This window comes from Chenopodium quinoa, unplaced genomic scaffold (genome assembly GCF_001683475.1).
Source record: "Chenopodium quinoa cultivar QQ74 unplaced genomic scaffold, ASM168347v1, whole genome shotgun sequence".
Taxonomy (NCBI): Eukaryota; Viridiplantae; Streptophyta; class Magnoliopsida; order Caryophyllales; family Amaranthaceae; genus Chenopodium; species Chenopodium quinoa.
In genome coordinates, this window is record NW_018744697.1 from 76837 (window position 1) to 148925 (window position 72089).

Here is a 72089-nt window from a genome sequence, read left to right on the forward strand (position 1 = left end):
AGAAAGAACCGATTTAATTAATCTACTTGAAGAATTTATCGATGTATTTTCTTGGTCATATGAAGAAATGCAAGGAATTAATAGAGAATAGCTCAACACACCATACCAATAATTCCAGGAATGAAACTTGTAAAACAGAAGCTGCATCGAATGAAACCCGATATAGCTCTTAAAATAAAAGAAGAAGTTCAAAAACAAATAACTGCAGGTTTTATTAGGGTATCGAAATACCCCAAATGGGTAGCAAATGTGGTCGCAGTTTCGAAGAAGGATGGAAGGGTAAGAATATGTGTCAACTATCGAGATTTAAATAAGGCAAGTCCAAAGGACGAATTCCCTTTAACACACATCGATATCTTAGTAGATAATACAGCAAATCATGCGTTTTGCTCATTTATGGATGGATATGTGGGTACAATCAAATTCTAATGGAAGAAGAAGACATGGAGTAAACAACATTCATAACACCATGGGGTACATACTATTACACGGTAATGCCATTCGGGTTGAAAAATGCGGGTGCTACTTACCAACGAGAAGCAACTGCCCTACCCCATGACATGATGCACAAAGAGGTTGAATTATATGTAGACGATATGATTGTGAAATCAAAATATCGCCCAAGACATCAAGTATCCTTAAGAAAATTCTTCGAAAGGCTCAGAAAATACAACATGAGGTTGAATCCATCTAACTGTGCTTTTGGAGTCACCTCAGGCAATCTCTTGGGGTATGTCATAAGCTCTAGAGGAATAGAGATAGACCCAACAAAGATCAAGGCGATCATGTCAATGCCATTGCCCAAAATCAAGAAACAAATTCCAGGGTTTATTGGCCAGCATTCTTAGGGATTCCTCTTATGTTGTACTTAATAGTTACCAAGGAGACAATGGGGGCTATGCTTGCACAAGAAGTAGAAAGTAAAGAAAATGCAATCTACTATATAAGCAAAAAGATGTTCGGTTATGAAGTACGCTATACACCGCTTGAGAAATTGTGCCTCGCATTGGTGTGGGCCACAACCAAGCTGAGACATTACATGCTCGTGCATACACTCTTTGTAGTTTCTCAAATGGATCCACTTAAGTATCTATTCGAAAATTCTACACTCAATGGGCGCATATCAAGGTGGATGGTCAATTTAGCCTAGTTCGATGTAAGATTCATGCCACAAAAGGCTATCAAAGGATTTGTGATCTCGGATTTCCTAGCGGATTTCCCAATAGAAGATTCGACGCCGGTACATGACAATTAATTTCCAGACGAAGACTTGATGGTCACAGAAGATGATACTTGGACTTTATACTTTGATGGAGCATCAAACCAAAAGGGATGTGGCGTTAGAGTACTATTAGTATCACCTAAAAAAGAGCACGTTCCAATCTCTATAAAACTAGATTTTGACGTTACCAACAACGCTGCCAAATACGAAGCATGCGTGGTAGGCCTTAAAACAGCTTTGGCATTGGGAGTAAAGAAATTACGAATATTTGGAGACTCTTCGTTGATAATCAACCAGATTTCTAAAAGATGGAAAGTAAGGAGTGAAAGTCTAGCCCCTTACTAAACTTATCTAGAAACTCTCACTAATCAGTTAGAAGTGGTAGAATACACCTATCTACCCAAAGAGGAAAACCAATTTGCTGATGCCTTGGCAAGACTAGCCTCAATGGTTAGGATTCCTACGGAAATCGAGAAAATGCCTTTAACTATATGGAAAAGGCATAAACCAGCTTATATTCAAGCCATAGAAGATGATGAAATGATCCAAGATTAAGAAGAAGAAGAAGAACGGTGGTATACGGATATACTTAATTACGTCACCAACGGAGAATATCCTCCTCTTGCTGACAAAAGAGCAAAACGAGCATTAAGACTCTTTGCTTCCCAATACGTACACATATACAACGAGTTACATAAAAGGGTACCTAAGGGTCGAGATCACCTATGAGTAGGGAAAAAGGATGCCCAAAGAGCTATAAGAATAGTCCACGAAAGCATTTGTGGAACCCATGTAAATGAAAAAATGTTGGTCCAAAAGATAATGCGAGAAGGGTACTATTGGACTGCCATGAATAGGGATTGTCATCAATATGTAAAAAGATGCCCTAAATGCCAAATTTATGCCAATTTACAACATGTTCCTCCATCTCTACTTTACACCTACACTTCACCATGGCCATTCTCTACATGGGAAATTGATATTATCGGTAAAATTACCCCTCCTAGGACATGAGGTCACGAATACATCTTAGTATCAATTGATTACTTCATGAAGTGGGTTGAAGCACAATTATATGCTAAACTCACTGCAAAACATGTAGCACTCTTTATTGAAAGAAATATCATTTGTCAATACGGAGTCCCACATGAGATGATAAGTGACAATGGAACTCACTTTAAAGCTGAATGTGAAGAGTTGTTACAAAAATATGGCATTCAACACCATCACTCTTCCCCTTATAGACCTCAAGCAAATATAGCAGTTGAGGCAGCTAATAAATACTTAAAGACTATTATCGAGAAAAGGACAGAAAATTACAAGGATTGGCCTGACAAACTCCATTTTGAACTTTAGGGTTATCGCACTTTAATTCGCACATCAACAGGAAATACGCCATTCTCCTTAGTTTATAGAATGGATGTCATACAACCTGTACAGCTAGAGATACCATCTCTACGCATTGCACTAGAAAGTAAACTGGATGAAGTCAAATGGACTAGAGCAAGGTATGAAGAGCTAATTCTACTTGATGAAAAGCGACTAGAAGCTCTACATCATACCCAATGCTATCAAACCAATATGGCTGGCACTTTAATAAGAAGGTCAAGAGAAGAAACATCAAAGTAGGAGACTTGGTGTTAAAAGCATTAAGGAAAAAAAAAAAAGTTTTGGATCCAAGAGGCAAATTTAGGCCTAATTAGTCTGGACCTTATATTGTCAAAACCATCCTATCAGGAGGTGCAGCAAAACTAACTGACATGGATGGCAATGAGTTCTCAAACATGACAAATCTTGACCAACTTAAAAATTACCACTCATAATTACTTGAGTAGGACACTCAAGAGAGCTACGTTTGGCCTGATTCCTTAGGAAAGGATACGTAGGTAACCCTATAAAAGGTGCGGCCACTTCAAGTTTTTGCAAACCTCGCATCCCAGAAGCAATGTAAATTCGACATAATAGCAGCGCCACAGAAAGAGGTCTGTCGCCGGCCGACAGACTTTAGCGCAAAGCGACAGCGCCTGTCGCTCGGCGATAGACAGAAATGCCTGGCGACAGCTGCAAAACGGCGGCGCCTTCATTCTGGGAATATCTTGACAAATTTTGGTTTTTTTTCGCAAAATTTTTTAACTTCCGTACTCGAAATTTTTTTTGAAAAAATAAAATAATTTAATTTGTTTTCATTGCTTTAATAAATTAAATTTAAAGAAGTTGATTTAATTAAAAAGCTGAAATTTCATTAATAAAATAAAGCAAAAATTACATTATTGAATTTAAATGAAAAGCTTAATAAAAAAAATTAACTTTAAAATTAAAATAGTCTAATAAATTGGAAGTTAAGCAATGCTTCAATCTTTCTTCTCTTTCTTCGCCCTTTTCCAATTTTTATCTGCATCATCCATGACTTTAGCTAGTAGGCATCCTTTAGAGGGCCTACATTCAGTTTTAGGGTAAATGGTTTCTCCCTTAGCTTGGACTCCATGTTTCTTTTCTACCCAAACCTTCTTTTCTGAAGTGTCAGCTTTTCTTTTCCCTTTATCCTTTGTAGAATCTTTCTTAGTAGGCATCACAGGTGTTTTGAATTCAACTTTTTCACCCAAGCGTTCCTTAAAAGGAATCACTTTATCACCTAGACGATCCTTTACATTGGTTCTCTGATTTTTCTTCATGTCCTTTGTAGGCTTATTAAGAAGTCATCTCTTCACATCATTAGGCAAGGAAGGAGGAACCTTTTGGGTAATCACTTCCCATGAAGGTCTAGCACTCCAATATGTGTCAATTTACTCTACTTCTTGTGAAACAAGGAATTCATAGGGACGACGGATATCCCCAGAAGGAATTATTTGAAGTAAACCGTACTGCCTTTTTACCCTGCAGGGATAATAAAAAGTTATCTTGGTTAAGCTTGGAAGACGGCAGAAAGGTTGCTTGTTGTTGCCAGCCATCTTCTCTATTTTCCACCATGGGACGACCCACTTGATAACAAAATTGCCAGAGGCAAAGAATTTATTCCACTCATGACACCCCATCTTAGAGAAGCGTTTCTTTCGCCTCACAAAGAAATTTGGAGTATATTTTTCAATATTGTCAGGAGGACTAATTAATTCTAGTCTCTTCATTATCCATATTTGCAAAAAATTAAATGCAAATAAATTAGTATTACTATACAAAAAAATATTTTTGATTTATGTAATTAAAAATATTATTTTTCTACCTGTAATAAAATTGGAGAGCCCCGAAAAGAAGCTTTTGGATTTTTCTTCAATTCATCAAGACTAAGCATAATCTCTCCAACAATTAATGGCATGGGATTTCTTCCAGATTCAATTTTCTCAAAAACAGTTAATATAAGTGCTTGACCCTCATTAGTTCTACTATTTGTGAGAAGATATTGGTTAAGAATGCAAAAGAGAAAAGCCTTTCTTCTATAAACATGAAAAAATTCAGAATAAGGTCTATCAAAGTAGTGGCGTGTAAATTAAAGAAGCGCTAAAAATCATTATGATACTTTTCATTTATTCTACTGATTACCGCAGGATCTAATGAAGGGAAGCCTAAGATGGCACCAAATTCTTTTGGTAAAGGGCTAATTTCATCACACCATAGTCTAAAGCAATGTGTATCTGTGTCCCAATATTCTAAGGCGGTACGAATAACATCTATATCAAGATCTACTCCCTTAACAACATAAATACCTCCCATGTGAAAAAAGTTGAGTTCTTTTCTCCCTTTAGCAGTTAAAGATCGACACCATTCACGAGTGAAATTTCTAAAACTCTTAGTAACTAAAGTCATGATTATTTGTTGGAAAACTAATATTATAATTAATTTGTTCTTATTATGCTAAAATCGACATATTAGGGGGCTATTTATTTACAAAATCAATGTAGTTTGACTCTGGAAAGGACTTCGAATCATCGCACTGCAGCGCCGAATGACAAGCCTGTCGCCTGGCGACAACGCTAAACGCATGGCAACACGTGGCGCTGCAGCGTTTCCTCAACGTGCTATGCAAACCGCGTTTTTTGGCTGTGATTCGAATTTGTACAATGCCTTTACGATTTCGTCCTTTGTTCAAATATCCCACATATATTATTTTAATATATTTTTCTTCTATTTCTGGATTTATTCAAACTTAATTAAATTTAGGTTTGTTTTAAGTCCAATTTATTTTTCAATTTTTTTGTTTTGGGGGAGAATGTCGGATATCCTCCATTAGTAATAAAAATGACGGAATTTTTTGCGCAAAATTAATCACAATTTTTGGCACACTCACATATGCACAAAAAAATTAAAAATAAATGCAAAGATAATACAGTTTTAGTAGATAAAAGTATGTATATAAAAAATATGTCTAACAAATGTAGCTAATAAACGAGTCAGTCAGGTGAAGTCCTATAAAAGTCAAAATAAATAACAACATAGGTACAACTACGGCGCTGGAGGACGCAGATGATGAGGAATGTTAATTATGTCAAAGAACTGCGCAGGTCAAGGAGTATGGTCCCCACCAGCTCTGGTCTCACCAGGAGGAGGGAAACTCAACTCAGGACCCATAACCCAAGGTCGCCCTGGTGGTGAATCAGCAGAGGCTGAGGCTGCGGAGGCTGCTGCAACGACGAGCCGACCTCGTACGTCCCACCACTTCTCGGAGCTGAATTCGCCTCTCCCTAGCCCATCGGCCCAACCTCTGAACTCTGTGATGAAGAACCTAAGCTCTTCACCGCCTCGGTTCGAGCAGCATCAGATCGGCCACCCTAACCACCAGAAGTAGTGCACCGACGCCTCGAACTAGACCTAGCCGGCTCTCTTCGAACCTGAGGTCTCATCCGAGTACAGGAAGGAATATGGTGTCCCTGAAAAATGAAATCAAGTCAGAGGCAAAGAAGATGAAATAGAAAACAATGCAGAAATAAAGAGAAAAAAAGCTACCTCCCGAACAGTGTCGTCACGACGACAAGCAGCCATGTTCCTCATCCGCACGAGCTGGCTCCGAAAGACGTCTATACACCTCGCCATCGCCATAACAACCTCGCGCGAGAACTGTCTAAGAAATAAAGTTAGTAACAATAAAAGACAGATATAAACAAATAGCAAGTAAGTAACTCACCCGAGTCTGGTGGCGAGGGATAGATCGCTCCACGAAACGCTGATCCTCGGGAGATGGAGGGATCATCTCCTTAATAGGCCCGTATGTCCCATGATAGTGGATGGACATAAGAAGGGGAACGAAATCAGTAGGCTAGGTCTGGCAAAAAACAAACCAAAGTGAATAAAATATCACTTGGGGGCTACTTAGCAAAAAATAAAAGACAAAAATCATACCGCCGCCTCCTTAGACAAAATAGGGGCCGAAGCTAACAACAAAAGCAGGTCCTCCTCGTAGCACCGCTCTGAGCTAGCATGAGATCGCCAAGGGGTACCAGCAGGCGACTTCTCCGATAAGTTGAGGAGCATCACATCATGGAACATATGACGTGGCGGAGGAGAAGGGACGAAAAAAATCTCTGAGGAATGCTGAATATCAACTCTCTCTCCTAGGTACAGTACCGCCTCATACGTCCCCTAGAAGTAGTGATGCTCAGTAGTGTTCTGCGCAGCCAGGACAGGAATAACCAAACCTCCCAATGGTCGGTATAGCACGTCAAAATACTGCAAAGAATGCCTATAAGATAAAGTTTCTACCAAAAGCGATGCAAATATGTCAACCTTGCAAAAGAACATACCGAGAGGATCAGCTCTCGAACACGGGCAGTAGTGGCCTGGTTGCTGAAGCGACCTCCCCAACAGGAACCAACGAGGACTCGCGTGGAGATGGTCTCACTAGGGCAAGCGAAGGAAAGTACTCATAGAACCAAATCTACAAAGATAAAAGATATCAGCAAGTGCTAATAAGAGCTCAGAGCTAACTTTGTAAGAGATGAACTATACCTCTACGACTCTCCAGAAGCTAGACAGAGCGATGTCTCCTGTGTAAGACCGGTGTCGATAGGAGTCTCGCAATCCTTGCAGAAAGTTAGCATAGGCTAAGCTGGCCCAATCATAAGTCCCGATCAGCTGAAGATCGCGGACAGCAGGAAGGTAGTAAAGCAACACCCTACTACCCTTGTCAGGGGAAATTGTCCCTGCCAACAAAATAAGTGCAAAGATGCGCAACCACTGTTCCCGAGTGGTTGCATTGTCCTTGAAATCCATTTCCAGTGTCGACCGACGAATGCACCTGGAGATGAATCACGATGGCTCCACCTGATAAGTGACATTTATGTCACTCATAGGGAGTAGTTTTAGATTTATTTCCGTGTATATTGTCCCTTTTATTCTCTTGTTTTCTTTTTAATAAAGTTTCTAGTTTATTTCTTAGTTTTAATATGTTTTAATTTAATTTCTTTATTTAATTGTTTCTAGTTTATTTTCGTATTTTATTTACTTTGATTTACTTTATTTCGTTCCTTTTCTTTGTTACTTTCATATTTTTGATTAGCTTTATCTTTATTTTGTTATTTTATTTTACTTTCTTTGCTTGTATAGTTTTTGTTAAATTTTTGTTAGTTTTAGTTTTATTACTCTTTTTTCTATTTTACTTTATTTATTTCTAATTTATTTATTTCATTTTATTTGTCTTGATTTCTCCTCGGTTTTATGAGTAGGGTCCCAGGTTTCATGTCAAGTGAGTTCGGAGTTTGGGGACGAGACAAGTGTGTGCGCATTTCCCTACTTCTAGCTGCCAGCTTATTCATCACCCCACCTCCTTATCCTTTACCACACCAAAACACCAATTTCCCTGCTCCATCATCACTCCCATCACCACCAACACCCCAAGCCAACCCACAATCAGCCACAAACCGTACCACACACAGCAGCCCACCAAAACCAATCAACAAACCCTGCTCCATCTCCACCCAATCCACGCACCTGACCAACAACACTCACGCAACCACCAATTACCAACCCAACCAACTCCCTTGCTGCCACCACTACCAAATCAGGCCACCAATTCACCTTTAGCCATCCAAACCAAACCATAGCAACCGCAAGCAGCTATAACCCGCACCTAGCAGCAACCCACCATCAATCTCCATCAAAACTCACCCACCTTACCTCTCTTCTGCTCACCCTTCACCAATCCGCAACAACCAGCCTCTTACAGCAACACTGCCCATATGCGCACAACCCCATTAGCGCTGCTGTCTCCACCAACCCAGCAGCTCTAATAGCTGCGCAATAACCAGCCACACAATGTCTTCACCAAGAGCTGCAGAACCACCTGCCCTTCACCGCACCTCTTCCCTGCAATTCTCGGCTACTGCAAATCCAAATCAACCCCATCAATTAGCACAAGCATCAGCCAAATTAAGAGCAATTCAAGTTCATTTGGGTTCGAGCAAACCGTTGAGGGTTCGTTCGAAGTGCCAAAACAGTTAGAAACTTTTGACGTTTTCTAAATTGAAGAGGTGTGGTCGAACACACCCGTGGTTCGACCGAACCAACCCCGTCATTCGGTCGAACCTACCCTCGGTTCAACCGAACCATTTCACGAGCTTCGGGCATGATAATTAATGAGACCAAACATTGAAGCTTGGTGATTGCCGTTGATCTTCGACTTGTGATGATGATGTCCATTCATGATTTTGATGATTGATGAAGGTCGGGGTCTGCCGGTTTGGGGAGAACTTTTGGTTTATTTTATCTCATTTTCTTTTAGTATTCTTTTTTATTTACTTTCCCTTTTCTTATTTCTTTCTTTAGTTTTATTTTATTTATTTTATTTTATTTTCCTTTTCTTTCTTTATTTAATTTCCTTCCTTTATTTTTCTATTTTCTTAGCTTTGTATATATACCCATTTTTGGGGTAATTAGTGGATGAAAAAAAAGCAATTAACAATTATTCTATTCTCTAATTAGTTCTTAGGAGAGATTCTCTCTCTAGGTTTAGGTTAGGATTAGAATTGTTTAGAGAGAGAAAGTAAGGGTTTCACCATTGTTGAGTTTGGATTTTGAAGAATAAATTGATCATCTTTTCTATAGACTTTCATCTTTAATCAATGAGAATCTCTAACTCTCTCTCCTCTATTTTTATTGCTTTCTTTTCATTATTATTTTACTTGTTTTTATTGCTTGATAATCATGTTGATTCTTTATCATTTGTTAATTAATCTTGTTGTTAGCGTGATTAGTGAGTAATTCCCCCACTAAAGGGATGGTTGTGGTGTAGTTGGATCTTGAGCATGTTCTAGGGTTTGGAATTTGATTTATTTGTGATTAAAGTCTTTATATGCTTGATATTCTTTGATCTTCTTGCAAGTGCACATTGTTGGTTGATTAAAGGTGAATCTTTGCTAACAAGGAACGGAAGTTGACTTAGCTAGGGTTTATTATTATCGATTGTTATTTAATAGTACATCCTAGTATATGGTTCTAATGTGGAAACATAGAGGCTATGTTAGGAGAAGTCAATTGACCCCGGAAGGCGACTAGATTGGATCTTATACTTTCATATTCGAGCAAGTTTAGTTAATAATTAATTCAATTTCTATGCCTTTGTTTATTTTCAAGTGAATGCTATACCTAAACCATTTCTCTTAGTGTTTTATTTCTTGTTTTAGTATCTTTAGACTTTAGTTTATTTATCTCCTATTATGGACAAGCTTAATTGTCGAAAAAATTTGGTGGTGTTTATTCGTTCCCTATGGTTCGACCCCTATGCTTGCCTTATTCTCGTATTAGGTTTGTTTAGGTTGTATAAATTGTATTTGATCTAGGGATAGACAATTGACGACGCGTTTATTCCCTTGTAAAATTGGCATCGTTGCCAAGGAACGACTTCCATTACCGTTGTGTTATATTATTGAGACTAGTCCATTGTATATACTTTTCTTTTGATTTGTTTTTGTTCTCTTTGTTTTGTTTTTGTTGTTGAAAAATGGCACGTTTTTCTTTTCCTCAATATGATGATGAGTCTTTTTATGTCTACTTCTATAGACTTGTAGGGTTTTTGAACTATAATGGTTGTAATCTTTGTGAAGCTTTTGAGATTTGTTATTATGGCATGAATGAACAAATGAGATATGAAGTTGAAAGTAGGTTAAATGGTGAATTTCAAGCATTAACAGTTCATAGTGCTTGGAGCTTTTTTGTATGGTTCGCTAAGGAAGTACGCAATAGGGCATGTAATGTTGCTAATTTTGATTCTCAATGTGATAATAGTTTTATTGGTGGCATGCATCCCCATGATTTGTCTTGTGATCCTATTTGTGAAACTAGTACAAGTGATTTTAACTCTTTTTCTCCTATTGTTGATGGTGAATCTCATTTGCAAGATTATGCCCCCTTTCCCCAATATTATGATGCTCATGCATATAATGTGAATGATCCTCCCTCATCATCTTCTTGTTCATTCATGGCTCCAAATATTTTCCCTTATGCTTCTAATGAATCCTTTTATGAGGGTAATTCTATGGAAAAGTTAAGGAAAGAGAAGATTATGGAGAAGTTAATGAAGATGATGAAGATTGATAAAAAGATGAGGGAGAAGGATAACGAGATGAGGGAAGTTGAGAATAGGGAGACGGAAGCTAGAATCAAGATGCTTGAGAGCCAAATTCTCCAACTAGCCGACTCTCAAGAAAATGTCCTTCCTTCTTCTTCTCTTCCCCGTATGAGTGAGGATCCCATTAGAGAGCATTTGAGTGATGGTGAAGGAGTTGAGAATGAAGAGAGTGTTGATTTTAAAAATCCTAATCCTCTTTCCCATCTTGATGAGTCTCAAGTTTATGTTTGTGACCCTTCAATCTATGAGTATATAGACTCTTTTGAGGTAATATCCCACATATTTTTCGAGAGTCATATGAGGACTTATAGATTATTAGATGGTTTCATCGACAACGCTTCTTGGGACTTAGACGAGTTTGAGATGAATCTACCTCCATTCATGCACGATTTTGGGAGCTTAGATTTTGAGATAATTGAAGGAAAGGTTGTCTATTGTGGTGAAAAGGAGGATAAGGTTGATTCCCTTGGAGTTTTTGAGCTTGAGGAAGGCGTAGATCGTGAGTGCCCTTCATTTGAGGATTCAATGATTGATTTTCATGCCCTCATTGGAGATGTGAGACCTTGTGGTGAGGGAGTAGCTACCCCTTTTCCCGTTTCTCATACCCCTTTTTCTCTAAGGTTTGACCACATCCTTCCTTACCCTATTTCTCTCCCTTCCTATCTCGAAGAGCCTATTGGGGAGCCGCCCTCTATGGATGATTTTTATGTCCCTCATTCCATCATTGTTGAGGATAAGAGGAATTTTGTCAACCAAAGATTTTGTGATGAGGATTTTCCTTTTCCCTTTTCTTTCCATTCTTCTTTTCTTCTTCTACTTCTTACTTTCTTGAGTTTCCTTTTGATCCATCTTCTTCTGTCTTTTAGTATCTCCCTCTTCACTTGCGTGCAATGATTTTGTTGCACGTTCTTATTCCGTCATTTGCCTATATACACCCCCATGAAATGTGTAGTAGTGCATTTGACAAGCTCTTGCGTGCGTTGAATTACTATTTCCTAGAGCGGTCTCGCTTGTATGTTAAACAAGCCTTTGCAGGTAGTAACTCGTGTTTTATTGCTTTCATTTTCTTTTCTTTTTAGATTAGATTTTCTCTCATGGACGTGTTTTTGTTCCTTCCTAGGTACACAACTCGATATACTCTTGTGCATTGGTGATGATCAAGAATCAAGGAAATGTGCCTCAACTTACCTATCATGTGGAGTTCAAGCCTTATTTGTAGATATTGTGGATCCTATGATGTTATTTCGGGTTTTTGTGTGATTTTTCATTTTTCCCATATCCGCTAATATCCTTATTTTCCCACTCTCCTACTCATTGTGACTTGAAGATCATGTGTTGGTAATGTTGGATTAGTTCTTCCTTGTTTTCCCCTCTTTGGTTTCATTATCATGATTTGAGAGCTTGGTCTCATTCAAGCTTGGAAGAGGGTATTCTATTTTGTTTGGTGGGATGTTGATTCATATATGCCATGCACTTGAGTATATGCATTTCCATGTTTTTCATGCTTTTGAAAAATCCAAAAAGATTTTTTTTTTACTTCAAGGCAAGTTTAGCAAAATTGTATTTTGTTTGTTCTTAATTTGACATTATATCTTTTGGATTTGTTTACTCTTGAATGCCTTTCTTCCTAAGTGGTTAATGTGTGCACGATTTGAGAGTGTCATTGGTTGACTCTAGGATATTACATGCTAAGGTAGTTGGGTTAAGAACTTTTAGGAATCCATGAAGCCTTAGTTCACGGGTATGTGGTAAGATGGTGTTACTCTCTATAGTGGATTTGACACCCTTGGTTGGTATTTGACTAGTTATAATCCCTTGCAAGATAACATTGTTCTAGCTTTCATCATTTTGTTGTGTGGCATATTTGGATCCTTAGCTATGCATGTCTTGATCCTATTTTTGAATTATAGCCTCCCAAGATCGTGACCGAAGCACTCTTTTGTTTTGTTACAAATTTGATTTTCTATTTTGCATCCACCTACTTGCTAACCAATTTGAGCCTTATGTTTCCCGCTCTTGATTAAACCGCGTTACAAACCTAATGGTCGATGTTTACCAACCTTTTAGTTAGTAAAGAATTGGCATGTGAGGTTTAAGTTTTGAGTTGTTGATCATAAACAAGAAGCACTTTGGGATTTTGTTAGAGTTGAGTTTCAAAAGAAAGATGCAATTCAAGAAAATCAAATGATTTCGCAAGTAAAAGCCGTCCATAGTAAAAAAAAATACAAGGAGATCGAATAAAATTTAAAAAAAAAAGATAAAAATTGGAAAAGAAACAAAAATAATAAAAACATTTTAGTTGGTTTCGTTTTCTTCCCTAGTTTAAGCATCGAGGACAATGCTTTGTTTAAGCTTGAAGAGGATCGTTCCTTTGTTTTGTATATATTATGTGTTGGTGTTGAATAAGCTTGGGGAGTGGCATTATTGGTATTTTTATTTGATATTTAGTGACTTCTATAGGTATTTTTAGTGTCGCCCGCACTTTTTGCTTCACTTAGAAAATTTCACCAAGTTTTAAATTTTTACCTTGCCTTAACCCTTAGCCATACATTGCTACTAATAAAAAGACCCTTAGACTCTAGTGGGTTAGGTCAAAAGAACGGTGGAGGGAGATAGACTTCAAACCTATGGAAAGAGTGCATAGTTAAGACGTCAGGATTATCTTCTCTAAGTTTTTCATTTCTTTATCTTTTACCGGTTCCTTCGTGGAATCTTGAGAAGCTAGCTTAAGGGTTGATTTGAATCTAGTGGAGAGAACGTGGCCCGATTGGTTGGGGCTAGGGTGGATTGAGTCCTAAGTAGTTCTCAATGCTTAGCATGTGCTATGTTTCAATCAACCATTGACATCTTGGAACGTGCATATATTTGTCCAATTAGAAAGGTTTGCATTCATTAGTACTTGTACCTATGTTTTGTCCATGCATGAGTTTGTGTTTTACCTCCTTTATTGTTTCTTTTTGTTTTCCTTTTTGTTGCCTTGCCTTGGTTATTTTTATTGAGAGTTGTGGGTTAAGCTCTTAGGAAACCCTCGCGAGAGCTTACTCGTCCTCTTTGGCGATATGGGGGTTTAAAGGGCTTGATGCATACGCTAAATGCATCCGTGATTCCTACGACAGTGAGTTAGTGTACATTCTTTCTCTTTGTTTCTATTTTGTTTCTTTTGCTTTAAATAATTCCATCTTGTTTTCTTTTGCCTTAGCTTTTGCTCGAGGACGAGCAAAGGTTTAGCTTGGGGGAATTTGATAAGTAAAATTTATGTCACTCTTAGGGAGTAGTTTTAGAGTTATTTTCGTGTTTATTTTCCCTTATTTTCCCTTTTATTCTCTTATTTCATTTTTAATAAAGTTTCTAGTTTATTTCTTAGTTTTAGTTAGATTTAATTTAATTTCATTATTTAATTGTTTCTAGTTTATTTTCGTATTTTATTTGCTTTCGATTTATTTGCTTTCGTTCCTTTTCTTTGTTACTTTCATAGTTTTAATTAGCTTTATGTTTATTTTTGTTATTTTATTTTACTTTCTTTGCTTGTATAGTTTTTGTTTAATTTTTGTTAGTTTTAGTTTTATTTCTCTTTTTTCTATTTTACTTTATTTATTTCTAATTTGTTTATTTCATTTTATTTGTCTTGATTTCTCTTCAGTTTTGTGTGTAGGGTTCGGGGTTTCATGTCAAGTGAGTTCAGAGTTCGGGGACGAGACAAGTGTGTGCACATTTCCCTGCTTCTAGCTGCCAGCTTATCCATCACTCCACCTCCTTATCCTTCACCACAACAAAACATCAATTCCCCTGCTCCATTGTCACTCCCATCACCACCAGCACTCCAAGCCAACCCACAATCAGCCACAAACCGTACAACATACAGCAGCCCACCAAAACCAATTAACATCCCCTACTCCATCTCCATCCAATCCACACACCTGACCACCAACACTCACGCAACCACCAATTACCAACAAACTAACTCCCCTGCTGCCACTACAACCAAATAAGCCCACCAATTAACCTTCACCCATCTAAACCTAACCATAGCAACCGCAAGCAGCTACAACCCGCATCTAGCAGCAACCCACCATCAATCTCCATCAAACCTCACCCACCTTCCCTCTCTCCTGCTCACCCTTCACCAATCCACAACCACCAGCCTCTTACAGCAGCACTACCCATACGCGCACAACCCTATTAGCGCTGCTGTCTCCACAAACCCAGCAGCTCCAATATCCGCGCAACAACCAGCCACATAATATCTTCACCACGAGTTGTAGAACCACCAGCCCTTCACCGCACCTCTTCCCTGCAATTCCCGGCCACCGCAAACCCAAATCAACCCCATCAGTTCGCACAAGCATCAAGCCAAATTCAGAGCAATTCAAGTTCATTTGGGCTCGAGCAAACCATTGAGGGTTCGGTAGAAGTGCCAAATAAGTCAAAAAATTTTGAAGTTTTCTAAATTGAAGAGGTGTGGTCGAACACACCCATGGTTCGACCGAACCAACCACGTACTTCGGTTGAACCTACCCTTAGTTTGACCAAACCATTTCACGAGCTTCGTGTGTGATAATGAATGAGACCAAACATTGAAGCTTGGTGATTGCTGTTGATTTTTTACTTGTGATGATGATGTCCATTGATGATGTTGATAATTGATGAACGTCGGGGTCTAAAAGTTAGGGGAGAATTGTGGATTTATTTGATCTTATTTTCTTTTAGTTTTATTTTATTTATTTTCCCTTTTCTTATTTCTTTCTTTAGTTTTATTTTATTTATTTTATTTTCCTTTTCTTTCTATATTTAATTTCCTTCCTTTATTTTTCTATTTTCTTAGCATTGTATATATACCCATTTTCGGGGTAATTAGTGGATAAAAAAAAGCAATTAACAATTATTCAATTCTCTAATTATTTTTTAGGAGAGCTTCTCTCTCTAGGTTAGGTTAGGATTAGAATAGTTTAGAGAGAAAACGTAAGGATTTCACCATTGTTGAGTTTGGATTTTGAAGTAGAAATTGATCATCTTTTCTATAGACTTTCATCTTCAATCAATGAGATTCTCTAACTCTCTCTCCTCTATTTTTCTAATCTCTAACTCTCTCTCCTCTATTGATCATCTTTTGATTATTATTTTTGTTGTTGGTATTGCTTGTTAATCATGTTGATTCTTGATTATTTGTTAATTAATCTTGTTGTTAGCATGATTAGTGAGTAATTGCCCCATTAAGGGGATGGTTGTGGTGTCGTTGGATCATGAGCATGTTCTAGGGTTTGGAATTTGATTTATTTGTGATTAAAGTCTTTATATGCTTGATATTCTTTGATCTTCTTGCAAGTGCACATTGTTGGTTGATTAAAGGTGAATCTTTGCTAACAAGGAATGAAAGTTGACTTAGCTAGGGTTTATTATTATCGATTGTTATTTAATAGTACCTCCTAGTATATGGTTCTAATGTGGAAACATAGAGGCTATGTTAGGAGAAGCCAATTGACCCCGGAAGGCGGCTAGATTAGATCTTTTGCTTCGATATTCGAGCATGTTTAGTTCATAATTAATTCAATTTCTATGCCTTTGTTTATGTTCAAGTGAATGCTATACCTAAACCATTTCTCTTAGTGTTTTATTTCTTGTTTTATCATCTTTATACTTTAGTTTATTTATCTCCTATTCTAGACTAGCTTAATTGTTGATAACATTTGATGGTGTTTATTTGTTCCCTGTGGTTCGACCCCTATGCTTGCCTTATACTCGTATTAGGTTTTTTAGGTTGTATTAATTGTATTTGATCTAGGGATAGACAATTGACGACGCATTTTTTCCCTTGTCACCACCTCATCACGGGCCCAAACAGCAATCGGATCCAACAGCTCATTGACCTCAGGAGAGAAAACAGTGATAGAGCTGTCGAACGGCAGCGCGATCGAGCTAAACTCCAGTCCCGAGGTAAGACTGAAATCTGCTGGGTTGATAGTAATCTCACCTCAAGGAAAGTGAAAAGTGTTGGTGGTGTCCCAGAATAACTCCACCAAAGCGCGAACCACGGGGTTGCTCGCCTCAAAATAGTACATGGCCTGCATGGCCCAGAATAGGGCAGTCAGCCCACAAGACTCCCAAAGAAGGCACATCCCCTCATTGCTGCTGAAATACTTGCAGTACAGCTCGCCAAGAGGTTCATTGCCCAAGCCATGACTGCGCATCCTACCGCTAGTGATCTTGCGACGCACCCTCTCTGAAATGTGGTGCTCAAGGGCAATGAACAGCGTCTGCTCGTCCCACTCAGGGAGGGGACCGAGAGAGGTGGACGGATCGGCGTCCTCTTGAACGAGCTTGTGCTCCTGTCATGTGTCTCAGGACCGGGAACTGGAACCTTGCTGTCTAGCCATAATACATTGTGCAGAATTGACAAAAATTAAGGTTCTATAGTATCTAAGGTTCGCCTAGCCACATGATACTATGTTCGCAAAAAACAGAGTATGTAGTGCTAAAACAAAGCACAATTTCAATTCAAGCATAAATGACATTTTTTTTAAGCAACCAAATAATTTCTTACAATATTATGATACTTATTGTGACAAATTGAACAAGAATTGCTAGCAAAAATATCAAGAACGAGCCACATTGTTTTCCCGACTTTAAGAGGTTCAACCATGGTGAATCGTTCGTTTCTTCACAAAATTGAGACAAACAAGTCTCAAAATACTCCTAAGGTAATATATAAATATAATCAAGAAATTTCATGGCATAAAATTTGACAAACAAAGAAAATTGAGCAATCTAAGTTTCAAATTTTCAAGAAATTCGTGAATAAACATGAACGATATTCATCAAAATTCTAGTAAGTTGGGAAAAAACTTACATAGATCAGCAAACTAGATGAACAAAGCAACAGGGAAAAATCGCGGCGCCAGAGACGTTGCAGCGGCGACAGAACGCGAAGCCTCTCACAATGATTATTTCGTTTTCATACAACAATTTTGGGTTCCTTGGTACGCCAGTTAGCCCTCTAAGCAATTTGACATGATTTAGTAATCGACTTGGTTACAATCGCATTAAGTGATTGATGTGTCTAATTTATATCGTATTTTACCCCCGTCCCTTTGTCATAATTAGTAGTTTTTTTGGCTCTTTAGAGCCTCTTTTATTACTGATTGGTGTTTTCTAGTGTTTTTGTAGTTTTGGTTAAGTTTTATAGGAAACTGCACTTTTGGAGCATTTTCCAGGGTTTTCATGTAGCAACTACGGACATTAGAGGAGCAAGACTGTTTTTGAAGCCCAAAGCTAGTTAGAGTCATCAAGCCGGTTATTAAGGGCTCGACTTGTGGAATACGAACGTTGGACCGAGTATTCAAGACCCTAGGTAGATATCCGGATTGGGCGAAGAAGAAAGCCCAATCAAAGTTCCAAGCCTCAAGGAGAAGCCGGGCCCGACCGGTTGAGCATTAGCCCGATCGGGCGTGGCTGTTCAGAAGGGTGTGCAAAGAAAAAGGCGGGCCCGATCGGGCGGCCCTTCGCTCGATCGGGAGCGTGTTTCTGGAGCAGCTAATTTGACAAGCACTTAGTTTCTAATTAGGAGTGTTTTTAGAGTTTGTTTAAGTATGATTTAGTACTATTTTTTTTGTAAACCTTTTTTCTTAGACTGTCTCTCTCTACTTACTTTATTTTCTCTTTCTAGATTTCTCTTAACTTTACTCTTGTTCTTGACTCAAATTCGTAGTTCCGTCGATTTTGTAACGATTTCTTCTTTATTAATTTCAGCAATTTTATTCTTTCATTCCTTTATGACTTTCTTAATTGCTTTGTTTAGTTTATGTTCAATTATGTCTGAGTAGCTTTCTTTCTAGGGTTTGTGGGGATCCAATAAATAATATGACGGGGTAATTTATGATTATTGATTGTCAATGCTTAATTAATTTCGTATTGATTGATTTAATGTTATGCAATTAGATTAAGATTGGTTTAATTGTATGAGTTTAGCAATATTGATTTTAGATTCGAGAGATGATAATTGATGTTTAGGCTTAGTTTCAATAGGCGGACTAATTTATAAATGGTTAACTCAAGATTTGAGAGATGAGATTTAATACGTTAAATTAACTTTATGATTGTAATACGTAGTGAAAGCCCTTTATGATCTGATTAATTGTCACATTGATGACTGATTGTTATGTTTTACCCTGGAATATTGTTGATTAGTGAACCTATGCCCTAGGCCTTTATTTCATTGATTTCCCTCCTACTTTTATTCCTTCCCACTTTTACTCTTAGTAGTTTAGTTCCCTTTTATAATAACAAATTGGTTACTTTATAATTTAGATTTTTTTAATTAATTAGGAATAAATTAACTCGTTTCCCTATGGTTCGACCTTTCTTCCCTATCTACATAGTTAGTGGATTTAGGTATTATTTTTTTGATTGGATGATTACGACTTTAGCCTGTCAAAATTTGGCACCGTTGCCGGGGACACGGTTTTATTTTTATTTTCTGATCATTTTTGTAGTCTAGATTATCCCCTCTTGTCTCAGAAAACGTTAGTTCTTTGTGACAATTCTCATATTTGTCTTTTAGTTCTTTGTTTATGCCCAGGTGTTCTAGATCAGGTTACATTCCATTCGATCCTGAAATCGAGAGCTCGTTCCACAGACAAAAGAATCTCTACAGACAAATCCTGGCGGGCTCTGAAGAAGACAATAATCGAAGAGACCCTCGAACTAATTCCAGTGATTCAAAAATTCCTTCAGATCAAGAATCAAAGATGGCGGTACCCAAGAAGCTCAATCATTACTCGCTGCCAAAGCTTACAGATTTTCCACACTTTACTCCCAATCCGGCCCTTGATGGAGTGCAATTTGAAATCAAACCCCAATTTATCACGATGATATAGAGGAAGCAATTCAGTGGAGCTAAGGGTGAAGATCCTAATCTTCACATTGCGGATTTCTGCCAGTATTGCAACACCATTAGACAAGCTGGGGTCACGTAGGACCAAATAAGGGAGATTCTTTTTCCCTTTTCATTATGTGGAAAAGCTAAATTATGGTTTAATGGTTTGAATAGAAATGCACATGGTATTACTAACTAGAAACTCTTGCCTTGAATTTTTATAACAAATATTACCCTACAGAGAGAATAGTTGTACTAAGGAGTGCTATTCAGAACATTGCCCAAGAGGCCGATGAAGCTCTATATGAGAATGCCCCCACCATAATCTGGCACAATAGTAATTGATCGAAGCCTTTTACAATGGACTTAGAAATTCATCTATATTAGTTCTAGATTCTGCAGCTAGTGGGAGATTCATGAATCTTAATGTGGAAGATGTAGGATAAGTTATCGAAGATATGGCAATACACAATTCCCAATATGGGAATCCGAGAGGGTTTGCTAACAAAGGAAAACATAAAGTCGATTCTGTATCCTTTTTGCAAGATCAGTTAACATCTATTTGTCAGAAACTAGATAATCTTACTGTTACTCCTAACTCTGTAGCTAATGTTCTGCTGTTGCTAACAATGAAGCTTTCTGTGAAAATTGTGGAATTGTAGGGCATCGGGAGCAAGATTGTAGGAGTTCCATGGAGCAAGTTAATGCCTTTCAAACCTATAGGCAAAATAACCCATAATCTAGCTCTTATAATGTTGGCCTCCGAACCATCCATATCTTTCTTACCGGATTACCAATGTACAAAACCCACCACCTTCACAACAAACACAACAGCAACCCCCACCACAGCAGAAATATTACCATCCTAATTCTTGCCAGAAAAACCAAGCACGATCCTCCTCATCTTCTGACCCTGCTATGATACAAATTAGAGCATTGCTTTCAAGCATGCAAAAGTACATGGAGAGTAGGGATGCACAAATTGATTCAATTATAGCTTACAATAAAATCATGGATAATCAAATTGCGCAAATTTCATCTACCCTAAAAACCCGTCAGCAGGGAGCTCTACCATCGCAACCAATCCATCCCACAGACTATGCCAATGCAATAACTCTAAGGAGTGGTTCACATTATGATGGACCTCCTATGCCAAAGGAAGATGGACCTGTTCTTGATCCAGATTCCTTTATACCAAATGCTAATCCTGTTAACCCTGCAGGGCTAAAAAGATATACTAACCCTTCTAATGTTTCTTTGCAGGGTAAATCTCAGGATAAGGGAGGAGATGTGCAGAGCCCAGTTATCAAAATACTATTCCCTAATAGACAATTGAAGAGTAAGTTTGATAAACAATTCGGCAAGTTTTTGGAGCTAGAAACTGTAGCTTTTACAGAGGAATGTAGTGCTTTATTGCAAAATAAATCTCCTCATAAGTTAAAGGATCCTTGTAGTTTTTCTATCCCTTGTCATATAGGTAATGTCTTCATTAATAAATCATTGTGTGATTTGGATGCTAGTGTCAGTGTTATGCCATCTTCTGTATGAGCTAAGCTTAATATGGGTGAATTAAAAGTTACTAATATAACTTTGCAAATGGTAGATCGTTCTATTAAGTACCCTTTTGGTATTTTAGAGGATGTCCTTGTCAGAGTTGGTAAATTTTTTATCCCTGTTGATTTTGTTGTTTTAGACATGGCTAAGGATACACAAATTCCCATTATATTAGGTAGGCCTTTTCTCCATACTGCAAGAGCCATTATTGATGTCAAAAATGGTAAACTAACCCTTTCTTTTGGTGATGATAATGTTACTTTTAATTTAGGGAAAGTTTTGAAAGGACCTATGCTAGAGGAAAATTGTTGTTTAATTGATGTGATTGATATAATGGATGATATTTGTGATGAAAGCTTACCACAGGTTCTTGCAAGGGATCCCTTTGAGGAAATTCTTTGTGGAGATTTATCTGCAGATAATGCAAGCGTCTGGGGTAATGATGTGGATGCCATTGAAAAAGCTCTTTCCCTAGAAGAGCTAGAACCCAAAGAGACCATGAAAGTAGTGAATTTAGTTCAGGAATCAAAACATGCAGAGGTTAATAAACCTGAACTAAAACCTCTTCCTTCTCATTTAAAATATATTTTTCTTGATGAGCAAGAACTATACCCTGTGATCATCAATACTGCACTTGATGACCTACAAACTTCCCAACTTCTAGAGGTTCTTTGAACCCATAAAAGAGCAATTGGGTACAGTATTGATGATCTTAAGGGTATTAGCCCTGATTTTTGTATGCACATGATACATTTATAGGACAACTATAAGCCCTGTATTCAACCCCAGAGAAGGTTGAATCCTAATATTATGGAAGTAGTCAAGAAAGAGGTTATGGAATTACTTGATGCAGGTATTATCTATCCTATTTCTGACTCTAAGTGGTTAAGTCCTGTAAAGGTGGTTCCTAAAAAAAGGTGGGATAACTTTGATTAAAAACGAGAAAAATAAATTGATTCCCACTAGAACTGTTACATGGTGGCGTATGTGCATTGATTATCATATATTAAATATCGCCACTAAAAAGGACCACTTCCCCCTTCCCTTTATTGATCAAATGCTTGAAAGGTTAGCTAATCATAAGTTTTTTTGTTATTTTGATGGGTATTCGGGATTTTTCCATATTCCAATTCACCTTGAAGATCAGGTAAAGACTACATTTACATGTCCTTATGGTACTTTTGCATATCGTAGGATGCCCTTTGGTTTATGTAATGCCCCTGCTACCTTTCAACGTTGCATGATGAGCATTTTTTTCTGATTCCATAGAGTCTGTTATGGAAGTCTTTATGGATGATTTTAGTGTGTATGGTTCTTCATCTGATGCATGCTTAGCAAATCTCGCAAAAATCTTGAAAAGATGTAAAGAATGTAATTTGGTTCTAAATTGGGAGAATGTCACTTTATGGTGAGAGAGGGAGTAGTTCTAGGTCATATTGTATATTAAAAGGGTATACAGGTAGATAAAGCTAAGATTTCTTTGATTGAGCAATCACCTCCCCCAGTTAATGTTAAGGGAGTTAGAAGTTTCTTAGGTCATGCCGGGTTTTATCGTCGCTTTATCAAAGATTTTTCTAAAATTGCTAAACCACTAACTCAGCTTTTACTTAAGGATGCCCCTTTAATTTTGACGGACGAGTGTCTTGAGGCTTTTAACAAGATAAAGCAGGCTCACCCATCATATGTGCACCCGATTGGAATTTTCCTTTCGAGATTATGTGTGATGCAAGTGACTTTGCACTAGGAGCCATGCTTGGGCAGAGAAAGAACAAAGTTTTGCATGCTATTTATTATGCAAGTAAAACTTTGGATGAGGCCCAAGTCAACTACGTCACCACGGAAAAGGAGTTTCTTGCTATGATTTATGCTTTAGAAAAATTTAGATCATATCTTGTTGGCTCCAAAGTTATTTTTTTACTGATCATGCAGCTTTAAAGTACTTGATAGCCAAGGCAGAATCAAAGCCTCGGCTACTCCGTTGGGTTCTCTTACTCCAGAATTTTAATATTGAGATAAAGGACAAAAAGGGTGCAGAAAACATGGTGGCAAACCACCTGTCACGTATAAGGTATGATGAGGGTAAGGACTCTCTTCCTATAAATGATTCTTTCGCTATTGATCGCGGGTAAGAGTAGGTCGTTGTTCTACTAACCCTAACAAAATTAGAAATTTATAATACCTAAACTTACACTAAACTAGTTAGTGGCAAGTAAAGGGTCGAACCACGAAGACTAAGTGTATCAATTTGTGCAAATTAGATTAGTAGGAAGGGTTGTGAGATAGAGAGAGATTAAACCAAATACTACTAAGAGAAAATAACTAATACTAGGGAAAGTGGAATCCAATTACATCAATGCATTCAACAACATCATACAATAAGATGAAAATGACCTCGATTAGGAAAATGAACACATTTAACTCACTCTCGCACAATTAATCTTGTTAATTATCCTACTAAACTAATTCACTCTCGTGCAATTAGCCTAGCAAAGGTATTGAAGAATTTAGGGCTCTCAACCAACTCACTCTTGCACAATTGATTGAAAGCACAATTAAGAGCATAGAATCGATTAGCTAGAAGGATTCTAATCCATAAAAGCATCATCCATACGCAATAATCAAGAAACAATTTCATACTAATCACAATCAATCATTCAATTCATTAATATAACCTTCATCCTATTCCCTAGAACAAGACCTAAGCTAACATAATGAAGATAGACATGGAAAACAAGGTAAAATAAGAATAAAACAAGATCAAACAAACAAACTAATTAATCTACTCAAATCAACAAACAAAAAGCAAAAACTAAGAACTAAGCAAAGCAATAAAGATAAGATAAAGTTAGAAAATGCTCATTGAATAGATGAGAAGAAGTTCCACAAAGTTGCTTCTTCAACCTCTCAAAAACCCCATGGAAATCCAACCTTTCTCTCTCTAAAACTACTCCTAAAGTAGAGAGAGAAAATCCTTATCTAACCTTAAGAGAGAAAAGCTCTCCTAAAACTAGGGAAAAATACTTAAAGGAAAAAAAATGAAGTTTTCCCGTAAAAAAACAAGGCTCGAAAATATAAAGGAAGTCGCGAAAAAACGCTGAACAAGGCTCGTTGTGCGCCCGCGCATGGTAGTTGTGTGCCTGCGCACGGTATTTGTGCACCCGCGCAAGGTACCTGTGCGCCCGCGCACACTACTACAAAAGGAGTGTATTTTCAACAGTATAGCCTCGACGCAGAGCAAGAGCATCAACAGGTAATTGTGATATCCGTGTTTTCTCGACGCTTTTTATAGTCAAAAGAAATTTTAGACTACAAAAAGCGTTGAGAGCACTAAATTGGCCCTCACGTACATTTAATAAGTTGTACCGCATTCTCAAAAACCACGCACCCAATATCACGAAACCCACCTACTCCTCATTTTCGAACATCACGGAAACTACTCCATTCTATTTTCCTTCATTCGATCTGAATTCTTCACAGAGATTCATGGAGTCTTGGCCTAGAATTTGAATTCAGATCTCATTCTTTCTTCTTTCGTTTCATAATTCTATCACAATAATTTATTTATCATGCCAAAATTATTGTCTTTGTATCAAATTTGAGGGTTTGTTGAAAGTTGTTTTGCGGCAACCATTTTTCCTGCTCTCCTCACAGGTTACATTTTTACATCAATCTTTGTTCATTTTCAACTCTTAGGGGGTGTTTGGTATCAAATTAGTAAATGTAAGGGAATGGAAACAAATTAGAAGGGGAAAGGGTAATATATAGTGTTACCCTTACTAGTTGTTTGGTATTACTAAGGAAACGTAAATAATTGTAATCAATCCCTTTCCTCTTGTTTGGCATAGATAACTTGGAAACAAATAGTTTTCCTTCTAATTTTTGATGTCTTGGCTAACTTTTGATATACATTATACAATGTAGAGCAACACTAATTACCATAATATACATATATATATTTTTTGAACCGATTACCATAATATATCATATGCTAGATATATAGGCAAAGTCACATAAGTTGTTGACTACAAAAGCATTGAAATTCTAGTATTCTCAAAAAAAAAAAAAATAATAAAAAAAAGCATTTAAAAACCATTAAAACATTAATTCCAATAACAACTTAGGACAAAACTTTCTACTTCTTCTTAAGAAGATCAATTGCATATTGTTTCTTCATATTAGTTGGAGCTTGATAGAAGATGCTGAGCTTCATACGTCCAATACCTTTTATTTTTACCTCTACCTCGATTGCTTGCCTCACCCTTAGCTTGACTAGCCTCCATCTGAAAAATTAAAAACAAAAAATAAAAAACCAAAAATCAATTGAAGCTACTACTGACCTAATGCTGATTTTTTTAAAATAAAGACATCATTTAACAATCACCATTGAAAATGTTAACATACAAAAACATAACACCATAAAAAAGGTAGTGGTACAGATGCAATAAAGACTGAAAGGATAACAAGCAGACTAGTAGAGGTTATGAGATGTCAAGACTTAAGAGTAAAATTATCGAGATTAATGAGTTTTTTTTTTCAACAATAGATTTAAAAGGTACATAAATTTAATTAGCACCCAAAGATCCATCAATTGTGTCAAAAGAGGCTGGAGTGCCTAAGATGCATCAGTATTAAAGTGCCTTAGAAAAATTTCCTAGCCTATAACCATGAAGGCAATGAAGCACACTAGTACAAATCAATGAAAACTAGAAAATATAATGTCCAAGACAAAATCCTAATAGTAAATCTAGACCAATGAAGCCTTATGTTTCAATACAAGATCAATGTACACCAAACTTTACAATCAAAACAACATAATAGGATTAACTAATCTTGAATTGAGAATGATGGGATTACAACAATACATAAAAACACACTAATAAAACATTCTTTTAAATGGTATCTTTGACCTCTATATGGAGCAAGAAAACCCTCACAATTCGTATACCCCGCATCAGCCAAATAATAATTACCTTCACTTACCTCAAGGTACTCTAAAACCGTTTGGTCTAGAAAGAGCATTTCGAAGTACACGCATATCATGGGCCAAGTCTTCCCAACCAGGAAGAACATAAATAAATTGCATATTAGGTGCACAAACACCCAATACATTCATAGCAATCGTTCCTTTTCTTGTTCTATACTTTGGTCGTTCTTTTGAAGGCACATTTACATTAATGTAAGTCCCATCTAATGCCCCTAAACAATTCTACAAAAATAGGAAAAACTATTACTTACAAACAAGCAAAAATAAGAAAATCCTAGCAAAATTTAGGGGCTTTGAAAATATCAATACCTTGAAGGATTTCCACCTTTCATCTTCACAATCATCCAATATTTGTGTGGGATTGTAAAGTAGTACTTCATGCAACTTGAGAAAAGCCCTTAGACAAAGGTGAAATTGCCGGCTCACGGTTTCTCCACTTCTATAGAAGTAATGTCCAATAGACCTATTCTTCTTATGATGAGCCAACGTGTATAAAAACATGGCTACTATCTCTTGAAGCGACATGTTTTTTGTTCCACTCAAACCCCCAATGTCTCTAAGCATCTCACAAATAATATTGAAAGTTTTTCTATTAACGCGAAGCTCACTCTTGCATTTCACATCACTCTCCTATAAAGCCCTCTCAATACTAACATCCGTAACAATTTTTTGTTTCTTTTCCTATCTTTTATTTGAACCCCCCTTATTGTAACAACGCTAATTATATACCACATCCAATACATCATCAACATAATAATAACCATTGCAATTACTATTTGTATTTGTTTTAGCTTTTTCTTCCTTATAGAATGCATAAGTCGAGGCATTGTACAAGAAACACAGAAAATAAATGGCAATTGAACCTGATAAATGGCAAAACAATAGTTATATCAATCTCTAGTTAATCAAATAACAAATATTGTCAACCAAATCATGAGGAGTAAACTACTCAAGAAACAAGCAAAATTAAGCAAAAAAACCATGGTCTATATACTCAAAATAGTAGCAGTAACTTTCTCACTGTAATGCATACACATATGGAGCAAAATAAGACATGTATAGCACCAGAAAACCATGGTCTATATACTCAAAATAGTAGCAGCAACTTTCTCATCGTAATGCATACATATGGAGCAAAATAAGACATGTTCAGCACCACCAATAATCTATTACATTCATAACATACATATAATTACCAAATGAAGAAATTATACAAAACTCCAATGTTTGTTAAATAATTTCAAGTGAATTGAAGCTTAAAACAATAACATTCGTAGCTGAAACTTGAAGTAATTATAATAATACAATCAAAAATAAAACAAAAACAACTTTCTAAGATTGCAATTGAACACGCAAGTAATAAATTCATACCAAAAAACGCAAAAAATTGATACTACATGAAACCTAGAAATTGAACGAAAACAACTTTCTGAAGTTGCAATTGAACACGCAAGTAATAATTCATACCAAAAACGCAAAAATTGATACTACATGAACCCTAGAAATTGAATGAGAGAAATGAAGATAGCAAACCTGTGATAATTTCTGAAGATTTGCAGAAGAAAATCGAAAATTTAGGAGTAAGATCTGGAGAATTGCATCTTCCTCGTAGAATCGTCGAAATTTTTTGGGAATTTTCAAAGAATTATCAAGCAAGTGAAGAGGAGAGACAAGAATTTTCTTTATTTTTTGTGTTAGAGGAAGGAAAGGGGATTTGTTTCCTCACCTATTACAGGGGAAACAATTGGGTGGATTGGGTTACCCCTAACTAACGGTTTGTGTTACTTTAGTCCGTAACCAAACACAATGTAACGGAAACGCTAATATGATTCCGTTTCCATCCCTATAAAATCCCTATATCAAACACTCCCTTAATAGGTATAAATTGCTTTTATTAGTTAATTTTTTGTGTAATTTTAATTTATAGTTACAAGTTGCAATTACCCAATCTCGTTTCAAAACCTAGGTTATATAGATCTTGTTCTATTTCTGTTTCTTCAAATAAATCTCTTAGTTTCTAGATATTTTCTTACACATTAGTGATTTATTGGATGGCTAATTCATCTGTTTAGATCTATTTCTATATGGTAAGTAAAACTTGAGATTGATTTAATTTCATGTGTTCTCTTTGATTAATTGGGTTCAAGGTTGATGTCTTCCATATCGCTCTGTCAACTATTGTTTTGTACGTGGTTAAGTCCATGATTCAATATTTTATAAATTAGAGAGAAATTATTAGATCATAAAAATTATACTATGAAGTTACGAGTTAGCAGTAGATGAACTTTGATTAAATTCTACTCTGAGCTGAATTGTAGAATAGTTTGTTTAAGTTGTACGATGAAACAATTTCGGTGTGGGCCTTGCCTTGAAATGCCAGTATTTATGGGATATCATGAATTTTTGATACAATAATTTTAATAGAGAGTTTCCATGTTCATATCCAGCTGCTGGTTCCTGACTTACCTCGATCTCTCAAATAATAAATTTAGTGGGGTGATCATAGAATCCTTTTATACCAGCCTTCCTAAGCTTCCTAAGCTTCGGTTTCTTGATCTTAGTTATTGGATTAAATAACTACTACATTTTGGTAACTAGTTTCTCTTGCTAATGAAATTTTATCTCCTGACATATTTAGAGTGGGTGTTGTGACTGTTGTCAAAAGTCTTCCTTTTCTTTTTCTGATTCATGTTACTTCTCTTTCATCATTTTTGTGCACAAGCAATCTCGTGGCTATGGATACAATAACTGAGGATGATTTCTGATTTTCCTGGCTTTATGATAAATGTGGTGGGAGTTGGCGCAACTATACAAGCTAAGCTATACCAAGCTTTGGAAAAGATTATCTTGATACATGTTTTGCTTCCATCCATGTTTGACTGATACGAGTCTTCTAAAAATTGTAGCTGCATTTTTATGTATATTGCTCAAGCTATCATTAGTATCATACTGAATTACTGATATATATTGGCTTTCTTAGTGGAAACTTGTAGTTGACTCACAAAAGGATCTTAATCGAATTTGGTCTGGTTTAATCTAATTGAAGATCCTAGCTTTTATAACTACTCCGCTGATTAGTTAGTGTGCTCAAATTTGATACTATTGGCATGCTCTTAGATCGAGTTTGCTAACTTTCTGTTTTTGTTACATTTGGTGGCAAGTCCTCAGTTCTCAGTTCTCAGCTAGTTTGCTTACTTTTTGTCATGCTTCATGGAGGACTAGCGGCAAGCTAAAATAACATAACATTTTTATTAAGGGCTTAATCTTTATCTGATTGTTGATACTCTAATAAAATGCTCTTGCAATTCTGCAATTTTATTTTTCAGCAAACTGAAATAGAATTATAAATAGCAGGGCTGGGATGATACTTACGCAGGAGTCATGAGAGGGCTTGAATATTTTCCTACATCCAAACCAGGTATCACTGCACATATTTACTTGGTTTCATTAGTAGTAGTAGTAGTAGTATATATATATATGATGATGTGTACTATTCAAACAGTTAGGAGCTATAGTACATGTTCGGTTATTAGATTATCTACTATAGTTACCTATTCAGTTATGCATTTTGCTTTTGATAGGAATTGTTATTTGCAAAGATCTTTTTATCTTGTAGATCTAGGTGAGGAATTATGAATAGAAGCTATTTGTATATAAGTATTTCTCTAAATTAAAGACAACTTAATAATTTAAAATTCAGTCTTTGAACTACATGTCGTGATCATTATATTGATGAGATATGTATGTAAGCAAATTGATGGATTCCAAGGTGAATTTGGCAGCTGCTGCACGGTAAAAAAAAATTGAATAAATAAGTGAATTAAAAGTAAAAGTTGGTTAGATGATAACAAATACTAAGAATGAAGGGATGGGTGAAGCAAATACAAAGAGTGCAACAAACTTGTCCTCCTTAATGCGCTCTTCACACTTTTGCCGTTCAATTTCTAGTTCGTGAAATCAGAGCTAAAATCTAGAACTGAATCCAGAACTAAATTTCAGAACTGAATTCAGAGCTGAATTTCAGATCTAAAGTTCAGAACTAAAAATCAGATTTGAAATATAGAACTGAATTCAGATCTAAAGTTCAGAACTGAAAATCAGATTTGAAATCCAAACTAATATTCAAAATTCTTGTGTGTGTGTGTGTGTGTGTGTCTGTGTGAAATTCAGATTTTGTGTGTGTGTGTGTATAAGTGTAGATTATCCTTTTTATTAGCTTTGTCATTGTTTATCTTTACTTATATACTTGTTGAACGTCAGTTAAATTGTTTTATCTTATATTATATATGCTTTGATATTTATCATGGTATAATTATGATGCTTCATTATACTTGGTTAATACAAAGACTTTTATTAGTTTCAATTGTGGACTAGTTCTTAATATTCTCTAAAAAAGCATGTGTATGTTCTTGTTTAAATACATTGGTCTTTTCATTGATCTTTAAATACAACATGTTGAATCTTGAGACTATATTGTGTAATGGACTAATTTATACTTTGAATTTTTTTTTCTTTGAAGATTGGAAAAGGCAATGTAGGTGCAACAACAGAATAGGCCGGGACACTTGAGCATCAAAACAAGCGACTATATCGCCTATAAGGCCATCATCTATCTATTTTGGTTTTTAGTCTTATATTAGTGATGTATTTATTTAGGGACAAGCTACTATAATATGCGACTTTTTTTTTTATTATTTATTGTGTTTATGTTTTCTTTTATAAATTTGGTAATTAACTACGTACTCTTATTATTTTTTATTAATTATTGGTTTTTTTATTTAGTTATATAGACTATTTTTAATTTAAATTTTAATGTTATTAATTTAATTTATTATGATAAATTTAAATAACTATAATATATGTATGATGGTAATGATTTAATAAAAGGAAAAAAAACATAAAAAAAATTATAGACGCTTTTTAATGTCTAAATATTTTGAACATTTTCATATTTCAAGAGTTTCCTGCCATACCATAGGTTGACACGAAGAAACGCGAGACAACAAATAGCGTTGCTAAATTTGAGTATGTGGACACGTAAAAGCGTCGCTAAAAAACTACACAATTTTGGGATTATGTGCGAAATAAGTATTTTTCGACGCTTCGTAAATTAGTTAGGACACATAAAAGCGTCGATATTCTCGACGCTTTTTTGTGTCCCTCAAAATTCTCGACTGACGTATTCTCGATGCTTTTTAGCAGCGTCGAGAAATATTTTTGCGACGCTTTTTAGCGTCGAAAAAAGGCCTGAAAAGCGTCTAAAAAACACGCTTTTTGTAGTAGTGGCAACAAACTATGCGCCCGCGCCTTTGTGGGTTGGGGTTTGCTGGCTGAGTTGTGCGCTCGCGCGCCTTGGGTGTGCTCCCGCGCAAGAGAGTGTGCGCTGATAAAGGAATAAAGTAGTCGTTAATTGCCTATCCCAAAATCAAACACTATTTATAAAATCCTAAACCAACCTAAAATAAGTATAGGTAAGTATAGGGTCGAACCCAAAGGAGTTAGTTGGTGTTATCTTTAGCCTAAATCACGCTATTTCGGAGATTGAAGTGAGAAAAATGGTTGGTGTTATGATAGCAAAATTAGACTAATCAAGTAATTCAATAAGCTAAATGCTAGGGATATTGGTTCCACATGCTAATTCAATAATCATGCTAATCGACAATTTCTTCGTTTGATTCAAGTATTGCAAAGGACAACCAATAGTAGCAATCAAGAGAGTTCAAGAGCTATCTCCTAGAGGCCAAACTAGGGGTCACTATGAATGGCTAATCAAGGAAATTCACAAATCAAACTCAATCAATTAATGCAATTCTCAAATTGATTGGTCTTGTCATTAAGAAATGCAATGCAATCTAGATTAATCTTATAGGTTGATCATTTGTAATCTTATTAATCACATGCAAAACTATGTCAACCAATTTAATTGCAACAATTCAATCAATCAAAGATCATCAACTAGCACAAATTATCAATCAAGCATGCTTCCCCTTCTCCCTAGCAACTAATCTACTCACTAATCATGGTGTAACTCAAGAACAAATTACTAGAATTAGCATTGATCATCATTCTAAATCAAAATCAAGAGAAAGCAATATCAACTACAATATCCAATTCAAATCCAAGCAATACTAACAATCAAAGATAAAACTAAATCAATCAAGTAAGAGATGAACTAGAAGAAGAAAATCTTACTAACATTAATGATTGAAAATGAAGAAATTCAAGCTCAGTTGATCCAATGTTGAAATACAAATCCAATACCAAGAACTTCTCTCTAACTTCTCTCTCTAAAATTAAGCTAATGAAAATTATCTAAAAGTTATCTTCAAAAAAGGAATTACAAGTGTATTTATAGGCAAAGAAGAAAAACAGGATTCCCGCGCCCTCTCCAATAAACCCCGCGCACGCGGTAAAATGGGTATGGAACCCATTAAAAATTCCGCGGGCTTCCTAGGCAACACCCGCGCCCGCGTTCTTCTAGCCCGCGCCCGCGGCAAAAGCGCGGCGAGTCCCCTGCTCCCAAAGGGTGATCAGAGGGTCGCGGTCTCTCTGACACGAGCGGGCTCTCTAAACTACCCGCGCTCGCGGCAAGCCTGCAGCCAGACCGCAGAGAGTTCCTGGTCGAAATATGCCAATTTTGTGCATATGAGCCCGCACCCGCGCCCGCGGCAGACTGGCAGAGCTTGATGCCCTCTCCATGCCCTCTCTGAGCGCTCTCCAAGCCGATTATTTCCTCCTTGCTTAGTCAATATAGCCTATCTTGATTCCCTTGCAAAGACAAATCCTAGGTACCTATAAAAACAAACAACGAAAAGGAATAAAAGGGAAAAAGAACCAAATAAAAGGAAAACACGAGGAAAACACGAAAAACACAAGGAAAGAAAGAAAGAAAGGGATTAAAGGAAAAAGGATAAAAAATAAGATAAGAAAGCATAAAAAGGAAGATGAAATCATCCTAAAAGACTACCCTATGAGTGCCATAAATGACACTCATCATGCGCCCGCGCACAGGTCGCACGCAGGCCGTGCAAAACTTTCTGCCTCGATTCTGCAATTTCGCCTCTTTTACACGGGTTCTGACAGGGCTGCGCGCCCGCACACTCCAACCGCGCGCCCGTGCACATTGTGCGCGCCCTTGCACCTTGCTTTCTTCGATTCTTCTCTCATGCTTCCTTGGCTTCTTATATGCAATCCAAGACTTCAAATACCTAAGCACAAACACCAATGGAAGCAATAAGGTATAGGGAACGGTGGAAACACGCACTGAAGGCAAGCATTCAAGAATATACGGGATTTCATTAAAAACACATCGAGACATGTATGCACGCATTATTTGAACAAAACAACTACAAAACACCCTAAGACAAGCTAAAACAAGGCATAAACACTGTCCTAGGAGTGACATAAATGTCACTCATCAAATTCCCCCAAGCTAAACCTTTGCTCGTCCTCGAGCAATACAAAGAGAAAGGGAATGAATTATTCAAGCAAAGCTAAGACACTAAAGGAGATGAGAATGTACACTAACTCACTTTCGTTGGAATCACGGTCAATTTTAGCAACTAAAGACAAGCCCTTTAAACCCCTAGATCGCCCTAGAGGACGAGTGTGCTCTCGTGAGGGTTATCTAAGAGTTTAACCCACAACTCTATACAAAAACCAAGGTAAGGTGATAAAACGAAAAGGAAAAAGAAACATAAAAAGAGAAAGAAAACAAAAATTCATATTTGGACAAGAGATAAGAACAAGCACCAATGAATGCAAACCTTTCTATATAGACAAATGTATGCACATTCCAAGATGTCAATGGTTGATTGAAACATAACATATGCTAAGCATAGAGAACTAATGAGGACTCAATCCACCCTATCCTCAACAAATCGGGCCGTGTTCTCTCCACTAGATTCAAATCAACCCTTAAGCTAGTTTCTCATGATTCCTCAAAGAAACCGGAAAAAGATAAAGAAATGAAAAACTTTGAGAAGGTAATCCCGACATCTCAACTATGCATACTCTCTCCATAGGTTTGAAGTCTATCTCTCTCCACCGTTCTTTAACTCAACCCCACTAAAGTCTAAGGGTCTTTTATTGGGTTGTAACGTAAGGCTAAGGGTTAAGGCGGGGTAAAAATTTGAAAATTTTGGTGATATTTCCTAAGTGAAGCAAAAGAGTGGCCTACTCTCAGAAACAAACTCAAGAAGTCACAAAATATCAAACAAAAATACCAATAATGCCATCTCTCCCAAGCTTATTCAACACTAACACACAATATAAACAAAAATGAAAGAACGCTCCCCCCCCCCAAGCTTGAACGAAGCATTGTCCTCAAATTTTTGCTTCACTTAGGAAGAGAAATGAAACAAACTAAAATATATTTTGTGTTTTTTGTTTCTTTTTCAAATTTTTTTTATTTTTTTAATTTTTTTTTTCTTGCATACTCTTATTTAGTGTCCTTGCCTTTTTTAACTATGGACGGCTTTTTCTTGAAACTTCATTTGATTTTCTTGAATTGCATCTTTCTTCTCAAACTTTTTTGCATATTCTTTTCAAGCTCAACTTTCAAGATCTTACTTAAACCAATTATCAAAATGTCTTGTTCATATTCAACACTCTCAAAACTCAAACCTCACATGCCAATGCTTCACTAACTAAAAGGGTTGGTAAACATAGGCCATTGGGTTTTTAATGCGGTTTAAACAAGAGCGGAAAACATTAGGCTTTAATTTGTTAGCAAGTAGGTCGATGCAAAATAGAGAGCAACCCCATCTTACCACTCTATAGAGCAACTCCATCTTACCACATTCCCGTGAACTAAGGCTTCATGGACCCCTAAAAGTTCTTAACCCGACTACCTTAGCATATAGTATTCGAGAGTCAACCAATGACACTCACAAACCGTTCACACATTTACCACTTAGGATGAAAAATATTCAAGAATACAAGTCCCAAAATAGAATGTCAAAAATAAGAACAAACAAAACACATTTTGCCAAAATTACCTTGATAATAAACAAAAACCTTTTTGGATTTTTCAAAATAAAAGAAAAAACATGGAAATGCATATACTCAAGTGCATGGCATAAATGAATCAACATCCCACCAAACATGATATAATACCCTCCCCCAAGCTTGAATGAGACAATATACTCAAATATAAACCAAAAAATCCATGGGAGGGGAAAAGAAACAAATCAATCCAACAAACCAACACAAGTCCAACGAGTCACCAACCATTAGAGAAAGAGCTAGGAAAGATATTACCGGATATTGGTGGGTGTAATTACCCGCAAATGAACCAATTTAACCTTTCAAAGTCGATTTCCTCTTGAATTGAATCTCGATTTCCATATGCTAGCAAAAATAGGCATTAAACTTCCTTAATTCTTGATCCAAACCAATGCATAACTATATATCAAGTTATGTACCTAGCAAGGGGCACACAAACATTTCCATGAGATAAAATATAATCTAAAAAGAAAGGAAATGAAAGCAATAAAAATCTCGGGTTACTTCCCGAGAAAGGCTTATTTAACGTCCAAGCAAGACTGCTCTAGTAAATAATATTGCAATGAATGCAAGAGCTTATCAAATGCACTACCACACATTTAATAGGATAACAAGTAGGCAAATGAAGGAAGGAGGACGTGCAACAAGATTATTGCACGTAAGTGATGAGGAAGATGCCAAAAGAAGGAAGAAAAATCAAAAGAAAAATCAAGAAAATAAGAAGAGAAAGAAGAAGAAAAATAAGGAAAATAATAAAAAGGCAAAATCTCCTCAAAATCTTTTTGGGTGGCACAATCACCCATTTCCTCAATAATAGGAGGATGAAAAGGAAAGTCTCATCAAACAAAAGAAGGTCCTCAATAGGCTCTTTGACAAAAGAAGGGAGGAACATCGGATAGTAGGAGATGTGGTCAAATTTCCTTGACAAAAGGATATGAGGAAGGGGAGGAGAAACAAAGGTCTCATATGGCCTCACATAACCAATGAGGGCATGCAAATCAATTATAGAATCCTCAAAAGAACACTCATGACGCAAATCTCCCTCAAACAAAAACTTTTCAATATAAATAACCTCATCCTCCTCTGTATCACAACAATGAACAACAACTCCCTCAACATCCTCAAAGCCTAGAGTCTCTAAACCAAGCATGAAAGGATAAAGGTTTCTCTCAAACTCATCCCTTTCCCATGAAGCATTGCCAACAAACTCTCTCAAAAGGCTATAATGTTTTGTTACACCTTCAATGAACATACTAGCCATAACCTCAAATGAGTCCAAAGACTCGTGAATAGAAGGGTCACAAACATGCAAGGTAGACTCATCAAGATATGGAAGGGGTTGGAATCCTCAAAATCGACATTTTCTTCATTCACAACTCTTCCACCATCACTCAAGGGACTCTCAATCTCTCTTGATTTCTCAAACTCACCATCATCATGCTCATGAACTCTCTCATTCAAACATGAAGATGGCTCACTCACATCCTCACCAAGGGAAGCTCTCAAAGGGGGTGAATAAGGGGAAGGATGGCATTCAAGCTCAAATGGGGAATGAAAAGGATTAAAATCCTCAAAAATCCTCTCATCACAAGAAAATCTCCCCTCAACTTCACACCCTTGGCCCACATCATCCTCAAAAACACTCTCACACTCCAAGTGAGGTGCCTCACCTCCATCTAAATAAATCATAGCACTCATCACTTGGGCAAGCCTCACTTCTCTCAATTTTTGTTCCTCTTGAAGCTCTTGGAGTTGTTGGGTGAGATATTGCATTTGAGAGAGAATTTGGGCATCAATGTTATTGGGTTAAGGTTCATGATCAAAATCAAATTTCATATCATCAAAATTAGCAGAAACCTCATCACAATGAGCATAAGGGGGAAAGGGGTCAAATTGCATATTTGAATCATCACAAGGCACATTAGAAGTATCACGAGAATTCATGCAAAAATTAAAAGAATCTTGACATTGAGAATCAAAACAAGAAACATGAGATTCTCTATCATAGAAATCCCTAGCAAGCCATGTGAAGAAATTCCAAGCATCATGCATAGACAAATGACAAAATCTACCATTATTCATGTCCTCAACCATTCCCCTAGTATACTCATTCATGCCCCAATAAGCTATACCACAAGCATCACTAAAAGAACACCCATGGTAACTAAGGAAACCATCTAGTCTTTCAAAGTAAGCATAGAAGGGTTCAAATTGAGGAAAAGATAAGCATGCCATTTTTATACAAATAACAAAGAAAAGCAAACAAAAATCAAATAATATACAAGAACCTAGCTAATCTAATCAACACAAACTAATGAACGCCTTAGTTCCCCGGCAACGACGCCAAAATTTTATTGCGGGTAAGATTTGGTCGTTGGTCTACTAACCCTAACCAAATTAGAAATTTATAATACCTAAACTTACACTAAACTAGTTAGTGGCAAGTAAATGGTCGAACCACAAAAACTAAGTGTATCAATTTGTGAAAATTAGACTAGTAGGAAGGATTGTGAGATAGAGAGAGATTAAACCAAATACTACTAAGAGAAAATAACTAAAACTAGGGAAAGTGGAATCCAATTACATCAATGCATTCAACAACATCATACAATAAGATGAAAATGACCTCAATTAGGAACATCAACACATTTAACTCACTCTCGCACAATAAATCTTGTTAATTATCCTACTAAACTAATTCACTCTCGTGCAACTAGCCTAGCAAAGGTATGGAAGAATTTAGGGCTCTCAACCAACTCACTCTTGCACAATTGATTGAAAACACAATTAAGAGCATAGAATCGATTAGCTAGAAGGATTCTAATACATAAAAGCATCATCCATACACAATAATCAAGAAACAATTTCATACTAATCACAATCAATCATTCAATTCATTAATATAACCTTCATCCTATTTCCTAGAACAAGACCTAAGCTAACATAATAAAGATAAACATGGAAAACAAGATAAAATAAGAATAAAACAAGATCAAACAAACAAACTAATTAATCTACTCAAATCAACAAACTAAAAGAAAATACTAAGAATTAAGCAAAGCAATAAAGATGAGAGAAAGTTAGAAAATGCTCATTGAATAGATGAGAAGAAGTTCCACAAAGTTTCTTCTTCAACCTCTCAAAAACTCCATGGAAAATCCAAGGTTTCTCTGTCTAAAACTACTCCTAAACTAGAGAGAGAAAATCCTAATCTAACCCTAAGAGAGAGATGATCTCCTAAAACTAGGGAAAAAGATCTAAGGAAAAAAAATGAAGTTCCCCCGTAAAAAAGTAAGGCTCGCAAATATATAGGAAGTCGCGAAAAAACGCTTAACATGGCTCGTTGTGCGCCAGTGCATGGTAGTTGTGCGCCCGCGAATGGTATTTGTGCATCCGCGCAAGGAATCTGTGCGCCCGCGCAACAGAATGTGCGCCCGCGCATGGTGGCTGCACGCCCGCCTTGGGTGTGCGCCCGCGCAAGAGAGTGTGTGCCAGTGCACAGGTCGCACGCAGGCCGCGCAAAACTTTCTGCCTCGATTCTGGAATTTCGCCTCTTTTGCGCGGGTTGTGATAGGGCTGCGCGCCTGCACACTCCAACTGCGCGCCCGTGCACATTGTGCGCGCCCTTGCACCTTGCTTTCTTCGATTCTTCTCTTATGCTTCCTTGGCTTTTTATATGCAATCCAAGACTTCAAATACCTAAGCACAAACACCAAAGGAAGCAATAAGGTATAGGGAACGGTGCAAACACGCACTGAAGGCAAGCATTCAAGAATATACGCGATTTCATTAAAAACACATCGAGACATGTATGCACGCATTATTTGAACAAAACAACTACAAAACACCCTAAGACAAGCTAAAACAAGGCATAAAAACTATCCTAGGAGTGACATAAATGTCACTCATCACCTGATGACAACCTATATCCAGTTGTAGAGCAACACCCTTGGTATGCCGATTTTGCTATCAATTTAGTGGATGGTACCCTACCTCCTGACTTGTCCTACCAACAGAAAAAGAAATTCCTTTCTAATGTTAAACATTATTTTTGGGATGATCATTTTTTGTTTCGTGAGTGTGCAGATGGATTATTTTGCAGGTGTGTTCCCGAATGGGAAGTTCACGGCTTACTTACTAGTTGTCACACCTCACCTTATGGAGAACATCATGGCCCCACCAAAACGGTGGCCAATAATAATGAGTCGGTTTTTTACTAGCCCACCATGTTTAAGGATGCTAACACTTTTGTGCAGGTTTGTGACTCTTGCCAGAGGACTGCCAACATCTCGCGGCGGCATGAGATGCCTCAAATTGGGATTCTAGAAGTTGAAATTTTTGATGTTTGGGGTGTTTATTACATGGGACCGTTCCCTTCTTCAAATGGGAATCGCTATATACTTGTCGCCGTTGACTATGTATCCAAGTGGGTTTAGGCCATTTCCACTCCTGCTAATGATGCCAAGGTGGTCCATAGACTTTTCAAGAAGACTATGTTTTCAAGGTTCGGAGTACCAAGAGCCATAATCAGTGATGGAGGATCCCACTTCCATGAGCGGAAATTAGATACCCTCCTCAAGAAGTATGGTGTATACCATAAGATAGGTTTAGCCTACCATCCTAAAACTAGTGGCCAAGTTGAAGTTTCTAACTGTGAGATCAAGGCCATTCTAGGAAGGTGGTGACAAAATCAAGGAAAGATTGGAGCGATAAGTTGGATGACACCCTTTTTTGCATACAGAACTGCATTTAAGACCCCAATAGGTACTACCTCATATAGACTTGTGTACGATAAAGCATGTCATCTTTCGGTGGAATTAGAATACAAGGCTTATTGGGATATTAAGGAGCTCAATTTGGATGTTAAGATAGCGGTAGGAAATAGGTTACTTCAACTTAACCAACTTGATGAGTTTAGGTTGGCGGCCTATGATAGTGCACGTGTCTACAAGGAGAAGACCAAGAGATGGCATGACAAGATTATCCTTCCAAGAGAGTTCAAAGAGGGTGACAAGGTGTTGTTGTTCAACGCTAGACTTAAACTATTCCCAGGAAAGTTAAAGTCAAGGTGGTCAGGTCCTTTTATTGTCAAAAGGGCTAACAAATTTTGTTCTATGGAATTATTCGATGAGCATGGTAATGAATTCAAAGTTAATGACCAAAGACTTAAGATATATCATGAGGGGGATACTATTGGTGCAGTTGAACTTCTTAACCTAATCGGTTCAAGTTCATTTTGAGATACAATGTGGTAAGAGGGTCGTGCGGGACCTAGATAAACCAGCGCTTTGCGGGAGGCAACCCGTATTTCTTGCTTTCTAAACTAGTTTTTCTTTTATTTTATTTTATTTTTTAGAGAGGCGAGGAGAGTGCAATTTTACCTTTCCTAAGTGTTTTTGTACATGTATTGAATAAACAAGTAAGGAGGATTAAAGAGGAGAAAAGTTGAAAAAGAAGAGAAGTGTGTGTTCAGAAACGGGTGCGGGCCCGATCGGGCGCGCAAGTAAGAGCAATAATTGAGCAAAATATTCTCGATCAGGCGCACAAGTGAAGTAATTTTAGAGCTTTAATTCGCCCGATCGGGCGCCCAAGTTAGGTTGGAAAAACAAGGGAATTTCGCCCGATCGGGCGCATTTTTTGAGAAATCGAGTGAAAAAGAAAGATATGTCGGGTGAAGCTCGCCCGATAGGGAGAGCAAAATGGAGAAATTAACTCCGCGTTTGCGCCCGATCGGGCGGAGTTCTCCCGATCGGGGGCGCAACTGGAGAAAATGCATCTTAATAATTCACCCGATTGGGCGCGCCATTCTAACCGTCCCCCATAAACTCTTTTCTTCCCTTTTCTTTTCTCATTTATTCCTTACTTCATCTTCTTCATTCATACTTTCTCTCTCTAAAAACTCCATTTTCATACCTCCAACCTCATTTCTTTCTAAGATCTCCTCAAATTCATCCATCAAAACTTAAATTTTTTACACATTCTTTATCCTTTCACCTTCCTGTACATTCTCCACCAAATTTTTACCACTTTTTCTCAAAATTTTTCAAAGCCTTAAGAGAGAGAAAGCTTCAAAATCCTCAACTTCATACTAAAACGGCTTCCAAGAGATCTAGGCAACAAAGGGGTGAAAGTTCAAGACAACAACAACAACCAATGGTTGACTCGAAACTCCAAATTTCGGGGTGGAGCGAGGTGGTGATCACCTCAATCAAAAAACGGGCTAGGATGCTTAACCTCATTCAGAGGCAGGTAATTTCTACTTGCTTTGTACATCATCCTATATTGTATAGAAAAATTATTCAAGGGTATTGGAATGAGTGGCTTTTTTCAAATGCATTATGACACTTATGATTATTTGACTTTGGAATTTATTTCTAGTTTTAATGTGATTAAATCTAATACTTTGATTACTCATGTTCAATTCTGATTGATTAACAATGATGTGCGAATGACTTTGAAAGAATTTGGTAAATTGTTTGAGCTAAAATCGGATAAACCCATTGAACTTTCCTAGGACCATATTGCCTTAGTCTATAAAAAACTCAAAAGGGAGGATTTAACTAACCTCCAACATGCCAAGGGAACTTGGGTTCAACATCCCGTGCCAAAATTTTTGCAACGGTTTGTTGGCCTCACCATCTTTGGGAGGCATGAAACGGCTAATGTAAGGAGGGATGAGCTAGAGTTGCTGGCCTCCTATATTATTCCTAGTGCCGAAAAATTGAACATACCACATAGGATAGCCCAACACTTCCAAAGGGCGACCAATGCGGCCGAGGGGAGTAGGTCTAGGGCACCTATCTGTTTTGGTGGGTTGGTTACCCACATTGCGGTCAAACATCTAGGTTTCACCCCGACCGGCCATAGGAAAGTAGAGGGTTCTACCCTTATCGACCTTGCTTACTTTGGAGGTCTTAATTGGATCCAACCCATGGGTGGTGAGACATGTTGGATAATTTATCGAGAGTCGGGTAGGAGAGACCAAGCCTTTATGCTACCCATCCCCACCTTGACTAAATTTGAGAAGGGTAAGCCTTCCTATACATTTGAGTTAGATGGTCAAGAGGAGGCTCAAGTGGCTCACCATACACCACCCCACCTACTACCTCAATTCCAACCACCACCCCACCTCAACTCTACACATATGACATCTCTACCACTTCTATTGATTATAACATTGACCCTTATGCCCCATATGACTTTTCGGCTTTTAGGAGCCAACTTGATAGGATTGAGAGGGGACAGGGGATAGTAGAGAGTTTGGTGCAAAACCTATACACTAGACTAGGTTCTCTAGATAGAAGGGTTGGGTATGTGGAGACAAACCTAGGGAGAGGTTTATACCCCATCTCCGATGATTATGCACGTCGAGGGGCTATCCCCCCCGAGGCTCTTGTTCCCGACTGGTTTCAATGCCCCCAAGGAGGGTATTGGACCACCGGTGCCTATGGTAGTTATGTGGACTATTCTTCGGTCCATGGTTATGGGGCCGATGCTTCTTTTGGTAGGATTGGGGGGAATGTGGACCCTTACTACTTTTCAGGTGGTTCGGGTTATGGTGGCGTTGGTACGAGCCATGGAGGTGCCAGCTCTAGCATTGGAGGTGGCTACTCGAGGATGGATGAGGATGATGATGAGTAGCTACTCCTAGCTACACCGCCAAGTAAATGAGGGCATTTCTTGATTTGGCTTGGGGGAGATGATCTTGTACATATGGTAACTCTCTCTCTCTTTTCTCTATTTATTGCTTTCTAGTATAGATTTATCTGCTTTCTAGTCTTGTTTTTATTGCTTTCTTATATGAAAAATTGAAAAAAATTTTGAAAAAAAACAATCAAAAAATACGTTCCAATGAATTGTAAATCATGCTTCCCCGTGCCCCATACTTGAAATATTATTTTGATTCTTGGTATATGATAAGGAGAATTGTGAATTTGTTGATCATGATTTGAAGTTTAATTGTTCGGATGCCTAAACATGTGTCAATTTTGCCAACTGTTTGTGAATATAGCTTGACTAGTTGATTTGGAATTGTGAGATAGTTCCTGGTATGTCAAGGAATTTGTGTATTGGTTTGCAACTATGAGTAATGTTTGTATGGCTCAATATTATGAACATTGAGGAGGACGAAGGCATTTGTTCTCTTAGGTAGCCTTCAGAAGATATTAGACACATTTGTTCCCTTCTTGCTACCCATGTTGTTGCTTGTGCCCTTTTATTGATTATTTAGCCACATTACAAGCCTATATGAGCCCCATTGGTTAATAGTCCCAAGCTTGGCTTGGGGGAGCTAATAGTTGGTGAGGTGAGGGAGTTTTGATGTGCATATTTTTTGCACAATGTGGGAATAAAAGAAGAGTGTTTGTTCTTTTAAATTTGTGGTTGGAAATATTGTTGATGGTTTGTTGTTCAAGAATGAAAAAAAATTTCCAATGTGAGATAAAAAGAATAAAAAGAGCAAAAAAAAAAAAAAATTATTTCAAATGTTCAAATGTTCTATGTGAAGGTTGCTCAAGAAAAAAAAGTGAAAAAGTTCAGGAAAAAAAAGAAGTTCAAGTTTGAAAAAAAAAAGGAAAAAAAAGAATGAGTTCAAAGTTTGTTTTATTTCACTCTAATTCTTTATTAGCATATTTCTGTGAGTGAATGTGTAAGTGTTGGGATTGTTGTTATGTATGGGATTGTTTGGTGAACTTTTGCGGAGTTCAGTTATGATTGGAGATGATTTGGTCATTGTTTATTTTGACCTTGGGTTTTGTTAGGATATGGCTCCCTTAAGAATGGCTTTTCTCCCACATTTTCCTAAATTTATCCTACCCTTTACCCTAACCTTACATTACAATTTTTAAAGATATTCCGACTATTGTGCATAGAGTTGTATGAATGTGAAAGTCTTGTTTATCTTCGAGTCGACTAGTAGGTTAAGTGTATTTCTTTTTAAACACACGAGAGTGTGAGTTGGGAGGGAATTGTTCACATTAAAGGAGTTGGGATGGAGAGCGATCGAGTACATCTTTTACTCACCACATAAATGAGAGTTGAGTGTGTGAGCACTAGTCTTGAATTCTATATGCTCATGTGGTTTGCTCTACTTGAAAATTGTTGGGGAGGAAGAGTGATTAAATGAATGAGATTGATTGACATTGAAGCATGTTTATTAGATTTGCCTTGAATCGTTTGTGCTTGATTTTGATTAATCGGGGTGAGGCGTGTTTTATATGTTCATTGATGAGCTCTTTTCTTTGGGACAAGAAAAGGTTTGGCTTTGGGGAGTTTGATGTGTCTAATTAGTAGTTAGTAGTGTTTTTGTCTCTTTAGAGCAACTTTTATTACTAATTGGTGTTTTCTAGTGTTTTCGTAGTTTTGGTTGAGTTTTGTAGGAAATTGCACTTTTGGAGCATTTTCCCGGGTTTTCATGTAGCAACTACGGCATTAGAGGAGCACGACAGTTTTTGAAGCCCAAGGCCGGTTAGAGTCATCAAGCCGGTGATTAAGGGATCGACTTATGGAATACGAGCGTTGGACCGAGTATTCAAGACCCTAGGTGGATATCCGGATTGGGCTAAGAAGAAAGCCCAATTGAAGTTCCAAGACTTAAGAAGAAGCTGAGCCCGACCGGTTGAGCATTGGCCCTATCGGGCGCGGCTGTTTAGAAGGGTGTGCGAAAAAAAAGGTGGGTCCGTTCGCCCGATCGGGAGCGTGTTTCTGGAGCAGCTAATTTGACGAGCACTTCGTTTCCAATTAGGAGTGTTTTTAGAGTTTGTTTAAGTACGATTTAGGTTTATTTTTTTGTTGACCTTTTTACTTAGACTTTCTCTCCCTTCTTAGATTATTTTCTTTTTCTAGATTTCTCTGAATTTTACTCTTGTTCTTAACTCAATTTTGTAGTTCCATCGATTTGGTAACGATTTCTTCTTTATTAATTTCAGCAATTTTATTCTTTCATTCCTTTATGACTTGCTTAATTGCTTTGTTTAATTTATGTTCAATTATGTCTGAGTAGTTTTCTTTGTAGGGTTTGTGGGGATCCAATTAATAGTATGATGGGGTAGTTTATGATTATTTATTGTCAATGCTTAATTAATTTCCAATTGATTGACTAAATGCTTTGCAATTAGATTAGGCCTAGTTTAATTGTATGAGTTTAGCAATATTGGTTCGAGATTCGAGAGATGATAATTGATGTTAAGGCTTAGTTTCAATAGGCGGACTAATTTATAAATTGTTAAGTCGAGATTCGAGAGATGACATTTAATACCAATAAAATAACTTTGTAATTGTAATACGTAGCGAAAGCCCTTTATGATCTGATTAATTGATGCATTGATGAGTGATTGTTATGTTTTACCCTCGAATATTATTTATTGGTGAACCTATGCCCTAGGCTTTTATTTCATTGATTTCCCTCCTAATTTTATTCCTTCCCACTTTTACTCTTAGTAGTTTAGTTCCCTTTTATAATAACAAATTGGTTACTTGATAATTTAGATTATTTTGATTAATTAGGAATAAATTAACTCGTTTCCCTGTGGTTCGACCCTTCTTCCCTATCTACATAGTTAGTGGATTTAGGTATTATTTTTATTGGGTGATTACAACTTTAGCCTATCAATGATCGACTTGATAAATGATCGTCTGACTTAGCTTAAAGCGCCTAAACATTGTCTCACTACAAGCACCGCCATATTGGTTCATAAACAAGTAGAAGTTCCGACATGCTGGTTCACAATTCAGAAGCATCAACATACTGGTTCACAAGCAACAAAAGCGTCGACGCACTGGCATAGAAAAAGAAAAGTTTGAGCGAACATTAAAGGATCGACAGGCGTTGGTCTTCGGTGATACTCTTCAGAGTATTATCGCAACAAATGCAGATTGCTTCAGGCGAAGCAATCTTCGATCATGTTCCCTAGCTTGCGAAAAATGGTCACAAAGCGCTAGAAGGTCGTTTCAGGAAAAGCAATCTTTTATAGGGTTCTCTAGCTTGCAGAACACTATCACAACAGAACTGGAGGCAGTTACAGGCGTAGCAGTCTTCAGGCGGTATCCCCTAGCTTGAGGAAGATCGTAAAAAAAAAGCTCTTTACTCAGAGACGTGTGAACATATCATCGAGGCTCTTTTCTCAGAGACGCGTTGGCATATCATTCAAAGCTCTTGTTTTAGAGACGCGTGAACATATCACTCCTTTTCCAAGGATCAACAAGAGCTTGATCATCAAAATAATTCTCTTCTTCCTCTCTAGCCTAAACACTAGCCTCCCCATTCTTTCACTATTCCTTCCTTTAAGCACTCCAAGGAGTCCATATAATACCCAAAGTTCTATACTTAAACCAAGGCGTGAAAGGTAAAATTGACTGAAGGTTTGAACTAAATCAACTCTACTTTTTATTTAATTTAATTGTTTCAATTTGATTTATATTTTAATTGAATTTACTAACAGTTTATTCATGATGTAGCAATTTAAAGGAACGTGCGGAATGTGAGTAATTAATTAATTTAATTACTCTTATTTTATTTTAATATTTCTAGTATCATGATTAGGTTATTTTATATTTGATTTGACTAACGCTATTATTGTTAAATTGCTTCCAATATTAATGTTTATTCTATGGTTATAATGATCACTATATTGCATGTTTAAAGGGAATATGTAATTGAAAAAACACGCCTAATAAGATAATTTGGATGACCGGTTTAGGTTCCTTTTTAATCTTGTTGGTTAATCAAGTGATCAAGATATTTTAGAATTATGTGTTGCATTAATATTCAACCAATTTATCTTAATAATAGTTTGGAGCAAATTGAATATTTTGTTTGTATGCCTTTGAGATCGCATGAATCATTTTTCACTATAAGAATCGAGTAGAGGCCAATACGGGCGAATGTGACTCCGTGACTCACTTTGTACATCATCCCCGATCCTCATTTCGTGGTTCCGAACCATATGGAGTTACTAATCTCATGGATTATGAATGGGGTGTAACCTTCACGGGTCAATCGTTGTTGCCTTTCGTTGTCCCTTATCGTGGTTGCCTTTTTATGATCCGTGAACGGTTTACAAGTTCCTTAAAAACTTGTTGGCGACTCCCTACTTTATTTGCCCCTAATCGTATTATGTCAATTCCTACTTCCTAAGAGTGCCAAGCATATTAACCACATGCTTTTAACGTAGGCGCACTTCGAGCGACGCCCACAATTACCTCTAGAGACATGTGCTCGACGGTGCAAGATACGCGTTTCTTTACTTTTTTATCTGTTTTATCTAACACTAGTTTGCAGGTATCTGCGTTACCAGAATGATTAAGGATCGCAGAATGTTCTGAATCATTCTCCGTCCCTATCAATACTTTGACTTTTGTTTTCGAAACTTGCGTTTCTCCAAACTCAGTCAAAGTGGGGGCTTTTGTAGACACCCATTTGTGTCTCCCCAAAACCAGGCCAAAACCAATAATGAGTACCTTGAACATCAAATCATAAACGAATGAAGTGACAGTTTGGAAAGTTTAGTGTTGTAGTTGGTTTTTATTTCTCTTCTTTCTTTATGTGTTTGAAAACCTATTTTATGAAAATAGCCAATCTAGTTTAGTTTGGTCCATAGCGAGGGCTCAATAATAGTGTAGTTGGATTGGGCTCGAAAAGAGCTCTCCAAGGATATATTACAAGCCCAACTCCGATGTATAATGAAGAAGTTATGGCAAAATTACTAAACTTGGCGCGGTTTGATTTTTATATGCGGCCCAATGATCTAGAGGAGGGCCAATTATGATTTATCATTCCTAATGCAATTAGGATTGATTATAGTCTTCTAGAATCTTCTAGAAAGTTCTTTTGAATTCTAATGTGATTAGTATTGATAATTGAATTTTAAGAGTTTTATTTAGAATAAAAGACGTTTTTTAAAGGAAATTATAGTTTTACCCTCATACGCTTAAATTTTATCAAAATATGAAAAAGCATGGAAAAACTATCTGCAGCGCCGCACTACAGGCTGTCGCCTGGCGACAGGCCTGGCACTGCGGCGACAGGCTCTGTCGTTTGGCGAAAGGAGCGTGTGTGGCGACAACGTCGTGTTTTATTCTTTTCGAAACTCTGATTCTTTTTTATCATATTTTGGCTGATTTTCGTTATAAATAGCCTCCTAAAATCTCCGTTTTCAATCTCCAACTCTCATCAAGAATTTCTTGACTCTCTTTCTCTTTTTAAGCCTAGCCTTTTACAAACACAATTCCATATACATTAATACTAGACACATCTAGCCAAGTTCGAAGTTGCCTTCGCCCTGCACGTGAAAGGTTTTATATTTTTGAGGGTTTGGTCCTAAATCTAGTCTAAACGTTCTAAGTATTTCATGTGCGTAATTTTTATTAACATTATTGTCATTTGCATAAAAAAGATCTCATTGGAAAGACCATCCGTAATGAGTTAAAAACATAAGATTTTACACGTAGGAAATTTGAGAAATATGTTTCACAACTAGGACCGAAATAACACCGCGCGAAACTGGAAAATTTTATCGAGCATAGAAAGCTGCTGAGGCATGTGGGAAGTAGCGCCAGGGGCCAGAGCATTGGCGCCAGTATTTTAACTGTAGCGCCACACGCCAGCATTGGCGCCAGGCGCTACAGCTAAAAGCTGGCGCCAATCTCTGATTGCTGGCGCCAATTTCCCCTAATACTGAGCCAGAAATATGTGTTCTAATTTCGAACAGTTTTTCGTATTGTTTGCTCGATCCTACTTCCTGATTGAATTTTTTCTCACTTTTGTGAAACCCATATGTGTTCTACATATGGACATAACCCTCTGGGAATTCATGCTCCATCTACCTGATTGAACGCTCTGTGCAAGAAAGGGTACATCCGAGAATGTTGAATTCACCAAACCATGGAAGCGAGTTTTTTTCTAAAGCTCGCGGTGTCCCATCCACTCGCGCCAACCCTTCACGGTTATGCTTCCACGCGGTGCATCCGGACAATTAACCATGGACCCTCTATTGACTAAACCATATCCCGAACTTTAGAGAACTAGAGCCATGGTTAAGTTGCAAACTCACTTCATCATATTGTGCCTACTTGACTAATTGTGCATTATTTGTTGTGCTTATATTCTATGTTTCTCTTAACCATTTGTTTGACTTATGTTAAGATTAAATAAAATTAATGACTTAAAGAACTTTGCCTAATTAATTAATTAATTAATTAATTTGAGTCAATAATGTCTAATATTTTAATCAGAATTGACCTAGTACGGCTTAAGGCATACCCCTTTTGTTTAATAACACCGAAAACAGTCTCAGATTGAAGCTTCACCATTGGCGCCAAAATCTGAGCTGTAGCGCCACACTGTGGAGTGTGGCGCCTGGAAAAAGCTCTATCGTCTGGCGCCAAGCTACACAGTGTGACGCCAGTCCCGTCGTTTGGCCGACAGTTCGGATTATTGGTCGAGTCATCACCTAGAGACTAATTAACCTGTTTGCTAATTAATTCGGTTAATTTTCGCTGTCAATAACACTCAGTGGAGTCATTAATTGAGTCTAGTCACATAGTCTAGCCACATGGTCATGACACGAGTCTTAACGTACCACCTACACTCACTAGTCTTAGAACACACTTCGAGTATATGTCACCATGACCATGTCTTAGGTTCATGCATGAGTCGGTCTTTTCCGTCATTTGAGTTGGGGGGGTACATCCTATTCCTAATTCTTAATATCCCTCCATTTACATCATTTTCCTTCACATTCTATTCCAATCTTTCTTCACCTTCTCCATCCATTGCATGTTGAATAAAGTTTGAGTCAAATAAATAACAATAGATATCTCCAAATTCCTTTTCCACAGTACTTGGTGGAGGAGAGAAGGGCGATTAATCAAGGACAACCTCTTTATTCAGGTCTCACTTTTTCATAAACCGATTCGTCAAAAGAGGAAGGCTAAAAAGATAATTAAAACTCAAGAAGAAGTCAATGAGCTTAGGAACCAAATGGTTACCGTGACTGAGACACTGAAGCTACTCACACTCAAGATCGATGATCCTTTGAAGCAACAACAAATGAACCTCATGCAAGAAAGTTTAAGCAAGCTATCTAGCGACTATAAATTTCAGGGCATGAGTTCACAAGGGGTCTCGCTGGACAAGGAACTTCTTCCGCATAAGTTCAACGCCACTAAGATCCCTAAATTCAAGGCAATAGATAACCCTTACTTCCATCTAAGAGCTTTCGAAACTATAATGAACATTAAGGGTATCGATAAGAAGGTTTTCCCCTATCTGTTCCCACTATCTCTTGAAACTGTTTTCCAACAATGGTTCTTCTCCCCTGACAAGGAGAAAACCTCTACCTAGGAATCGATAGTAAACGCTTTCGTTGACAGATACAAGTGCAATATTCAAGTTGAAACCGATCATAGACAACTTGAGATGCTAAGAAAAAAAGAGAATGAAAGCTTTACTTCTTTCTTTAATAAATGGAGGGAAACTTTCGCCTAGATGATTGAGGTCCCCACCGAAAAGGAGTCTGTGAGGATGTTTATCAAGAATCTCCAAGAAAAGTATTCAAAGCACTTAAAATATCAACACAACTTGAATACTTTCAAGGCCGTTTATGACATCGGAATTGAAATTGAAGACGACCTCGCAAAGCAAAAAGCTACTAACAATAGTAACCACGGTGGCTGGAAAGGAAAGAAGAACGACAATCCTTCTTCTTCTCAAAACGCCCACTCTAGTAACAATGTTAGTACCTTTGATCTCAGTGAAGTTTTAGTCATACATAACCAAGGATCTAAGAAGCAACTAAGGAAAAAAATCACCCCCATTGGGATGAGCTACGATACTGCCTTCGATCGACTCCATGCCAAAGGACTCATTACTCCCATTGGACCATTCAAGATCCCGCACATGAATAGAGATTGCCTAGTTGGAATCCAGACGAACACTACAAGTACCATCAAGGTAGGGGTCATACTACTGAGAGCTGTTAGAAGCTAAAGGAGGCTATCCAACATTTGATTGATAATAACAAGATTCCCATGCCTCAAGTTAACAAGAAGAGCGAGTGATGATAAAGGAAACAACAAAAGACAAGAGGCAAGCTTCAACGACAAGATTTCGTGATCTCTTTTTTCTATTTCTTCTTTATTTTTTACCCTTTCCCCAATAAGTCTAGCATAGGCACCCTTTTAATATCCTTAGATTTATTTTGTTGGATCATTATTTATTTTCCTTTAATAAAATGAGCATTTATTTCCTTATATATGATCATTTCATTACATAAAAAAAATAAAAAAATAAAAAAATATCCATGTCGAACTAAGCACAAGGTATACCAACGATTTAAGGCACCCCTTGTAGCCACATCATATCTCCTTTCACCTTTCAATTATACAATCTTTTCTTCATAAACCACTTCGAGCCTTGTCTAACGATAGTCCTTTTCTTTTTTCAACCAACATCTACCTAACCTTGTGATGGGATGGTGTGTAACTTATGCAATTCTAAAAAAGCCTTGAGTGATTTCAAAAGATCAAAATAAAAATAAAAGCAAAAAATAAATAAAAGTGTACAAAAGGGCAAGTGTTCCAATGTCTTTGATATGAAAATATCTTCGATAAGAACACGTCTCAAATTGCTTCTCCTATGGAGTGCTCAGTACCGTGCCTGAGAAACATGAATGCCAAGTGAGTGATAGACCGCATGATCGAGATTGCCCACATTTATAAAGATAAAATAGATACTAAAGCAAAAGAGAAAAGAGAGCTAAAAAAGAGCGAGAAACTTTAAGCATAAAAATATATAGATTCAAAAGCGAGGTTGCACACCTTGGGGGCTTATCTAGGGTCTTGAGCCTTTATCCCCTTCTTCTTTAAAACTTTAGCCTAACCACGTTACAACCCTTAAAAAGACCTTTTTGAGGTATACACACTTGTGCGAGGTTCAGCTAGAGCTACGTTCGGCCTGATTCCTTATGGATACGTAGGCAACCTCACATCGAGGTGCGGCCGTAATAAACATGCATTCATATTCACATTTACATTCACACACCATGATCATATCAAGGGATCTCCTATGCTCATCCCTATTCATGTAGAGCTAGACTTGGGGGCTTGATCCCTACATCATTAGCTTACCTAGCCTAAGAGTCACCACCATTTGACTCTTTTAACAAATAATATCTTTCCACATACTTAGCTCTTGCAGCCTAGCTTTAGTGTCAATTTCACACACTGCATAGATACATGACCAAATTTACTTCTCTTAGGAGCCCTTTGTCATGAAATCTAAATGATGAAGCATGCCTTGTCGTACCAACATCACTAATAATCATCATTGCATCACGAAGTATGAAGTGCTTAGCCTCCGTGCCTAAGTTACCCAAATGCTTTCATCATGGAGTCAACCATTGAGATAGCCTAGGATGGATTGATCCTTGCACCTTGAGAGATTGTATCAAATGATATTTGACTGAGCTCATTCAACATGCATCTTCAAACTTTGATTTTTTTTTGCGTCTTTCTTTTTCGGGAGAAAGTCGGTACCCTTCACAAAAATGACGGAAATTTTTTTCTTTTTTGCATTTTCTAGTCACACGATCACATTACAATGCACACACGGGTCATGAGTCACACGTGTCATTTCACTTCGAGTCGAGTCCACCTCGAGTCAGTCAAACATCGAGTCAAGTTTATACCTTGAGTTGTGTCAAGTCAATGAGTCAAGCAACATTAAACCTTAGGTGAACCCTAAGATAATCAAAGAGATTGGCAAAGTTCTATAGTCAAAATAAATACAGGTGCAGCAGAATAGGGAGGACCCTACTCCAATTCCTAGCGCCAGAGATATTTCAGTAGCGACAGAGCTCGAAGCCTCTTAGAAAGGTGATTTCGACCTCTTACGGCAATTTCAGGTTCCTTGGTATGCCAGTTAGCCCCTATAAGCAATTTGACATGATTAAGTAGTCAGTTTGATTACAATCACAATAAGTGGTAGACCTGATGAAAGATCGTCTCACTTAGCTTGAAGCGCCTAAGAATTGGCTCATCACGGAAACACCGACATACTGGTTTTAGCGGAAGCAAAGTTCAAGCGAGTTTTAAGGATCGACAAGCGTTGGTCTTCGAAAATTTTTCTTCGGAATATTATCGCAACAACTGAGGATGACTTCAAGTAAAGTTATTTTTGACAGCGTTCGCTAATATTGTGGAAGTTGTCACCAAAGATTTGAGAAGATATCACGAGATGCGCGGTCTTCGACGACATTCGCTAAGATTATGGAGGTTGTCACCCAAGATTTGAGAAGATAGCACGAAATGGGCGGTCTTCGACGACATTCGCTAAGATTGTGGAGGTTGTCACCCAAGATTTGAGAAGATAGCACGAGATGGGCGGTCTTCGACGGCGTTCGCTAGGATTATGGAGGTTATCACCAAGATATGAGAAGAGCGGTTCATGATGAGGCGGTCTTCGATGACTTTTTCTATGATTGGAAAGGTTGTCACTATGATTCAAGAAAGGCTCAAGATGTAGCAACATTGATCTACGGCGTTCCCTAGATTGTGGAAGATCGTCAAAACAAGCAGCAAGATGGCGTTCCATAGATTGTGGAAAGTTGTCAAAAAACAACTAAAGGTGATTATAAGCGAAGTTATCTTCGATAGTATTCCCTTGGACGTGGAATATTATCAATGCGGATGAGGATTATTTCAAGAGAAGCAATCTTCGATAGTATTCCCTTGGATGTGGAATATTATCAATACGGATGAGGATTGTTTCAAGAGGATCAATCTTCGATAGTATTCCCTTGGATGTGGAATATTATCATAGCGGAAGAGGATCGTTTCAGGCGAAGCAACCTTCTATATTAAAAGCAATTACAAGTGTAGCGGTTTTCAAGCGGGATGACATTCTCTAGCTTGTAGGAGGTCATCAACAACAATCGGTTACTTTCAGAAACGTGTGCACGACGGTGCAAGATACGCATTTCTTAACTCTCTTATCTGTTTAACTAACGCTAGTTTGCAGGTATCGGCGTTACAAGAGTGATTTAGGATCGCAGAACGTTCTGAATCATTCTCCGTCCCTATCGCTACTTTGACTTTCGTTTTTCGAAATTTGCGTTTCTCCAAACTCAGTCAAAGTGGGGGCTTCTGTAGACACCCATTTGTGTCTCCCTAAAACCAAACCCAGTGATGAGTACCTTTCACGTCGAATCATAATCGAATGAAGCGAAAGTGTGGAAAGCTTAGTGTTGCAGATAGTTTTAATTTCTTTTCTCTTTTCTCTGTTTTTGAAAACTTATTTTAAGAAAACAGCCAATCTAGTTTGGTTGGTCCATGATATGGGTCCAATAGTAGTGTATTTGTATGGGGCTTGCAAAGACCATTCCAACGATATATTATAAGCCCAATTCCGATGAATGTTGAGGAAGTTATGGCCAATTTACCAAACTGGACCCGGTTTTAGCCTTATATGCGGTCCAATGATCTAGGGAGGGCCTAATATGATTTATCATTCCTAATTCAATTAGGAATGGTTTTAGTCTTCTAGATTCTTCTAGAAGGTTCTTTTCATTCCTAATTCAATTAGCATTGATAAATTGACTTTTGTTGACTTTTTAGAGTTTTAATTAAAATCAAAGAACATTTTTGAGGAAAAGATACGATTTTATCCTCCTGTACGGCAAAATTTATCTGATTTTATAAAACGCGTCAAAAACAGGATTAACGCCCAACGCCAGCCATTGACGCCTAGCGCCTGGCGCTGGAATTGGCGCCTGGCGCTAATGTTGGCGTCTGGCGCCAATAAGTTGGCGTTGGCGCCAATCTCGTTTTGCGTGCCCAATACTCTGTTTTGTCAAATTTATCTTTTTGGCTGATTTCTCTATAAATAACGTATTAAAAACTCCGTTTTCATTCATCAACGACCAGTTTTAATCAATACACCTACAACCAGTTTTCATCCATAATCATCTACAATCTTCCTACAGCTTATTCTCCTTCTCTCTTTTTCTAAACTCGCTTTTCACATACAAAATTCCGCATTCATTAGATCTAGAAACACCTAGCCATATTCGAAGTTGTCTTCGCCCTAGACGTGAAAGGTTTAATTTCTGAGGGTTTGGTCCCAAATCTCTCTTTCAATTATCTAATTTAATTGTTTTGATTTAATATTTTCCTTGAATGCAACTCTCAGAATTGAAAACTGGTTGTAGTTGAATTGTAGATGAAAACTGGTTATCGAAAACAGAGTTTTTAATACGTTATTTATAGAGAAAATCGGCCAAAAAGATAAAATATCAAAACAGAGTCTGCCGCACCTAAAACAGAGATGGCGCCAACGCTGGCTTATTGGCGCCAGGCGCTAATGTCTGGCGTTAGGCGCTAATCCTATTTTTGACGCGTTTTCTAAAATCAGATAAATTAAGCCGTACAGGATGATAAAATCGTATCTTTTTCTAAAAATTGTTCTTTGATTTTAATTAAAACTCTGAAAAGTCAACAAAAGTCAATTTATCAATGCTAATTGAATTAGGAATGAAAAGAATCTTCTAGAAGAATCTAGAAGACTAAAACCATTCCTAATTGCATTAGGAATGATAAATCATATTAGGCCATCCCCTAGATCATTGGGCCGTACATAAGGCTCAAACCAAGCCCAGTTTAGTAAATTAGCCATAACTTCCTCTATATTTATCGGAATTGGGCTTATAATATATCGTTGGAAAGCTCTTGTCAAGCCCTATCCAACTACACTACTATTAGACCCATATCATTGACTAACAAAACTGGATTGGCTGTTTTCTTAAAATAAATTTTCAAAAACAGAGAGAAGAGAAAAGAAAAGAAATTAAAACTTTCCGCAACACTAAACTTTCCACACTTTCGCTTCATTCGATTATTATTCGACATGAAAGGTACTCATCACCGGGTTTGATTTTTGGGAGACACAAATGGGTGTCTACACAAGCGGTTCAATCCCCCTAATTGGAAGCGGTTCTGAACCGCATGAGTTTAGGGGGCTTGCCAATAGCCATGTAAATGGCAAGCGGTTCAGAACCGCTTCCCATTAGGGGGGAAAGGGAAGCGGTTTGGCGCCAAAACCGCTTACCATTTGCACTTGACATACTATTATGTCCTGTGCAAATGGCAAGCGGTTTTGGCGCCAAACGGCTTGCCATTTGTTAAATTTTTATTTATTTAATTTTTTATATATTAATTAATTATAATAGTATTAGTGACCTGTTTTGATATGCACATTAATCCGTGATTTTAAAAATTATTATTATTATTATTAATATTATTTTTAATTAATATTAATAATTAATAATAATTAAATTAAAATATTACAAATTTAAGAATAATAATTAAATAACAATAAAATGCATATTAATAATAACATATATATAACTCATAAATAATATATAGTACTAATTACAAATAAGTAATGTACATATTAAAAAAAAAAAAGATAGTAACTAAATATTAATTGTTCATAATAACAAAAAAACATAATCTCATTATCTAACTAACACATATATATTATATATTCTACCTAAATGCCATCAAATGTCACAAAAAAGGCCTACATGATGCAAATTTCATCAACTTCTTCCCTTGTGAAAGGGCCTTCCCTTTGAATTTTACAAACCTTTTAAAAAAAAATACCAAACATTAAACTATATATTAGTTTAATTTCTAAAACTTACTATATATAATTTAAAAAACCTTTGAATATTAATTTAATTTCTAAAACTTAATATATATAGTAGTAAAACATTCAATTGGTAGAAGGTGAAGAAATGTTGCTATACTAATGGAAAGTCAAACTTTCATGCCTCCATTACTAACCTTATACTACTTTCATTTACTACTCATGATATCATAATATTTTCCAAACATGTTATTCTGAATTTCCCAAAACATATCTCTAACTGGACCAAATACGATATTAGCAATATGAAAGTACTCATATTGAGAAACACTTCATATAATTAACACAAATTATAACAAACCACAAATTTAAATTTAACCACATAAAAACAACAGTCTTAATACAATGTAAAACCACAAACCACATATATGGAAATTAAAAGTTCAACAATAGAACATGGAAATAAATAGTTCAATAACAACAGAACAACAATAGAATCAAAACAACTATAAATAAAAATGGTCAAATTCCTCCCACCCATAATCGTCACTATCGGTTGAACCTTCCTTTGAACTGTGATGCACTAATGAAGGGCCTCGCTCCATTACTTCGGTGAGCTTCACAACGTGCTCAAGGGGGAAATATTAAGGGTAGAAGGGGTCAACCAAAAACAGATCCATTCGCTCTATTGTGTCGTTCCCATTGTACTTAATAAGTTCATTCTTGAAAATAAAAAAAGCATCTTCATCTTCTCCTAAATGAAAAAAATGTCCTCTTTTGAAAAGTTCATCCATTCATAAGTTATATCATAATGGTCTTCAACAAGAATTGCGGAGCTAGAAAAATTTCTACCTAAGACAAGAAGCCCCCAAAACCTGGTCTCACGAAGGATTACGTATAAGATCCTGGACGTGACATCCTTGTACCATTCGTCTAGTGATTTAAAGAGCCGGAAGAATCGTATCAAGTGATGGTAAAAGTGTGGTTTAGACATGCACTTTTTTAGGATTTTGCATATTTTCAACAAATTGAAACTAAAAGTCATTTTAAAGCAATCAAGGAGGTAAAATAGGAAACAAAAGGCTTCTATTCAGAACTTACATGGCTTATTAAGTTTTAGTGGTTTCAAGAAAGGTTGTTGGGGGTGGAATTGAAGCCCTTGGATGCGTTGCTCTCCACCCCTTTCTAAGGTTGCAAGCAACTGTTGAATCATCATCTCTCCCGAGTGCTTCTCCATTACAGGAGCCCATATCAAGTCCTTGACATCCCTTTGTTCTCCATCCTTCAAGAATTTCATTACATCATCTTTGTCTTCGTAGATTTGGCTTAGCCTTCGCCGAGCATCCCTCGATGACTATGGCCTTCCCTTTCTCTTTGTACGTTAACCGACGAACTGGTTTTCCCCGTCGCTTTTCATTCGTTGACTTACGGGAGGTGTGGCTACCGCAGTGAAAGCCGTTAAAGTCATTTGGGGGTGTTGTATCTATTGTTGGCCAAGTGTTTTTTTTTTAAAATAAGGGTTTTGGGTGACAGGTTTTTGACTGAAAATAGAGTTTGATATGTGTGTTATGAAAGGAGTAACTCCATACATCATATATATATGTTAGCTCAATGGTTCTACTTTCCATTAAATGTCTTAATATAAAGTTGTGACTGCCTAATTACTTTCCCTTAAATCCTAACCCAAGACGTAAATATAGCAACTTCAAAAGTTAATATACCAACTATATGGTGCACATATAAGAAGGACAACAACTCAACAAGAAAACATGTGTATTTCTTAATAGTAGCAAATGTAATTCAGTTTACGAATTACTTTTTTATTGATATAAACAATTAATCACATTTACAGCTGCATAACATGTCATGTGTGAAGTTGAACAATTAATCACATTTACTTTTTTTATTTCTATAAACAATTAATCACATTGACAAAATACCATAGTTCTTCTAATATAGACCAAAAACATTATTTCAAGTAACATACTCACATTCTGCTAATATAGACCACCACTAGTAGAAAATATCAAAAAGGCACCCCCTAATTGGCACCGGTTCAGTCCAACCGGTGCCAAAAATGGCCTACAAAATTGGTGGGAAGCTAAACCAGAGTAAAAGGCACCGGTTCACTTCAAACCGGTGCCAATATCATAAAGGCCACCGGTTTGAACCGGTGCCTTTGTGAACCGGGCCTTTAATTATTAAAAAAAAAACCGGCCTCTTCTTATAACTCGACCTCTTATAAGCCTAACCCTAAAATCAGTTGTCCTCTTATCTCTCCTCTCACTCCGCCTCTTCTTTCTCCTCTAATCTCCCTTATCCTCTGCTCTCCCTTCTCTCTCCTCTAGCTTTTCTTCATTCCCAATCTCTTTTCTTTCTCTTCGACTATCTCCGCAACAACAACAACACCACCGCAAAGCCGCCGCCACCACCATCTCTTCTCTTTAATTTTTTATGGGTTTCATCAAAAAAATTTTGCTTTAATCCACCACGAACACATGCATGAGCAAGGTTAGGGTATATTTTCTTGATTTTAATTCGATTTTTTTGTTTTTGATTTCTAGGTTATTTTGTTTCCGAATTCAATTTTGATTTTTTTTTTCTGTTTTTTGTTTCTTTTTATTTCAATTTTAATACATTGTGTTTTCGATTTTGATTTTTTGTTTTTTAATTTCTTGGTTATTTTTTTTCTGATTTCAATTTTGATTTTTTTTTCGATTTTTGTTTATTCGATTTTAATATAATTTGTTTTCGTTTTTGATTTTTTATTTTTCGATTTCTGGATTATATTTTTTCTTATGTTTGATTTTGAATTTTTTTTTGCTTTTTGCTTTTTTTTATTCGATTTTAATATATTTTGTTTTCGATTTTAATTTTTTCTTTTCCTGATTTTTGTTTCTTGTTTATTCGATTTTAATACATTTCTTTTCGATTTTGATTTTTTGTTTTTTTGATTTTTTGTTTTTCGATTTCTGTCTTTTCTTAATTTATATTTTTTATCTGGGTTTTTTTCGATTTCAATTTATTTCCATTTCAATTTTGATATTTTTTTCGATTTCAATTTATTTCCCTTTCTGGGTATTTTTTATCTGGGTATTTTTGATTTCTGGGTATGTTTTGATTTAATTTTTTGGCGATTTCAAATTTTTTTCTGGTTTTTTGGAAGCTTAATTATATTAATCGTTTTTTTTTGCTTTAATTGGTGCAGATTTCTTGAGTTAGATCTTAAATGGAAGAATCAAGACTGAAGAATATTGAGTTTATTTTTTTTATTGATATTGTAATTTTTTTTTATATGTTGTAATTGAACTACTATTGTATTGATCTATATTGTAAAATTGTTTTGATTATATATTGTAAATTTTTTATTATGTTGATTGAAATTTGATCTATATTTTGATGTTCTAAATAATTTAAGTCGATTTTTTACTGTTTGATGTTCTAAAAAAAAAAATTATAATATTTGGCACTTTTGGCACCGGTTACAAAATTTTTTAAACCCATTTTTGGCACCGGTTAACCGGTGCCTATTTCAAGTTATGGCACTGGTTTGAACCGCTGCCTTTTTAAACCCCTTTTTGGCACCCCCCACATTGGAACCGGTGCCTGAGGCCGGGTTTGAACCGGTGCCAAATTCAGTTTTTCACGTAGTGCACATTTATCATTCAAATTACATATACAAATATTTACCATATAGATACCATAATCCTTGAATTTACTAAAATACTTAGTTCCAAAACATTCAACAGTGGAGCTGACTCAAAAGTTAGATCACTTCTGCACATAGACCAACAAATTACAAAACTACAACCAAAGAAAAGAAATTTCATCCTCAACCACAGTCAAACCGAGTCCTACTCAACCCATGGCAACTCCGGAAATGTGGGTCTTAATTCATTCTCATCATTGTGAAGATCATCATACAACATATTTTCTCGAGCAAGATTTAGCCTCCCCTGTCATAAGAAAAAAAAAAATCCATCCCTCAAAAATGGAATTCCCAAAGGGCATATCAATCCACAAATAAGACATGTCCACCAAAATTTGGATCATATACCACACCAAAGTGATGAGTAAACCGGTACGCGCACTCCTTAATACCCCACAACATGATGACACCACAGCTTTGACTGCACCATAAAACACAACTAACACCATTCAATAAAATAAAAACATAAACATATACAAATAACCAAGCAACTAAGGACTGTTCTTTACTTGTCATACGGTTTCAAGATATTTACAACATCACTTTTCCAGTCTACAAGCTTCCCACCTTCCCATTTGCTGTCATAAATCTGCAAAGTAGCATCGATTCCGGGATCCTATATGGAAACATAACATTCAGAGTATAATATCACGGATATGCAATACCAACTATAATGAATAAGTGATTTATACATCTTATACTTACCAACTTTTCATGGACCTCTCTGTGTTGCGTAATAGGATTAGAGAACATGGTATCAATGCACCATACACATTCATCCCGAAAATCAAAAGCGGCACACAACCAGTGGTCCTTTTGCAAAATTGGTACAAAGACCTACCCTAGCTAACAAACATAAATTTATACAAATGCACAAAATCATATTCAAACACATATACAAAAGCACTCACCACTCCAATGTCGCTGATACCCAGGCCATTGAAACTTTGGCCTTGCTTCTTCGCTCCAACGTCAGGCGCCTCTACTTCTTTCATTAAGCGGTCGTACCCAAACAATAAACAACAAACAGTAAACAATTTCAGCTAAATGATTGTCTTTTCATAGCCGTTTCAATACTACTCGGATATATCAACATTATTACCAAGAACGTATTATGTAACATAATTCTCCCGCGGCTACCCGTGCACATATCAGCCCATTGTTTGGTATACAGCTTAGCTGCCGCCCTAACGTACTTGCTTCTCGCACGTTCTCATACATTTTGAACACCATGGCAATCCCCAACTATTGCATCAATCCCGTCGCACATGATCAGAGCAACTCCCCTGCAATACAATGATTAAAACATTACAATAATACACCAACCGTGTGTAATTTAATCTTTCATAGGGCTGTGGACAAATAATTACCCTTAAACTTACCCACTAATACCATCAGTCCTAACTTTCAAATTCTTTATCAACGTGTTTACGTTCCGCTCTACAACTCTATAAGTCTTAAGTTTCTAGAACAGGATGACCTCAGTCCGCGGTCGTTTACTCGCACTATGAGTCCTACCCCTATCCCCCTTCTTTGGATTCCCTTTCCCCCAGAAGGATTTTTTTCCTTGTTTCTTTTGCTTGCCCTACTGCATAGGTTCACCTTCTTTATCCACATTACCTTTCACTCACAGACTCTCGGCATCAGCAGTCCTATTGCCCTCATCAGCCTTATCAACTACATTCTTTTCCCCAACTTCATCATCATCTCCAGAATTCTTCACTGTTGGAATATTCTCCCCATCATCTTGTGCATCCTCTTCACCACCATTTTTTTCACTATCGACTCCACATTTCTTCCCCCCCTCCCCCCTTGTCCAATCTTTTCATCCCCAACTACTAGATTCTTATTCCATAACAACCATGAATTCTCTCCTAAAGCATTCTCTCCTCCTAACCCAGCATTCTCTCCTCGTACCAACCCAACACTATTGTCCAGCTGCCTCGCTGCATTGTCTCCTCCCAACCTAGCATTCTCTACTCCTAACCCAGCATTCTCTCCTCCTACCAACCCTGCACTACTGTCCATCTACCTCGCTGCATTGTCTCTTCCTAACCCAGCATTGTCTCTTCCTGTATTCTCACCACCCAACCCAGCATCAGCTTCAGCAACCACCCCTTCAGGCTGTATGCTCTAAATCCACTCATTTATGGAGGATAAATTTTCATAATCTATCATAATAGGATCACCTGCTATGATCTTATTACCTGAATCTAGGTCAACCCATTGAACACTTTTCTTCTAAGGTGCTGCATCAGCCCCTTTCGCCATCAATGCAGCCTCTTTAACTACACTTAGTACCTTCAAAGGATGACTTCCCCAACTACTGTCACTTTTCACCCTTTCCTGGACAAAGTCTTCAGCTAGCTCTCGAGTGATTCCAACCGAGGACTTAAGGCATTCACTACCTCCACAAGCTCAACCAATTTCAAAACACATGCAAAACTGAATTATCTATAAAAATCTGTAGGAGTTTATAGGTACGAATGCGGAAAACATGAATCATATTCATATAGCACCTAATCCCAAGATCATGCATAACACATAAAGATTTAAAATTAATACCTTTGAAGCGTGATTCCACGTGCGATCGAACAAGAACAACGGAGATAAAGAACCTTAAGCGTGATTCCTCTACTTGGTCCACAGGCACAGATTGACCTTCAATGGAGAAGAATGAGCAACAAACAAATCACAAACCACCATGAACCTCCACACGCCCCACTAGGGTGGCCGACCGTGAGTAAAATGGGGGAGGAGAAAGGCGTGCGACAAAGAGAGAGAGAGAGAGTGAGGGTTTTGGTAATACTGGTTGCTTGATGCACAATTAACTGTTAATTGTGTTGTATCATACAACCATAGGCATGGATCTTATTTATAGATCTCATCTCTAAATAAGAGTCCATGACAAAGCCCAAATCCTAACTATAATCTAACTATGTTAGCCCAATCCAATCAATGATTAGTTACGTGTTCATGAGGCCAAAAAATGGGCCTATAACTTGCTTTACCCAATACCTTTGTTGTGTGACCTCATAGGATCCATTCTAGTGGGCTTGGGCTATTTGACTAGCCCAAAGATCAATGATCATAGTCTAGCAACAGATAATGACGACCTAAAAGAACGAACTTATTATCTACATAATAGTGATCCTTGATATATCTAGTAATTGCACTCATCGAAGATAAAATTCCTTCAAAATCAACTACAGCCAACATTGCATACCTTTCTGACAATTAGATCTTCAATTGAGCATCAGTCAAGCTCCTGCAGAAATCTCTTGTCCCTTGCAAGGTGAGCCTGGCGACCCCGTAGGCAACATCACTACACTGTACCAACCTCAACATCAATACACAACCAACAACAACACCATAAATAAATACAGACGAATGACAAGCCTAAGCTTACCTTCAACATCCCATATTCACCAGACAACCTCTTGTCTATTTCAATAACACCTCTCAATCTCTCCTACGTCCATACATCAATCCTCAGCATCTCACCCCATGAATTGGGAGTCAAACTCAAATGGACAATGTAAAATAGCTGTAAAAACACATACACCCACCACAACCAACAACAAAACCATACTTCCCAAACTTCTTCTGAAACTTTGTCTGATATGCCATCAGCCAATCATGGTTAAACTCTGCCCAATTGTACAGCTCCGCCTCATGAGCTATCGCAACGGCCGGCACCAACGAGATATATTGCATTGTCATCATTAAATAAGGGCTAACGTGATTGCCCATTTGCTTCCAAACCTAAATGTATCGCATCTACAGCCCGCCCAACTGAGATGTGCGTCTTTCCCTGTGCATCCAAAACTCCAAATCACTTGCCAATCAGCTTAACTCTTTTGTTCATGTTTATGTCCAACTTTTCATAAGTCAGAGGAACAGGCTTGCGTGTGTACGTAATTCCTAGCACACAATTCCATTGCATGGGATTTATAGGAAACTCAACACCATCCCTAAATCGTAACACACTACTCACAGGATCCACCCTAGTATCCTACCAGTAGCAGAACTTCCTGTCTAATCGATTCGCCTTCAGGTTTAGAAGTGACCCAACCCTATTTTTTGAACTGCCTTTTTCCTTGTTTAATCGAGTTCATCAATAACCTGGCTAAATGCATCCACGAGGCATATGATATTTGTAGGGTGTTCAACACAACAGTAAACACAAATTGTCATACCAACACATTCATTTCCCACTATCAAAACACAAATCAATTACTAAATATTGTCAAAACACACCTTCGAAAAAAAATGTGATTGAGTATCTACTACCCTCTCCTTCTCCGTCATAATAACTCCAAGCGGACGATAATCAACCGCCTACATATAAAAACATACAAACCAACAACCTATTAAACAAAATCATAAATGAATGAAATGAAAAAATAGCTTCATACTGTATTTCAAAATATTACCGCCTGCTGCGGATTCAACACCAGTGCCCTAACAGAATTTATCAATTTAACATCCCTTGTATTTTCCATTTAACTCTTAAACTTGGCCGCTTCAGCCTTGCCCTTATTGATTTTCCGGTCCAGATGCTACAACTCTTCATCCTTAGTATCTTGATTACTCCCGCCTCCTTATTCTTCACTTTCTTAATTTGATTCATCTTCACTTGCACCCACACCTGTATCTTCTCATTGTTCAGCCCCCCAATGTCATGCTCAAGCAACTCATTCATGTAGGTCACTTGATAGGAAAGTTCAACCCCTTGTCCCTTCCTCTTTTTACAGCTTTTATTAGGTATGTTCTTCTCTTCAAGCAATTTTCTATTACTAGCAGCAACCGCTTTCTGGCTTTTATAAGCAACATTTACACCTTCTTCTTCTTGAAGATCTTGTGTAATATCCTCCATTGTGAGTTACTTCAGAAAACATAGTGTAGGGAATATTTCAAGCATTACCCCAAACTTGAACCCCACTGTGGTCATACACTAAAGCATAGTGGGGTCCAAAGGGAAGGAAGCCAGAGCAAAAGAGTCGCCAACAAGTTTTAGGAACTGGTAAACCGTTCACAGGGTGAAGGTTACAACCCTTAACAATCCAAGAGATCGTTAACTCCAATAGGTCTGGAACCAAGACTAGAAATTCTGGGATGAAGGTACAAATTCAATCTAAAAGAGAAAGAACCTTCCCTAATAATAGGCCTCTACTTTATTCTTCTCGTATTCATTTGCGATTTCTGACTAACATGCAATCATAGGTTTACCCTAAACCTGTTTAATCTATGTAGGTTGAATATTAATTCACAAATAAACTATTATTGGCGATCACTTGAATTATAATCAAATTAACCCTAAATAAGATTATTAATTATCTTATAAACATGATTACAAGTACATATTCCCTTTAAACATGCATAAAAGGCGTGATCAAGCAATAAAAATAAATATCAAGCAACATAATAATAATCATAACAATAATAACAATAATTATAAAAATAACAATCACAATTTAAATAATCACGATAATCATGTTAAAAATAAAGCATAATAATAATAAGGTCCTAGGCATGATACTAACAACATTAATAACAAGCCCTAGCATGGCACTAAACATTAAAAATCAAAGCTTTAGCCCTAACATGATACTAACATGATATTCAGATAGAGAATAAGAGGCATCATGGAAATCATAATTGATATAAGCAAATCATCATAAATATGATACTAGGAAACAAAATAACAACCTAAGCATGATTTCTATATCAAAATATCAATTAAAAACAATTAAAGCACTTACTTGGATGTCTCGTATCTCTTTCTAATAACAAAATACAAACGTTAGTAACTTCAAGTAAAATATGAAATCAAACAATTAAATTAAATAATTGAAATAGAGATTCTAAAGAAAGTTTAAACTATATTTGGGAACAAACCCTCAGAAATCAAACCTTTCACGTCTAGGGCGTAGACAACTTCGAACTTGGCTAGGTGTGTCTAGATCTTGTGAATGTGGAGTTTTGTATTTGAGAGAAGGTTGGTTTAGAAAAGTGATAGAGAGAGAGAGTATATCAAGATTTTCTTGATGTGAGTTGGTGATAATTAGATGGAGAATTGATGCTTTAAAACGGAGGTTTTAGGAGGCTATTTATAAAGAAAATCAGCCAGATTATGATAAAAAAGAATCAGAATTTCGAAAAGAGTAAAACAAGACGATGTCGCCAAACAAGTCCTTGTCGCCAAACGACAGGGGTGTCGCCGCGACGCCAGGCCTGTCGCCAGGCGACATACTGTAGTGCAGCGCTGCAATCAGTTTTTCCACGCGTATTCTTTTTTGATAATATTTCAGCGTACGAGGGGTAAAACTGTAATTTCATTAAAAACACTTCTTTTATTCTAAATAAAACTTTTAAAACTCAATTATCAATGCTAATCAAATTAGGATTCAAAAGAACCATCTAGAAGATTCTAGAAGACTGTAATCAATCCTAATTACATTAGGAATGATAAATCGTAATAGGCCCTCCCCTAGATCATTGGGCCGCATATAAAAATCAAATCAGGCCTAGTTTAGTAATTTGGCCATAACATCCTCATTATTGATCGGAATTGGTTTTATAATATATCGTTGGAAATATTTTTTCAAACCTCATCCAACTACACTATTTTTAGACCCTTGTCGTAGAAAAAACTAAACTAGATTGGATATTTTCATAAAATGGGTTTTCAAAAACAGAGAGAAAGAAAAGAAATAAAAACTAACCGCAACACTAGACTTTCCACACTTTCACTTCATTTGATTATGATTCGACGTTAAAGGTACTCATCACTGGGTTTGGTTTTGGGGAGATACAAATGGGTGTCTACAGAAGCCCCCACTTGTACTGAGTTTGGAGAAACGCAAGTTTCGAAAACAAAAGTCAAAGTATTGATAGAAACGGAGAATGATTCCGAACGTTCTGCGATCCTAAATCACTCTTGTAACGCCGATACCTGCAAACTAGCGTTACTTAAAACAGATAAAAGAGTTAAGAAACGCGTATCTTGCACCATCAAGCACACGACTCTAGGAGTAACCGATTTGTTTTATTGCTGTTGTGACAACCTTCCACAAGCTAGGGGATGCCATCCTATTGCTTTTATGTTCACTCGTCTCTGAACAATGGAGATTTTGGGGGGATGTTCACTCGTCTCTAAACAACAGGGCTTAGATGATATGCCCACGCGTCTCTGAGCAAAGAGCTTCTTTTTTTGTTTGATGATCTTCCTTAGGCTAGGGAAAACTCCCTGAAGACTTCTACACTTGTAAATGCCTCCAATTTCCGCTGTGATAGTCTTCTGCAAGCCAGAGAATCCTATCAACGATTTCTTTTCCTGAAACCGCCCAAAGAAAATTACCTAAGATCAACGCATGTCGATCATTGATGTTGCTTGAATTTTGTTGTTGATGCTTTGGGTGACGACAATCCTGTTTTCTTTGGGAACAGTTGTCAACACAACTCTTGTATGATGTATGACAATCTAATTTAGGGAAAGCTGTCAATGCTTCGTAACAATCCATCCTTGGAAATGTTGCCACGATGAAGCGACAATCCGTATCTCGAAAAATTTGCTAAAATCCAATATTAGGAAAAGTTGTCAATGCTTCGTAACAATATGTTATAAGAACCTTGCTACGATCGACAATCCACATCTAGGAATATAAATGTTGAGAGAAATCAACCTTGGAAATTTGCCAATGCTATGCGACAATCCTTTTAGGAAAATGTTGCCACTATTGACAATCCGCGTCTTTGAAAATTTGCAAAAAAGAGTCGATCGACAATCCACTTGAGAAAATTTTCCACTTATTGAAATGAATGACAATCCACGTTGGGGAACCTTTTGCCGAAATTTATGATGAGTAAATACCTACAACAATCCTTTGGGAAATTGTGCCATATGGAACTAGGTGTATGAAAATCAAAATTTTGGAAAAATTTGCCAAACAGGGAAGGAGAAGGACAATCCACGCATGGAAACTTTGCTAGAGGTAAAAATTCAATCTCGGAAAAATTGTCATTTAAGAAGAATGTGCGACAATCTACATTTAGAAATATTATTAGTTATGGATGACAATCCAATCTTGGAAAAATTGTCGTATTAGTGATGCACTTTTGAACCGATGCCTTGGTTCTTGTAATGAGCCAATGCTTAGGCGATTAAGTTAAGTGAGACGATCGTCATCAGGTCAATCACTTACTGCGATTGTAATCGAGCCGATTACTAATCATGTCAATTTGCTTATAGGGGCTAACTGGCGTACCAAGGAACCTGAAATTGCTGCATGAGGTCCGCATAATCCAATATGGGGCCATGTATCTCATCGCCGCACTGACGCTTGCTGGAAGACTCTATCGTCGCATTCTCGCTCTGTCGCCAGGCGACTGCCTTGTTGTCTGATGCTGGAGTCAGGTTTTCATTCGCGACTTTTCAAAAAATCCGGGAATGTTCTTACTCACTAGAATGTACCTGCATTTATATTTTGGACTATAGGACTTTTCTCTTGTAATTAGGGTTGACCTAAGACTTAGTGTTGTTTGACTCATTGACTTAACACGACTCAAGGTATAAACTTGAGTTAATGATGACTCACTTTGTGTGACTCGTGTGTTCATAGTATTAACTCAATATGATAACACGACATGACTCAATGTGTACATTACTCGTGTGTGCATTGTAATGTGATCGTGCGACTCGAATATTAAAAAAAGCATAAATTTTCCGTCATTTTTGTGGAGGGTACCGACTGTCTCCCAAAAAAGAAAGACCTAAAATAAAAGAAGAAGAAAGAAGCAAAGTTTTTAAAGGTGCATGTTGAATGAGCTTAATCCGCTAACGTTGTCTCTCAAAGTACAAGGATTATAACATCTTAGACTATCTTAGTTGACTCGATAATGAAAGTATTTAGGTAACTTAGGCGCGGAGGCTAAGTACTTCATACTTTGTGATGTAATGATGATTGATGTTGATATGACAAGGCATGCTTCATCGTTGTGTTAAGATTTAATGACAAAGGGTTCCTAAGGGAAGTATATTTTTTCATGTATCTGTGCGTGTGATAGTGATACTAAAGTTAGGCCGCAAAGGCTGAGTGTATGGAAAGATATTATTTTTAGAAGAGCCAAAATATGGTGACTCTTAGGCTAGGTAAGCTAACAATGTAGGGATCAAGCCCCTAAGTCTAGCTCTATGTAGATAGGGATAAGCATAGGAGATCCCTTGATATGATCATGATGTGTGAATATAATGTGAATTCCTTTTTATTACGGTCGCACCTCGATGTGAGGTTGCCTACGTATCCGTTAGAAATCAGGCCGAACGTAGCTCTAGCCGAAACTTGCACAAGTGTGTGTATACCTCAAAAAGGTTTATTTTAAGGGTTTATACGTTGTTAGGCTAAAGGTTTAAGAATAAAGGGATGAAAGCTCAAGACCCCAGATAAGCCCCCAAGGTGTGCAACCTCGCTTTTGAATCTTTATATTTTTATGCTTGAGGCTTTTAACTCTTTCATAGCTCTTTTTTTATTTATTTTTTCTTTTTTTCTTTTTTTTTGTTTTATAATTTTCTCTCTCTTTTTCTTTAGCATTTATTTTATTTTTATAAGTGTGGGCAATCCCGATCATGGAGTCGATCACTCACTTGGCATTCATGTTTCTCAGGCACGGTACTAAGCACTCGATAAGAGACGCAATCTGAGACGTATTCATATCAAAGACATGTTCATGTCAAAGACATTGGAACACTTGCCCTTTTGTACACTTTTATTTATTTATTTTGGTTATTTTTTGCTATTTTAATCTTTTGAAGTCACTCATGCTTTTAATGAAATTGAAAATTGCATAAGGTGCACACTATCCCATCCTAAGGTTAGGTATATATGGGTTGAAAAACGAAAGGTCTATCGTTAGACGAGGCTCAAAGTGGTTTATAAAAAAGGATTGCAGATTTGAAGGGTGAAAGGTGATATGATGAGCCTACAAGGGGTGCCTCAAATCATTGGTATACCTTGTGCCTAGTTTGACACGGATTTTATTTTTTTTTTTTTTTTTTTTTTTTTTTTTTTTTTTTTTTTTTTTTTTTGCAATGCAATTATCATATGTAAGAAATAAATGCTCATTTTGTTTAAAAAGTGAAGGGTAAAATCAAACTCTAAGAAATAAATGTAAGGAGGATGAAGGGATCCTATGCTAGACTTATAAGGGAAAGGGTTTGAAAAAAAGAAGAAGAAAACATGAAATCTTGGTGAAAAGCTTGCCTTGTGCATTTGTTTCATCATTACCCTCATTTTTTTGTTTGTCAATCACATGACTCAAATTCGATTAGACATGCATGGATAAAAGAAGGTAGGAAGAATGAAGGTTGTGACATGTAGAGAGCATGTAGAGAATGGAAAGATGATGTAGTTGGAGAGATATGAAAAAATTAGGAATACAATATACCCCTAACTCAAATGACGGAAAAAGACTCATGCATGAACCTAAGACATGGTCATGGTGACTTATACACAAAGTGTATGCTACGACTAGTGAGTGTAGGCAACATGTTAAGACTTGTGTCATGACCATGTGGCTAGACTATGTGACTAGACTCAAGCAAAGACTAAGTTAAGACTTCATGTATATGCATTAAACTTAACAGGCTATGGTAGTTTAGTCATAACTATTTATCTATGACTCTGATTGGGATGAAACCAACTCCAAATTAAAGATAAAACTCAGGGCTACTGTTCCATTGGTTTTACGACTCGTAGTTCTTCCTAGAACTCTGGCTATGACCAAAACAAGTTAACGCTTGTGCAGTATATGGGAATAAAAATCCGGGTTGACTTAAAGGAACTATGACTCGATTTTAAGGTATATTTTTCTTAGCTTAAATTAATTAATGAATTAATTAAGCAAAGCCCTTTAGTCACTAGCTAGTTTATTAAGAATTATTTACAAACACAAGTCAAACCAAACGGTTAGTTTAGTCACATAATAAGTATGCATTAGTAAGAGATGCACAAGTAGTCAAGTAGTCACAACATGATGCAATGAGTTTGCAACCTAACCATAGCTCTAGTTCTCTGAAGTTCGGGATATGAGTTAGTCAAAGAAGGTTCATGGTTATGAGTCCAGATTTACCGAGAGGAAGCCTTACCTTTGGAAGGGTTGGCACGTGTGGATGGGACCCCGCGAGTTAAACTCACTTCCATGGTTTGGTGAATTCAACATTCTCGGATGTACCCTTTGTTGCTCAGAGTGTTTAATCAGGTAGATAAAGCATGAATTCCCAGAGGGTTATGTTCATATGTAGAACACATATGGGTTTCAGAAAAGTGAGAAAAACTCAATCAGGAAGTAGAATTGAGTCAACAGTGCTAGAACTGGTCGAAATAAGAACACATATTTCTAGCTCGGTATTGGAAGAACGCAACGCCAGCCAACAGGAACTGTCGCTGTGATAAGAGCCCTGTCGCCTGGCGACAAAATTGTCACTCGGCGTCAGAGCCTTATCTTTGGCAACAGGCCCTGTTTTCTAGAAGCTATTTCCTACATGCCTCAGC

General features: G+C 37.1%; 2 protein-coding genes and 1 long non-coding RNA gene across 3 annotated transcripts; 2 read left to right on the forward strand and 1 right to left on the reverse strand.

Moving 5' to 3' along the window:
• Positions 1-26176: 26176 nt before the first annotated feature.
• On the reverse strand, positions 26177-27378 carry LOC110702690. The gene is made up of 2 exons (XM_021880444.1): positions 26489-27378; positions 26177-26401 (listed from the first exon to the last, which is right to left on the reverse strand). Exons 1-2 carry the CDS (start codon positions 26741-26743, stop codon positions 26177-26179), a joined length of 480 nt encoding a protein of 159 aa, XP_021736136.1. The 5' UTR covers positions 26744-27378.
• Positions 27379-28118: 740 nt separating this feature from the next.
• On the forward strand, positions 28119-30868 carry LOC110702711. Its single transcript, XR_002507551.1, has 3 exons — positions 28119-28266; positions 29534-29597; positions 30699-30868. It is a non-coding gene; the product is annotated as an uncharacterized LOC110702711 (long non-coding RNA).
• Positions 30869-39489: 8621 nt separating this feature from the next.
• Positions 39490-40425, forward strand: LOC110702691. Its single transcript, XM_021880446.1, has 2 exons — positions 39490-39611; positions 39927-40425. The coding sequence occupies exons 1-2, from the start codon at positions 39490-39492 to the stop codon at positions 40423-40425; spliced, it is 621 nt and encodes a 206-aa protein (XP_021736138.1).
• Positions 40426-72089: the final 31664 nt, after the last annotated feature.

What these genes read in the sequence shown, in the direction of transcription:
- LOC110702690 (XM_021880444.1), bottom strand. Translation starts at nt 26,743, where the DNA reads ATGCTTAGAGACATTGGGGGTTTGAGTGGAACAAAAAACATGTCGCTT. An exon ending in AAAGGTGGAAATCCTTCAAG is followed by an intron (nt 26,402 to 26,488) that starts GTATTGATATTT and finishes CTATTTTTGTAG; the next exon opens with AATTGTTTAGGGGCATTAGA.
- LOC110702691 (XM_021880446.1), top strand. Translation starts at nt 39,490, where the DNA reads ATGCCTCAAATTGGGATTCTAGAAGTTGAAATTTTTGATGTTTGGGGT. An exon ending in GCCGTTGACTATGTATCCAA is followed by an intron (nt 39,612 to 39,926) that starts GTGGGTTTAGGC and finishes TTTTGCATACAG; the next exon opens with AACTGCATTTAAGACCCCAA.